Genomic DNA, 72089 nt, shown 5'->3' with positions numbered 1-72089 from the left:
GAGAAAGTCACAGGCTCTCTGGGCTGTGAGGGGCAGGAGGCCACGTGACTAGCAGGCTGGCCAGCGCGGTCCACAGGCGCTTTCTTTCTGAAATCAGAACTACCGGCTGGGCCTTCACTGGCAGCCCAGGCTCCCAGAAGGCCCAGGGCCAAGCGCCTGTTGGTTTTAAGACGAGAACTTTGAACTCTCCATTTCAAAAACTGCATTTCTCCTCCTCGCGGGTAGGAAAAGCATCTGCTGCCGGGCATCTCATTCAAACTCTCCCGACTTCAGACATTTTCCATTTTCGTTTGTAGCATTGAAAACCTCTGGTAATGAGTTCCCTGCCCCCGACAGAAGTCCTGCATCCAATTTGTACCCAGTCTTGGTGAAATGGCTTACAAACCTAAGAGGGAAAAAATCTAAAGGAATGCTCTAGAAAAGGAATGAAGTGCTATCATTGAAATCTTTATTTATGGGAAGAGAAAGAGCTAAAACATTACCTCAGAATGCAAGATTACAACATCAGTGGGATATAAAGTAAATCTGTTCTAGTGGTGAAACATCAGAAACCCATAATCCTTTCTCAAAGCCCTTTTGTTATTTTAATGTCCGACAAATTATGCTTTTTTATTTAAGAAGCAAAACACTTAGATTTGAGAGGCTTCTTTGCTGCAGTAAAAGTAATTTCAGTGGTTAAAAAGTTTTAATTTTCTGTAACCCAGACTTGACTGAGCGAGCCACACAGAGCCACAACTAAGGTGATTTTTAGCTTCAATGGAATAAGAGCTCAGTGAGCACCAAGCTAGGCTTCGAGTTGCTACGGCAACAGTGTGTGTGGGGGGGGGGGAGGGAAGTGCTTCAGTGACACAGGCATTTCAGGTGGCTGACTTGAAGCTTTTGCCTTTCTAGCTTTTTCCTTTTAAGTGAGTCCCCGTGTGGACAAGCAAACTGCGATACTTAGGCTATCTTCCCTGTGTGTCAGTTCTCTGGGGATGCCTGTGACTCATCTTCTAAATGACTTTCTAAAGAATAGTGAGAAATACAAAAATTGTCAAGGAAATGGGTCAAGTGGCAAAGAGCAAAAAACAAACCCACTTGTCTGTAGAAGTCCTTGGTGGGAAGCCCTCATGGGAAGGGGCCCTGAGGAGCCAGGTGGAGCAGGTATGGGCTTGAGCTGGGCTCATCTTGCTCTGCAGAGGTCAAAGTGAAGGGGTGAGGAGGAGTAATGAAAGTGAAAGCATTTACCAAGGCCCTGCCATGTCCAGATACATTCACTGCAACTGGATCTTTCCTGGTAACTCAGAGATTGCAGTCAAGCAGCAGACACTGATGGAACACCTACATCAGAGGGCAGAGCAAACACCCTTCACACATGGAACTTCTGTTCAAGAGAAGAGAGTCAACAAAGTCATAATAGGTCTCCCCATTGGTGCAGAAGTTAAAGTCTCAGTTCAAAATGAGATACCACCTCACCACAGTGAGAATGGCACATCTTAAAACAACAAGCAACAACAAATGTTGGTGAGGATGTGGAGAAAAAGGAACTCTGCACTGCTGGTGGGAATGCAAACTAGTACAACCACTATGGAAAACTGTTTGGAGTTTTCTCAAACTGCTAAAAATGGAGCTTCCATATGACCCAGCAATCCCACTCCTAGGTGTCTACCCAAAAGACACAAAAACACTGATCCAAAGGATAGCTGCACCCCCATGTTTATTGCTGCTTTATTTATAACAGGAAAGACATGGAATCAACCCAAATGCCCAAAAGTAGATGACTGATGAAAAAGATGTGGTACATATACACAATGGAATCTTACTTAGCAATCAAAAAGAAAAGCTCATGTCTTTCGCAGCAACATGGATGGAGCTGGGAGTGATCATGCTTAGTGAAATAAGCCAGAAAGAAAACAAAAAATACCGATGGTTTCACTCATAGCAGGAGCATAAAGGACCGGTGTGGTGGGGGGAGGATAATGAACAACTATATACCAAAGACATTTTACAGGGGTGGAGTGGGGAATGGGATCAAAAATGGGGGGTGGGGGAAGGAAGTACACTGGACTATGGTGATGGCACACAAGTGATTTGGTGATGGGAAGCCCACGGAGATTACAGCTGAGATGGAAAAAAGCACAAAATGATGCAAAAGTAAACTATTACTTAAAATATATATACATTAGAGACAGGGCAGAAGTTACAAACTGTGAAGGTGGTTTGGGAGTGAGTGACACTTGGGAGATGTTGGGTCAGAGGACCCCAAGGACCCTCCCTGATTTTTCGAGTGAGGTGGGTATGAACCCAGCCCTGGGGACGGCTGCGGCCGCATTTCTCACTCTGCCACTTACCCCTGCAGTGGACAACAGGGCCAGATTGACCTCTCTGCACCTCATTTTCTTTCTATGTAAAATGGAAACTGAAGTACACTCAAAATATCTCTGTGCATGTTCCTTGGGAGGAAGCCTGGCTCGGCATAGCCCTAGGAGCAGCCCTGGATTGGACCACAAACCAAGGACTGTTGGCCCCCCCAAACCGTGACCCTGCTCAGTGACCTAGCTGAGCCCCCTGCTAGTGCATACTGTTCTCTACCCCCAAACGCAGAATCTCAGTGTCCTTTCTTCTCTTTTCCTGCTGAAAGTGAGTGAAGTCTGTCATAAATAAAGGGCCGGAGCAGCGAGTCCATCTGGCTCCAGCCTCGATCCACACATAATGGTATAAAAGCGCCCAGGTGTTACTTGTCTGCTCATCGTTTATCCAATAGCCCCCCAGAGTCAGCTGTGAGCCACATGTTAACTCATCTGCGCCAAAGGAAAGAGAGACAAAAAGGATCATAAAGTCAGAGCCACAGGAATGGCTGTGCACACCCCCCCTCACCCCTCCACACCTGTCCCCATGCCCTGAGTCAGATTTCTTTGTGATAAACCCTGGATGGCAATGTGGCATGTCCTGAGACCCCCGACACATGACTAAGGCCCCAGGAGGAAGTCCTGACCTTGCAAGTGCCCCCCGACAGCACCGCAACTGGATCATAACATACAGCTGGTCTACCTGGGCTCACTCACGCTTCTTGAACCACAGGAACAAACAGGTTATTCTTGGGAAGCCCAGCTGTTTTCTTGCAACTGACACAAGTTAACATTTTCTCGGGGTCCAACATACAGGCAGGGTCATTCTGAGCAGGTTGGCTTTTCATTTATAATTTACTGCCCAATACTCTTCAAACAGCGGTGGATGTTTGAAGTGAGTGAGATGCTCCCACCTGCCTTCACTCCCTGGTGGCTGAAAGCAGATAACTGTTAATAGGCTGGCTTGGAAAGTTTATTTAAAGGGAAAAGTTAATTGTATTATTTTCCAGGGAGGGTGAAGATGCCGCAGGAGTATGGTTGTACATAAACTCTCCATCAGAGGCACCCTGAGGATGCTCCTGTGCAGTGATGGGGAGCAGGGAGCCAGCTGTCACTGTCACGATGGGCAGAGGCCACTGTGGAACATGATCTTCCCATCAGAACGGAGCCTCTGCGTCCTGGTGAAATGGCCGCAATCTTGAATTGCTATTCTTAGCACTGTAGCAAACAAGCCGCCCCATCTCCCTTATTCCTCTCCCATCCTTGATATTTCCTTCCCACTCCCACAGAGCAATTGCAAGCCAAGCCACAGTCACAGAATTTAAAAGGACCAAGGAGCAAGATAAACACAGTGCTTATGAGCGTGGCTTCTGTAGCCACACCGCCTGAATTTCAACCTTGGGTTTTCTGCACTCTAAACAAATGACCATGGGCAAACGACTGGCTTTTGGTGCCTCGGCTTCTTCATGTATGAAATGAAGATCTACTTCAGAGGATTGTTGAAATGATTGCGTTAAAATATGTAACGGATTCTCTATACTGGCTATCACGTTGTAAGTACAGAATAAATGGTGGCAACTATTGTTTACTGGGAATATTTCTTCCACTAGGCAAGTATCTGAATGGAATAGCCAGCCCCAGACATGGGCCCCAGTGATCCTTGTCTCCTGACACTCATCGCACATTGAATAGGGTTGATGGTGCCATGACAGTAAGTCCCAGAGGTCATTGCAGCTTCTACCATGAGCTGTCCTGGATCATTTATTTTGGATCATTGCCAAGTGCCATGTTCTAAGGATGCTCAAGTAGCAATGCTAGGGAGACCCATGCAGGGGCGGCCGATACCTTCTGCAACCGTCAGCACTCATCTCCAGCAAGGTGGATAATCACCTTGGGAGTGGGCCCTACAGCCCCAGTCGAGCCTTCAGATGAAAAAGCCCTGGCCAACATCTGGACTGCACCCTCTCAAGAAACCCTGAGCAGAATCTCCTGGCTAAGAGCAACAGTTACACTCATAAATGTGGCAGAGAGGCATGACCAGAATTTGTGAGGGTGACTTTATGAACCAAAAACTCGGCGTTCTGTGTGAGCAGCTGAGGCACCCCACCCCTGCTGGGAACTGTGCTGCAGGAGACAGGAAGAAATTCAGGGAAAATCGTACTTTACTACTTCTGGGTATTCCCAGATACCCACTGTGAACAGACGTTTGGAGGGAAGGCACAGACAGCAGACTTCTCAGCTTATTCTGCCAACTGTGTGTCCTAGTGGGCTTCAACTGAGTGCTGGGGGGGCCAAAATAGAGAGCTGCACTGAGGCCGAAAGGGATCTACTGGGCTGTAGCACAACCCGGGAGAAGGGTGGACGGATGGGAGTTAGCAGTGACATGGTAACAATCACAATCTCCAAAGCAGTCATCAAAGGCTCTGTTGACATGATAGCTGGAAGATGTTGGGACAGCAATTGATTAAAATACAGCTGAAAATGTGGGGGCCACGTGGAGGAGGCACATGAAGAAGGAGGTTCACAGTGGTTTTGTCGCTCCTACCCTGATTTTGGAACACAGCTTCTTCTAAAGCTGGGACCCTGTGCCCCATGATCCTGCTGAAGTCAAGGGGGCGGCATGACAGAAGGTCAGAGCTGACAGTTCAGGGGCCAGACGGTGCTTCCCGCAGGTTGTGTGGGCAGACAGTCTGTTGCAAGTGTTCAATGCTGCTATTGTAGCATGAAACAGCTACAGCCAACATGCGAGTAAATGAGCTTCACTAACCCTTTGTTTACACAAATATCTGACAGCATGAATTTGGTCCTCATGCCACGTTGTCCCTTTTCAGCTGAATCCCACTCCTGTGTAGCCTCTCACTTTACATACATGAGAACTGAGGCCCAGGGGACTCCTTTTCCTTTTCCTCCTGTCCCTGAATCTCGCAAACATCTGTACTATGACACTGGCCTTCTGGCACACATTTCTTTGATGGGATATGGGTATAGTATAAAAATAGATGCGCCAGCTAAGTGTGATGAGTAGCTGGTGTTCTTGCCTCTGTGGTTATACAACACTGCCCAAATCACCCTCGCTTGTTTTGTTTTGAATATATATTCAAGAATTCCTGCAAGATTGAAATGATCCTTGGGGATGAACTTGGAGTCACCCACCTTGCTCAGCCCTGGCATATTTGAAGTTACAGTTAACCCCCCCCCCCCAGTGGCACAGTGGGTTAGGGAGCATCACTGCAAGCTGGCCACAGCCGCTTCAGTGCAAGTTTGATTCCCACTCCAGAAGTGATCCACATGGCGCCACAGACCGCTCCTGTCTCGCCCGCTGCTCCCCTCAGCTGTGTACTTCATCGATCTGCCTGTTCTGCTCCCCACTCTGTCCCTGGTGAATCCTCTCACCCTCCACATCTCTGGCTTGTACCCCAGCTCTGTATGCATAAATAAATAAATCTTTAAAAAAACAGTTACAGTTAAAATGAAGGAATGAGATATAGAAAATGGGAGTCCCTTGGCCAAGTTCACATAGTCTCATTAGCAGCAATGCAAAGTCCAAAGCCAGGTCAAGACTTTGCAACCTCTCAGTGGCTAATGTATGTAACCACTGGTTAAATAGAAAGCTCGCTCAGGGACTGGAGAACAGAAATGCTGGCTAATCCAAAAACAAGTAGCTACCAAAGCCCCTACAGTTGCAAGGCCCTGGGTGAAATATTGCGGGCAGGAATATTGCGCCTTCTTTCCAAGGCGGTCCCCAGGGAGACACACATGCAAATAGCCTAAGCCCATGCTTATCTGTAGCTACTAGCCAGATTCAGGAACAATCTGGTTAAATTGTATTTTCTATTTCTCCCTGGCCTGACTATACTAATTACAGCACATAGACACACACACTCACAGATTGTCATTGAAGCATGTCATGTCTAGTCGAAGATTCTTGACCAGAAGTTCTTAGAAGCACCCTTTGCGAAACACCATGGCTTTCTGGATTGTTCTTAAATTATGCATAGTTTGCATGCATTTTTCTGAAAAGAGCATTCATTGCTTTTTGATCAAGTTGTCAAGGAAATTCATGACTCCCATAGTTGAGCCATAATGAAGTGACTCACAAGCATGTCTCTCGCTGACCTGAGGTGCTGGTGTAAGTGGGTGCTGTTCTTACCATAGTGTGACAGACAACAGTAAAGTACGGAAACCTAGAGAAAGTGGGGGGAGCCTTTTCTCCCCGCTTTCTCTCACCGTGCTTTCTGTTCATCATCTATCATGCTTGCTTATTTTCATCCACTCGTGGGTGTTCACAGAAGGATTTGCAGAATTCTAATCAGCTTCTGTCATCAGAGCCGAACGCCTGCAAAGTGGTGGAGGAATCAGGCCCTGGGAAGCCCGCAGACCGCAGGCACATGCCTGCTCCGTCACCAGGCACGTGTGGGCTGTGACTCCAAGAATCCTCCTGGTCCCCTCCTCCTACGCTTTCAGGCTCTCAGTTTACTTACCTGCAGAGAGGGCAAAAGCACTACTCGCAGGCTCATTGAAAACACCCACTAAGTGCTATATTTAAAGTGTCAAGAAGAGCACACAGTAGGTGCTTACTCAGCCTGGCATGTAGTATGAATGGTGAACCGTTCTTTTCTGTCTCTCCCTTCCTTTTCCTACAGGTAACTCCTAAAATGAACATTTTATAGCACATCGCCAAACAGGTGTTTCATTTTAATTTTTAAGTGCAGGATTGATTAGAACAAAGGTTGCTTCACAGTGGGCCTGTCACACACCTCCTCTCTTCTCCAGTCTTTGTTTTCTGCTGTTGTCTTTCTCTCTTTTTTTTTCTGAAACTATTATTTGTGTGTGTGTGGGGGGGGGGGTTAATGTAACATCTGTTTACAGCACTGTCCATGATTAAGGGGACTAGGTTCACACTTCTTCAGATTTATGTCACACACCACCCCACGAAAGCCCCATAATCCTCCACCACAGTCCAGGCTCCTCGAGTAAGCTCTCTGGCCTTTGGAGAAAGAGCCTGCCAAGTCCTTCCATGTCTCCCCAAGAGCTGAAATCAGATCATCAGTCTCAGTCCATGTGATGACAGTGAGGCTCCCCAAAGCTGGGGAATTTTCTTGAAAGAAAATTCAAGAAATGCAAAGAGCGGCCAGGGAGAACACCAGTGTGCAGCATCTGCCTCAACTACACAGAAATGTTACAAACAAGTGTTTTTTCTAGAGTATCCCAGTCTGTCAGTCAGAAAACCAGGCAACTGCCTCAAACATCAGAGGGTATTCTTGCCTCCTGCAGTCAGAGGTCTAGAAGGGCATTTCTGGGCATCTGCATCGCCTGCTGCCCTCTACACTCCTGCCCACGTGTGGCAAAGTGCCCGTCCTTGTCACGAGGGCGCCCACTCCAAGTGCTTGGGGCCCAGACATCTCGGAAGAGCAGGACCAAGAGCTCAGGACCAGAGACTCCCAACAGGGTGTCTGCTTCCCAACATTTTCTTTTGAACTCTTTCAGAACACACAGCTAAGTTTTAAGAATTTGACAGGACACATTTTTCTAGAGTCTGTGGTTCATGCTTTCTCTGAGTGCTCTATCCATCTTTCTCTTCATCCATGAATTTATAACATTTATTTTTGAGTCACTGCACAGTAAATTGTGGACTTTAGTACACAATAAGTGATCCAGCGTCCTCCTGGGTCTTGTCCTGTTCACTAACCAGAGACGTATCAAAGGCTACCTTGCGGCAAAACATCATTGCTGCATCTTGAGTTAAATTAGGATTATGTAAGAGAAGGCAGTGGACATGGGGAAGGGAGGCAAACAGCGGCCTCTGAGCTTAGGAAATAGTCCTTTTTAGCATTTGGCCTTACTGGCATCTCTATCTCTCTTACCTGAAAATGCAGATGTGAGAAAGTTTGTGACACCTTGTGACTGAGCCCACACCATGGCTTAGCCTCTGGCATGTTGAGTGGCAACCCCTTTAGGGGCACATCTGGATCAAGGAATGCTCCCCGCTTCTTCTGCTACTGGCTGGTGCAATTCTCACTTGCACAGACTCCAAAAGGCAAAGAGCAGGATTCCCCACTCGTGGCTGTTTACGTAGCAAAATTACGCATATCTGACAGTTTCCAAAAACTCAGCCACTCACCATGTGGTCAGAGGGTGGAATAAAACTAGATTTTTTTACTTTCTGAAAATAAACTGTGAAGGGAGAGTATGTCCTAGGGAGAGACTTGGGAAACTGGGGTTCTGTCTCAGCTAACCAGCTCACCAACAGGCAAGGCCTGTCAACTCCCATCTGGGCATTGTTTTCTTTGTTTTGGAAGACAGGCAAGATGAACTAACAAACCACTCTCGTGGGTGGGTGAGCAACTTTATACATCATAGCTTTATACAGCAGATAGTTTCCTGGGTCTTCACAGTTGAACAAAACCCCACAGGCCATTCTATCAGTAACTATGAGCAACACAAGGGAGCAACGAGGTGGGGTAAGACATGGTCACCTCATGGGACAGAGAATCAGAGCACAAGAGTAGAGCTGCATGGGGTCATTTAGCAAAGGCCTTGAAGCTCCGCACGCACAACACCCATGGACGTCCCTAGACCACACACAACTTTATAAATGGCAATTATGGTTATTATCCTGACCCATTCCAAGGTCTCAATTATGTTCAGTTAAATCTGGCTAAAGGAGAAGCATTTGTAACTCATTTTCGAAGTAGTTTTATAAAATGCTGAATATTTTCAGCACTCATTATATTTATGTTGTCTGGATAGCTCATGTTTTACATCATCTCCAAGCCATGAAAGACAAACCCCATTCTATGGAGTAGGGCCCGCACACAGGGAGAAGCTACATGATCGTGCCATTAGAACTCAAAACTCTCGGCTTACCGTAGGGCTCTCCCTTGGTGGACACTGTATGAATTGGGCAGGTGTGTAACGGCCGTCTCCAGTGCTACAATATTATACAAGGTGTTGTCATTACTCCCAAGCCCCCTCGGCTCTCTCTAGTTAGTCATCCCTCCTCCCCACACCTGGCAACCATTGATCTTTAAGAGTCTCCATGGATTTGCCTTTTCCGGAGTGCCATATAGTTGGAATCATAGAATAAGTAGCCTTTCCAGATTGGCTTCTTTCACTGAGTAATAGACATTGAAGATGTGTCTCTCTTCATGGTCACTCACTGGAGCATATGCCAGTGTCTGGGGACATCACAGCCTTTCTGTGGCTCCCGACCCTCACTGTCAGTGTTTCAGATTTCTGGCCTGGAATGCAGGTATGTAAAGATAGCTTTTTGTAGCTTTAACTTGCATTTACCTGATGATAGGATGTGGAGCATGCATATTCTCATATGCTTATTCACAGTTTGATGTTTTTTTGTTGTTGCGGTTTTAAGTCTTTAGCCCATTTTTAATCATGTCATTTGTTTTCCTTTTGAATTTTAGTCCTTTGCATGTGTTTGAATAATAGTCCTTTATCAGATGTGTTTTTGCAAATACATTCCATTCCAGAATGTGGCTTGTCTTCTAAGTCTTTTGATACTGTTTTTCTCGGAAAAGTTTTTAATTTTTAACAAAGGCCAGCTAATCAGTTACTTCTTCCATGAATCAGGCCAGTGTTGCATCTAAAAGGCACCACTATAGCCACAGCCACCTAAGTTTTCTCCTATGTAATCTGCCAAGAGTTTTATATTTTTATATGAATCTTATGTTTGGATCAGTTACCCATTTTCAGCTATTTCTGTGACACATATAAGATCTACATCTGGATTTTCTTTTTCTGGCAGTATTTTTTTTTCTGGCATGTTTCTGTCTGGTTGTTCCATCCCCATTTCTTGAAAAGACTGCTTCTTTTGTCAAAGATCAGCTGGCTGTGTATCTCTTCCTAGGCTCTCTACTCTGTTTCATCGACCTATGGTCCATTCTTTCACCAACACCACACTGCCTGGGTGACGGAAGCTGTCTAGCAAGCTCCGAGGTCAGGACCATCAATTCTCCAATTTTTATGGCTTCTCTATCAGTGTGTTGGCCATTCTTCTGCTTCCCCATGTAGGTCTTAGAAATCAGGGTCTTGGTTTCATACAAGGACTTGTTGGGAGTTACACTGCACCTGGTACACCCTAGCACCCAAGGCCAGCCATGCACAGGGTGAGTAAATAGCTGAGCGTGTTCTCGTTTTGCTGTCTCTACATGCCCAATCCTCGACTTTTCTGATTCCTGCAGTCACTACCTGTTGTGTCCCAAGCCGCAGCCAAGCACAGAGCTTAAGCACACATTGCAGGTAAGCACCTCCATCACCTGCTGCTCTTAAGCTAATCCTCTGAACCAGGGGGTGCTTATTGTGTGGGAATTCAGGGTTATCCTGATGCTTCTGCTGTTGGCTGCCATTACTTGCACCAGGTGGGGTCTCTTTAGTCTTGTAGCTCCTGAACCTATCAGAAGGTGCAGAGGATCTTAAATTCTGTTTGTCTGTGTGACAGCCCATCACCAGATGGCCTACGTCTTCCAGATCACAGCCATCATGGTAATACGCCACCCACTGAGCTCTGGGCAGTGACTTTGCCATTTATCCTCATCATCGGATGATGCCCATGGTCATGATGAAACATCATAGGCGTGGTCTTGGGCAGATTCAGGGCTTCCTCATGTGTAAATTACTGTCCATTTTACAGAGTCATACAATTAAGTGCAACAACACATTGGAATGCTTACCCCAAGTCAGTCACAACCTCAGAATATGGAGACTGTATCTCAGCACCTGAGGGGTGCACTGGCTGTCAGACACTTGTCCTGCCGGGGCCCTGGAGTCACCTTTGCCTGGGGTGTCTGACGAGCCCAGCCTGGCCTGGAGACCCTTCTTGTCAAAGGGTCTTGTCAAAGAACACAGCACACACTTCCAGCCCAGATGAAGTTGGATTTCAAACATTAAGTCACCCTGAAGGAAGAAAAGACAGCTGGGAGGGGCCCCGGGGTAGTGTTTCTTCTACAGTAGAGGAGCAGTATGAGTAGTAGAGATGGCAGTCATAACAATACAGTATGTAGCAGTTATAATAATAATCACTTAATAATAGTTGCCATTTACCATCCATGATACTGTTCCCCACATCAGCCCTGACAAGGTCATTGTCATCACCTCACTTATAAAGACACAGGAAAGTCGCTCAAAGTCATACCACTCCTGACCAGGAGAATGAGGAGTCACATGCCTGTTGAATTTCCTAGGGCTGTGCCCACTGCCATCTCCCTACCTTGGCGTGTGTGGGAGTGAGGGGCTGAGGCCACTCGTGTGCCCCCAGGCGTGTGAGGCTGGCCGGGCACTCACCCCTCTACTCCCCGAGTCCCTCCCAGGCATTGCCAGGGCAGGACAGGCATCTGCTGGAATTTAACAAGATGCGCTGTGTGTCCAGAGCAGACGGGCTGGCAGCTCTTAAATCTTAATTCTATAGCCTCATGCTTGGTACCTCTTCACCCTCTTATGAACGCCACAAATGTAGCTCTCAAACGTGAAGGACAATAGGTTCCCAATGAAGTTTCTTATTTTCTTACAGGTATCTTTCATTATATCCCAAAGGGTGCAATGAATAATGGGCCTCCTGCAGAACTGGTCCGGGACATAGGTCTGTTACCCACCGACAACCATACTTTGCTGAGGGGAACTTGCTTTAGGACAAGATCTAGCTTGCGAGAGGTGACAGCAGAGCTCTGAGATGATTATTCAGCCTGGATCAAGGAACACTCTCTGGCCTCGAGGGCTACAATGTTCGGGGATTATCTTCATGTATCCAGTGTTGTTTTGGCAGGTGGAAACCTGAGGTCAAGGGATGGCGTTTGGGGGAAGAGGTTTCAGTCAACCACCACTATCTTTACATCCGAACCAAAAGTCACCTAACCTTTGAAAAGCTCTAGCTGATTTGGGAACCTCAGAATTCTTATTGTTAGGTCACAGTGGTAATTCTCTGTGGCATTACCTTTCCTGTTTAAAAAAATAAATTAAAACAATCTATGAAGGCAGATAATGTTTAATGGAAAAGGGCAGCGATGGGCTAGTTGTTGCTTAGCAACCACTAGACATTGTTTTGCTGTTTCACTCTTGAGAAGCCAAAATGGCGGCTCTAATCCTTCCACAGCCCCCTGGACAGTGTATGTAGGAGTGACAGCTCCCTCTGGGCCCAAATGATTTTCTTCTTTGTCTTGGACAGCAGATCATTTCTTTTTAGTTTCCAAATGGGAAGAACTCACTGCCTAATGCTTGAATACACTAATGCCTACATGTTCATCTCCTCAGAAAATCTACTGCTGAACTTCTCAGGTACTTCCTTGGAGTTCTCTTAAGTGTTGTCACACATTACCCATCCCCCACCCCCCTTTGAGGTCCCCTGTCAATCAATTAGCAACCCTGGTGAAGTATTTTTTGAGGCCAAGTAAAACATTTGACATGATTTAGTTTCAGCAAGTCTTCTATTGTCTTATCCTCCTTGCTGTTTCCAGAAAGGTCTTGACTGCTCAGTTTCCTAAGGTCAAGGGAATCTTTTTTTTTTTTTTAAAGATTTATTTATTGGCCCTCCCTGGTGGCGCAGCGGGTTAAAGCACTGCACTAAGAAGCTAAAGCCACTTCCGCATGATTTCGATTCCCGCCTGCCCCGGAGGCGACCCCATGGCGTGGCAGACCTCTCCTGACCCGCCCGCTGCTCCCCTCAGCAGTGTACTTCATCGATCTGCCTGTTCTGCTCCCCGCTCTGTCTCTGGTGAATTCTTTCACCCTCCGCATCTCTGGCCTGTACCCCAGTTCTGTACAAATCAATAAATAAATCTTTAAAAAAAATTTATTTATTTGTACATACTGAACTGGGGTACAGGCCAGAGGCTCAGGGCCAGTGAGAGGCTTCACCAGAGACAGAGTGGGGAGCAGAACAGGCAGATCCACAAAGTACACTGTTGAGGGGAGCAGCGGGCGGGTCAGGAGAGGTTTGCCGCGCCATGGGGTCACCTCCAGGGCGGGCGGGAATCGAACTCATGCGGAAGTGGCTTTAGCTTCTCAGTGCTGTGCTTTAGCCCACTGCACCACCAGGGAGGGCCAGGTCAAGGGAATCTTGATTAATTCTTTTAACCAATAGGTTTCCTTACAATAAAGAATGGAAGGAGAGGAGAAAGATGGATGCAGAAAGTAAGTCTAGAATTTTCAGGATTTTAAGCATGAGCATTAAGACTGAATCAACCTCTCCTTACAAATATTTCCATTGGCTTAACTTAAAAATCACAAGCCTATGGCAGGAACCCAAGATACCTGAATTGCTTTAACCCTCTGCTCCCCTACATCACAGGTAGATTAGACGTGACTAGAGGGATGAAGTAGCACTAAGTTCTAATTGTTCAGGCTAACTTGGTGATTTGGGACCAACAGATGGGACGTGATTTCCAGCCATCTTGGCCAGCTGAGTACCCTAGAACAAAAGCATTTAGGCGGGGTCTTGTACAGGAGAGGGGCTAAGGAGGGCCGGGGTGTCTGGAACCATGTCATAAGGCAGACTGTATGCTCATGTGTGTATCCTTTCAGAATGAGGGTCTGTCTGCAGCCTCCAGAAGCTTCAAAACAGCAGAAGAAAGGTGAGGGAGTGAGCTTTGCTAAGAATCTCTTGGTTTCAGTGAAATATGCTAAGGAATCTTTAGAGCAGAAATTTCCAGAGACAATAAGGCTTTATAAATGAATTAGTAGCTAGTTCTAGGTCATTCAGTAAAAAGTTTGTTGATGCTACCATCCATGTACCGGGCACTGAGGAACGTCCCGGGTCACATCATGAAAAACAGAGGCCCATGAATACGTGGCATTGCAGCCCAGGGAACAGGACAGCACTGGCTGGGCACACATTACACACTAGTTTTATGCACATTAATAAACTCTTCACAAACCGCCGTATAAATGTTAAATTGTTATATTAAACCTCAAATTATATATGAACTGAGAGCTTTCTGACTCTAAACCCAGCCCTTTCTCCACCCCACCTAAAGGAGCTTCACTTTGGGAAGTTCTTTAAGCCACATCTAAGCATATACTTAGTTGTGGTTTGGGTGGTTCCCAGGAAAGCAGTTTCTGCCTGGAAGCTAGTATGTTATTGGGGTCTTAACCCCCTAGAGATCCAGGGACAGGAGAGGAAATGGTCTGGTCATCCCCAAGCCCAACACTAATATGGCACTGAGTTAACAGTGATTGAAGCTGGCTACTTGCCACCTCTCGCCTGAACGCGCTCACAGGTTCCCTTAAAGATGGCATCAACGTCACCAGGTAAGCTTTATTAATACCTTTTTAGAAACACGATATTGAAGTCTTAGAGAGCCCAGAGCTTAGATTCAACCCCAAGTTCCACTGTTTGCATGTCATCTTTATGTGGACATTTAACATCCTTGGGTTGCTGGGAAATCCTAGAAGCCCCTCAGTTACATTTCTGTTTCTTCCATAGAACTGGCACATGGTGCAATAACAACAGTGACCCCGACACACAATCACATAAACCCTGGCACAAGTGAAGGGGGCGAGGTTTTGCCCTACGTCACCTCAGCAAGAAGCCTGCACTTGTCTGGAGGGTGCTGCTACCTGTGCTCCCTTGCTGAGGCAGACACAAGGACCACTCACTACTCAAGAGCAGTAGCCACTGTCTCAGCATTTCTGCGCCGACAATACCTGCCCACTGCCCGGTTGACCTGAGGGAGGATCTCTGAGCTTAGGGAACCTCTTGTAATCTCCTGGGACGGCAGTAAGCACGGCCATCTGTACAGCACGGACATTGGCTTTATGTGCTGGATGGTATGCACAGCTGCTTTCTGCGCCCAGGAGAAACCGTCACAGGTCCCAAGCTGTGCATGCAGACACCCTGGCAAAGAGCTGGAACAAAAGGTCACTCAGTGCCTGGCTTGCCAGGCATGCAGGACAAGAGGCCAGCAGCATTCAGTGCCGAGTCGGATCAAGAACCCTCACGGGCCCCAGGGCCTTTACCTGCACAGGCACTGTTAGCTCCCCACTGTCCAGAGGGAGAACCAGAGTCAGCGACAGGTGCAGGGCCTGGAGTCGTGAGCGGAGCTGACTACTTCATTGACTGTGTGGCATCAGCAACTCACCTGCAGGCCGTTCTCTCTCCACAGCGTCTTGCCACAAGCAAGCACAGAGGCCCTCGGACCTGACTGCGCGTCAGAATCCCCGCAGCCTCCAGGTTAGTCTCCCACCTGGTGTGGCCTGTGGCCTGGGGCCTGGGGCCCTGCGTTTCGACCTTTCCCGGGGCGGCTGGCGGGCCTCACGCTGGAGCATGGAGATGTGGCTAGTATAAAAGCTGTCTTCCTCGCTAGAATGGGAGCTTAGGTCTGGACCTTTGATCAACACTGTGTCCTTAGTGCTTATGCTGGTGCCTGGAGCGGGCGAGCCCCAGCACAGTCACTGAAAGAATGAGAAAAGATGGGAGAGGGGGGCCATTTCTTCCTGATTGTTGTCTGCACTCAGGAAACTCAGAGCAGACTTTAGAGCCCTCTTTCTCTCTCCTTGTGCTCAAGCAGGCCCTTTCCACACAGGCTGGCGGTCAAGGGGCCAACACAGACCTGTGCCATCTACAAAGCTCACTGCCATCAGGGCTGTGGAGCCACTTCTGGCAACAAATGGGTTTGTGAAAACAAGGTGTGGAGAAACACCTGCAGCCTTGAAGCAAGCTCTGGGTTTTCTTTCTTTAGCACTGCCAGCAAGAAAGCAGTCCCTTGGAAGATTCCGATTGCACTGACAGAGAGAACGTTTTTTCTCTGAAAATGAAAGTGGTTTGCTGAATAGGGGCAGCCCCTTTGGGGATGTGAGCATTTGTAGGGATGGAATTAGCTTGTCATGTGGTTTGATATGACACGCTGGTCTCCCTGGCTGGTTTTCCCGCCCACTCCGGCTTCCCAAGGCGGAAGTCCTCTACAGCGAGTCTCCATTACCCTTTGAGAGTCACTGGAAGAGAAAGAACACAGGCCTGGCCTGCTTCTAAGCCCAGCCCCCCTGCACTGGACACGTGTCCTCTGTGACACCCAGCATCTCGGGTGCCTCATCTATAAACAAGTATAATGAACTTGGTTTGCACAGGGATGAACCCAAGCACTGTCGAGTGGAGTGAAAACTTAGCTTCTCAAGCTGTTAGACTTTCACATGAGGTAGCAGGGCTGAGGCGTCTCCTTCAGGAGGGGCATATACAAAACTGACCTCTTGGTGTCTTAAAATATAACAATAGTTCTGGCCCTCCCTGCTGGCTCAGCGGGTTGGAGCACAGCTCTGCAAGCTGGCTGCAGCCTCGTCAGCACTAGTTCAATCCCCAGTCCCAGGGCTGACCCACATGGCACAGCAGACCTCTCCTCTCACGCCCACTGCTCCCCTCAGCAGTGTACCTCTGCCTATTCTGCTCCCCACTCTGTCTCTGATGAATCCCCTTACCACCCATGCACCTCTGGCCTGTACCCCAGTGCTGGATGCATGAATAAATAAAACCTTAAAAAGGAAAAACAACAGTTGTATGGCGTATGTTCTCGATCACTCATGAATATTCAATAAGGTCATCAAGAAAGGACAAGGGGTTTAACTGTAAGGACTAGGTTCTATCCATCCATCCATCCATCCATCCTTCCATCCATCCTTCCATCCCTCCCTCCACCCATCCCTCCTTCCACCCCTCCCTCCCTCCATTCATCCTTTTAATCCTTTATCCCACATAAAGTGTTGGCCTGAGACCCTGTGCCAGACTACCTGCACGAGAACCAAGGGAGGGCTTTAAAACAAACTCAGCAAGTCTCGTCAAATCTCCTACCCAAACACCTCCAGTACGCAGCTTTCCTCTCAGGCTCCTGCTAGAACCTAGCTGGCCTCTCTCCACTGCCTTTCCAACCTCTGTTGTTCGCACGTGAACTAGCGCATCCTGCTCCCTAGATCCAGGTGACTGTGCCCTGCTCCCCAGAGGGTGTCACAGAGCTGTGGGCAAGTGGGTTCCCGCCTCCAGCTCCAGCATCCTGTGCTGCCTCCACCCGCCCGAACGCCAGTGCCCCCACGCCAGCTGTGCTGCCCACGTGGCAGGCTGTACCCTCGCCTGCGATGTTCCTGCTTCATGTCGTCTCCGGGGTGAAGTCCCAGTTACCTTCTACACTTACGCTAGACATGGCCCCTGCCACCATGAAGCCTGCACCAACGTGCTGCAGGTGGCAACCACAGTCTCACTTGTGCCTCCCTGACTGAGCAGGTAATTCCACTTCAGCACTGATGAGACACCACGCGGGACCCTTGGGACCTTTACCGAGCACATTACCTGGTAATATGAGTGGCTATTTTGATCAGCTCTGTCAGCACAGCCGAGTGAAAATGCCCACATCACAGCTCAAACAGCAGCCAGTGCTATTCAACATCAAGCCCGAGAGAAGCTCGGTTAGTGCTTCAAGGTCACCTGCGATTGAGGCCCTGTGGCAGACCCGGCTGGCTATTCACTCAAATCCACTTCCTCTTTGTTCTGGGACGCAGACAGTCTACAGGCCCAGTCTCCCCTGCAGCTGGTGTGGGAAGGTCCAAGGTCTAGCCAGGGCAGACTTGGGCAGGGGCAACACACGCCACCTGGAGCCGGATCAGAACTTGCCGCTGTGCTCGCCACACGCGTTTCCCTTCCTGTTCCCGGAGGGTGACGCCAAGGTGACCAGGGCAACGAGGCCCTGTCAGCCTGGATCTCCGAGGGGCTGTGTGGAGCAGACTCCCTTCGAGAGGAGACGCTCCTTTGTTCTCTGAGCAAAAAATAAGATTAGATTTGGGTCATTCCATTGTGGGGGGCACATTTATTGCAGGAATGAACATGGCCCTAACGTGGTGCTGTGACACATTTTAACATAAAGGACACGCTGATCCAGTCTGAGAAAAACTTGAGGCCTAAAATGACCAAACTGCACCAAAGAGCTGTAGTCTCTCTGGAGCCAGCCCTGCCGAGAACCTCACCTCTGGGGTGAGCCCCAGGACTCAGATGGAAGTCAGGGTGTCAGTTCCATTCTCTGTGGGGCAAGCACATGCCAATTAGTCACGAAGCCAGTAACACTGTCCCCAGGTACCCAGCTAGGAAACTGAGTCCAGAAAGAGTGAATACCCAGGTAAGTGAAGCTTGTAAGGCTGGGTTATTTAATTTAGCACATGCAGATTATTTCTTTGTATTTAGCAAAGAAAGTCACTGATTCTCTACTAAACACAAAACATGCCTTATGAGTATTTCCCGTCAGACTGCTTATTCATACTGGCATCTGCCAGAAATTAGCTTAGTCTCTGACATAGTAGGTGTTCGATGTGCCTCAGATATTATATGGGGAGGAATTCAAAGAAATGCAAGGCTTCATTGTTTCACTATTGTGACATTCATAATTACAAATGAAAACACTTTTTACTCGGGGTAGTCATAATTGTACACTATCCATCAAACAATAAAACGTTTATAGCTGAGACACATTCGGCCTGAAGATGAAGTGATATATTAACTTCTTGATCAAATGCCAGCAGTTACAGATGAATATGAAACAGACATCAATAATTACAGCTTGTACTGTAGCTGTGGGTTTCTAAACCTTTAAGTTCAATGAACAAGTAATAACTGGACAGACACACCCTTCCGAAATTAGAGGTGGGAAAAGATTACCTCATTCCAGACCTGTCACACAGCAGGCCCCCGGCAGCAAGTCAGCAAGAGGCCGCCCGTGGGCCTGACGGAGGTGTGGGCTGGGGCTCCTAGAAGAATGCCAGGTAGCAGGCAAATGAGCAGCAGGAGCCTTTCATTCCCTTTTATTTTGGGCTTCTTAAAGAAACCTGGTCTGGATATAAAAGGCATGTGCCTAAATTCAATTTTTGGAAATGCCCTCTCACTTGAGAAGTGCTTTTCCCTACTTGAATCTGAAAAGGACTTATAGTCCTAATAAAAAGAGTGTGATCCCTCAGCCAATTCATTTCACAAGCACATCTACAAACACAGCACATCGCATGGCCTTTAACAGCCGGTCCCCCCAAAAGCCCCAAGTACACCCCAGAGACAAAGATCCCACGTCCGTGTGTCTGGACACTACTCTGACACCACCTCCGGGCTGGAAGAAGCTGGAGCAGAAGAACCCAAATCTCAGGACAACCACATGAGGAGACAGAGGGAGAAGCAGCGCACTTAAACTTCAACACGAGCGCCTGGCTCGGCGCCTCCAGAGACTCGCTGGGGCAGCCTTGATCCGAGTGGGGCACAGACGCCCGCCCCAGAGCACGCAGCACAGACCGCCACACACCGGGCGGCGAGGAGGGGGGAGAAGGGGGCAGCTGGGTGGGCAGAGACGGTGGACGATGCCGTTCTGCTCAATCTGTCAGAATCTCCAACGTACCCCAGTCTCAAAGATGGAAACAGGCAGTCTCAGGAAACCAGAGGCCAAGAAGACGCGCGCAGGGGTAATGGAATGTTTCAGCAGTTCATTGAAATTTTCCTAGCACTGATTCCACTTTCTAGCAGAAGTTTCTCACTCAGGTAAACCTGCAAGGCTTTAGAAAGATGCTGGATTACTTCACAGTAAAAATTAATTCCTTGAACTATGTTGCCCTGGGTTTAGAACGCCAGAGACATATCAATGTACTTTCAGACCCGTTACCACATTAGAGGCACTGATGCCACAAATAACAATCTACATTTGGTTTTGGAAAAAGTCTTCTGTGTACATATTTTGTCCAAATATTGCTATTTGTTATATGGAAGTCAGGGCTAAGACTTTAGTAGAGTGTAAATTTTAAGCCAATGAATAAACAGTTGGCTTGAAAAAATACAAAATTGACATGCAAAGCATTTGTTGCTCTGCCAGACACTAAAAATAAAAGTGACTTCTGCCAACATGGAAAAACTTGAATTGTTTCCGTTGGTTTTGAATTTGACTACTAGGTTTCACCAAGTTAATTTTCCAAAATGGAGTCTGACACGTTTGACATGTCCCCCCACTTTACCATTCTTCAAAAACTGTCTGATTGACATCTTAAATATCAATCTCATATTATATATATATGTAAAATATATACGCAAATGATGTGCATCTTATCATTTATGCAGGGCAACTATATCTAAGAGTTGTATCTTTGCCTAACAAGTTAAAATTTGACCATTTTGGAAATTAATTGTAATGTCTTGAGAATTACACTCAAACTTGTCTTTTCAGAGTAAAAGGGAAGCTAAGCTGTTAACATATTTAAGAGATAACATTTTAGAAACTACGCCATCAGCGAAATCTGTAGATTTTAAATGTGAGTTCTAAGCTGTTCTCCAAGTCCAGGTAACACTGTATTCCTGTCCATGGCTTGCCTCTCCCTCCTTAGCTGTCTCTCAAGTGGGTTTAAAATATGAAGTTGGAGATTTATGATCAGTTGCAGAAACCTGTTTACTGATTTACAGTTCTGGCCGAGGTATTTGACTCTGTCATCAGAACTAATTATAGCAAAGCTGAGATTACATATGCAAACTCTCCTTTTGCTGAAAGAAATAGAATGTTCTGCTGAAAACCTGAAACATCCTGAGGGCTTGTAAGCAAGAAAGCAGCACCCCCAGCCCCCTCTCAGAACCGGGGCTGTGAAGCTCGAGATCAGTCTGCAGCACGCGGTTTGGGCCTGCAGCGCTCACGCAGTAAATCACGGTCACAGGAATGTCGTCCTGACGGCCGCCACGTCCTCACCTCTGTGAGCCGTGCCGGCGCTGACATCACTAAGTGAGGCCGGCCTTCTGCTGGGAGTACACCCACGTGCTGAACCTTCACGACCTGAAGCTATTACTGACCCCAAGGGGAATTTTTGCTGCAACTAGATAAAGCAGCTAAGTGACTCTACTTTTGGAGTCACCTGGACACCCTAAGAATAAGAATAATGCTCCCATTTTATTAAAGATAAACTGTCTCAAGCCAAAGCAAGCTGATAAAATCAGCCCCATATGATCTGCCTGCAGGGCCAGTCTGAGACAGGGGGTCCCAGGCCCCCCACTTCTGCTAGGCCAAATCTCTGGGCTTCTCATACCCAGGCCCGCAAGGCGTGGGGACCTCCCGGGCCCAGGGAGTCCGCTACAACATCTGATTCTGCCACAGCACCTTCCACACACTCCAAATGCTCCCCTCGCACCAGGCCCCTGCGGAGGGCAGGCCCGGGCCAGGCTGGGGAGGTGCCAGCAGCAGGACTTCAGGTCAAAGGCTCCCAAGTTAGACCCTGAAGGAGGCCACACTGGCACGGGTCACTAATACTCTGAGGAAACAGATACAGGAAAGGGAAACTGAGGCAGAGGCCGCAGGACAATGCACTGGGCCCTGTGTGAGGAGCCTCCTCAGAGGAGCCGTGGCCAGTGCTTCAAAGTCTGAACTGGACTGAAAGGAGGCAGGAGTTTCGGTCCAGCTATCAGAAGCCCGGAAGGACACAGCAGAGGTAAGCACACGAGACTGGGTCGGCTCAACGCAGCAGGAATGTAAATCACTGAGCATCGACGGGCACCTGGTCTGAACAGCTTTTTTTATTTTCACTGTACTCACTTCAGGTAAGGCTGCCCCAGCACAAGAGGGAGGCGTGTGGGTACACAGTTCGTCAGGACGTTGCAGGATGAACTCTATCAGCAACTCTATACAACCTCCTAAACCTTTTCTTTATTCTGGTTTCCCTCATGCCCGTGGAAGCAAAAAAAGATTTTGGTTCTCATTAATACCAACTAGTTACTTATCCCAGAACATAGAAACATGTCAAATATGTCACCATACATTAGTAAAATCTTGTTACCACTGAAAGTCTAACAGCAAAATGGTAATAATCATAATAGTAACATAACTAGAACCATGAATCACTTTCTCTGTTCCTGCATTCATATTATCAACCCAGAGAAAGTTTCTCAGATAACCCGGGAAGGGCCGAGGAAGGGTGGTGAACTCGGGACTGTGAGCGGTGCTCCTCTCTGCAGGCAGAAGGGGCCAGGATGCCCCGGGGCTGCTCAGGACCCAGACACGCCGCCAGGGGCACAAGAGCCAGCCTGCGAGCTGGTGAGGAAGACCTCCTCATCAGGACAGGACACCTGCCTCGGAAAAACAGCCCCACGGCACCCCGCCGCCTCCTCTTCCTGCCTTCACGTAAGGAAGAATGCAGGGGAGAACCATGTCATCCGAAGTTTTAAAGCTGCTGTCTGAACTATACCTATTTAATATAATGCAATTATACCATTTTCTCTCCCAAGAGCCACCTCATAATTTAAAGAATGACATGGCTGAGAGAGACTTAGGAAAGCATTTCTAGGCAGAGTTAACTTAATCACCCTCCAAAAAGAAAAAGGAAAAAAAAAATGTGTATATATTTTATTATTGAAATGTTTTCTCTGAAGGTACACAAAAATTAATCAATCGCTTTACTTGGTAACTGCCTCCATTAAAAAAACTAATTGCTATTATAACATTAAGATAATTAAAGCCATTTGTAAAGACGGCATCAACTGAGACTTTCTTGTACTTATAACTAATCCATTATAAACAAACGCCAGTCCTGGCAACGCAACTGCAGAGTGCTGTACACGCGCACAGATACGGCGGCTCAAGGAACCCACCGGCCGTGCTACGCTCTTCGGACGCAGCGTGAGGCTGGCTGTGCTGGGGCCAACATGAAGAAGTAAAATCTTATCTCCTCCCCTGTATGTCTGCTTAGATTTCTCAGATGAGCAACCGGAATGTGCCACTTCATTCCCTTCAATGGGACGGAATCTAGAAGGCACTGAGAAGAGTTGATAACCAGCTCCTCCTTTTATGCTTATTGTTTCCACTTCTAGCAACGTCCTGAGTGTGTTCCGCAGGAGCGGGCCAGCTTTGCAGTGGACAGGGGGGCCGCAGACCCGGCCACGGGCCGCGGACGCCAACGCGGCGGTCACATGTAGCCCATGTTGCTTTTGGTCTCCCATCTCTTCTTTGCTTCAAACCTGAAATGAAGATGCAGAAAAACTCATTCGGGAATAAGAAAAACTCATTCATGAAGGGGCACTTTAATGGTGCCAACACAAAGGAAAATCAACTGAGAACACTTCCACAGACTCCACAGATTACAAAATAAACACCCAACGGGGTGGAGAAGCGCCTCCACACTCCCCTCTGGTAAACACTCAGCAAGGACACAGCGACTGAAGTGACCGAGAGTTATCCCCGGTTCTACCACAAATACCAGCACAGGGTTCTGCAGTTCCTATGAAGCTGGTAGATTACTACTAAAATTCTTCAACAAACTTACCCCCAAGCAAGCTTCTTCTTTTTCCTGGCAACCTGTGAATTTTCTGCGTCCTTTTTGGCTTTTACAAAGTTGTGGCAGGCTACCGCTTTGGCAATTTTTACCCCAAGCTAAGAATTACAAAGGAGAAAAAAAAATGAGAAAGATTCCAGCTAACACAAGAATTACAGCAAAACACATCGAAAGCGTGTGGGTGAGAGGTTACGTCTACACGTCGGAAATTCAGGTCCAGGCGCCCGTGAACCCGAAGGATCCAGCACAGCCACGCGGCCCCTCTCCTCCAGGGCCCCTCACACGTTAGTACCAGTCGGCGCTGGGAACCCACCCCAGACGGCACCCCGCAGGGCCCACAGGGTGACGATGAAGATCTGGAAGCTATTTCGGCATTGCGGCAGGCCAAACAGGAATTTCCTCCTGATAAGGCCGCGCAGGCTGACAGAGACATCAAGTGCCATTGCTCTGGGCTAGAGTCTCAGCAACTCAGCGTGGCCACGCTGGCTATCTCCTGTGATCCAAGTCCTGATTGGCAGTCAGAGATGTGATTAATAAAACATGGGAAGCTAATGACTGCCTCAGAAATGCACTTTGTGTGATGGCAACAGTTTTTAACACTGACTGATGGGAAAGAACACGGTGAACACCGGCACCGGCCCCTGGCCCACTAATATGCACAGGGGATGCACAGCTTCTGTTCATGCTGCCCCTTTCACCTATCCGCCTGGGTCCCCTCAAAATGAAGTCCCTGCACCCCCCCCCCCGGCTGGTCTTTTCTTTTTTTCGTATTTCTATTGTTCTGTATTTCTCCGGCCCTTACTTTAATTTCTATGGCATAACCTAAAATGACCTCCTCTGTTCTACCCAGCTTTCTGGATACAGACCGAGGGCAAGCATGATGAACCCTAGTTTGGGGGCTCCGATGATAAAGGTGCCTGCCTGTCTGGAAGATTCAAAAGTATCCATTAAGAACCCATGTTAAAGAGCAAAGGCCAAAATCTGCGTGCCGTTTCTTTCTTTTCTGTTGCTTACTCAACCTATACTTATTAATGGACAGAGCACCTGCAGAAGATTCTAGAAGGGCCCTGAAAGCCACTCTCAAGCCAACATATCACAGCCCTCGCTGTGGGAGTCTGCATGCTGGCAGAGAGGTGTGGCAGGCTGTTAAACGCACACGTATAAGGAGAGACGCTGGCTTAGGAGCGATGCTTGGCAAGCTTGACATTTCTTTCAGTTTACAGTGCAGAACAGTTTCCTGTAGGGTGAAACAAACAAGTACTAATCAAGCACAGACTGGGGCTAGTAAATGAGAACAGAATCAGATCCGGTTCTTCAGCGCGGGGAAGAACACACAGGACACATGGAAACAAACAGGACCGTCCTCATGTCAAGCCAGGTGCTGACGGGTCAGCGCCACAGAAGAGGAGGCAAGGGGAGGGTGGCAGGTTGTGGCCAGCCCAGAGTCCTTTCCACATGCAAGGCAGGACCAGCAGCTGCTGTCACCACCCCTTCCCTCCAAGCACAGCAGTCACTCAACAAGCAGCTAATTTTCTAATGGGGGCTGGGAGATGGCTGCGAGTTACATTCCACTGCTTTAGTTCTCTGGTTGTCTTTTCCTTTATTGTAGAAAAATTCACCTTAGTCAACTTAAGAAAAGAAAAGAAAAGAAAAGCTGGCAAAGTGTCAAAGCGCTGGCGAGTCCCCTCCGAGGAGCATGCAGCTCTGGGAGGCTATGCGGCCGCCCTCACAGTAGGAATCATCAGCTAGCAGTGGTCGGGCCAGGCCAGCCAGAAATGCAACACCACACACGTCTCCCAGTCACTGGGTTAAGCTTTATTCCTTGTCAAGTCGGCAGGGGATGCAGGACTCCCTCCATCTCAGGGAGCCCCCATCTCCACACCTGACCTACCAGCGCACAGTGACAGAGAAAGTGACCCACGCGGCTTCTGCTCACAGCCCTATGGTCAGGGCTACTGACATGGTTCCACCTAACTGCCAGGCGGCGGGGAAGCTGGGCACTGGCCCACGAGGGGCGGCGAATGCACCTGACAGGTGGCTGTCATAAGACACCACTCGCTGCCTGGGTTCAAGATGGACTGGGGGTCTCTCAATATTCATGAGGGATGATGTCTCTTCCCCACCCCGCCCCCACCTCCAAAATGTACAAAACTTTGTGTTCTTCGGGGTAACTATTCCTAGGTACTACACATGAAATGCAAAGTTGACGTCTCATCTTGCCCAGTGAAAAGTCTCACTCAACTGCTTGATCTTCTATTTTAAATCAGGCCTATACTTCTAAGTAACAAATATGACCTGAGCCTTTTCTGCCATGTACAACTAACTATGTGACAAAATTATTTCCCAAAACTACTGTAAATTAAAATGTAGTTTACGTTTTTGCACTCACTGAGGTCACTTCGTTTAAACAGGCCTCGGCCTGGCTAGACACCCTGAGGGTCAGGCTTCTGCTGTTCCGCACAGGGAGGCCAGCACCACAGCAAAGATGGGGCACGTGCTGCTTAAGACACAGCATAAACCTGCTGAGAATAATTCACAATTCACATACTGACTCACCTGAGTGGGCTCCCTGATTTCGTGGACTACGTACAGCCAACCACTAGGTTAGACTTTCAAAGCGGGAATACTGTCAAAGAAGATCAGTTTATATAAAAGGTTTATTTTACTTGAGCTAGGTTAGGTAGGATGCCCTTCAACTGGTCTGTGTCATTTACAGAAAGCAGTTTCGAACTTGCTATGATGATGAGAGTGCTATCAATTCTGTGTCCTTCACATGCTTAAAATGAATGTTACACTCATTCCTGTTGAGGATTAAAAAAAGAAGAAGAACAGAAATATTTGGAAATATAGAAGGATAATAAGACCTTCTATGGAAGAGACAGTGGGAAGAAACACATTTTCCCAGGCAAGATGACTAGCCCAAGTTCCAGAAGATAAAGGAATATCTTGCTATGTTTCCGTATTACACACAAATAATATTGGCCGATAAGAATCCTCCCATTTGCATCTGTTAAAAGAAAAATGCATCTTCGTGCCAATGTAAACATCACAAAAGCTTGGTCAATGGTTTTTATATTAAAAAACTGCTTTGGGTCATCAGATAACCAAGGCAACACAATGTGGGAAGACATTTTTTAAAATGAATAAAAATATATACAGAATCTTTTTGTATGCGCAGCCAAAGTATCAGCATTTTCCATATAGAACATCCAATATTTTGCTGCATTTTAATTAAGGTGTCTAAACATTATCACAAAGAACTGCAAATTGGTCAGAGCAAGCGGTAAGGAAAATTAAGCTCTAAAGGCTTTTTATCACCATATTTCAGGAACCAAGGGTGTAAAATGTTCTAATTTGGGATATATTAAAAGCCATAAAAGGTCTTTCAAAAAGATTAATGGTACTTTGCTTGGATTTAAGATAAGGGCTTTAGCTGGTTGGGGAAGCAGGGCCCTGGCTGGCCCTTGAGGCATTCATCTTTACAGCCACTTGGAAGATTTGTAAAAGCGCCTGCATAACCTCAAGCAAATGCATGGTGACATTTTTTTAATTCCTTTCAATTTTGCAGGTTTAGCATGTGTAAATCATATTGGGTTGTAAAATAGATATAATGGCACGTCTTGTAACATGAGAGAGATTTTAAAAAGACAACCTTTCAAAATAAAGTGAGTTTTTCTTGCAAAATCTTGCCATTCTAGGGTAAGTTTGCTGATAATCAAGGGAAGCATCTGATCCGAACAGCTTAATCTAACATCACTGTAAACTTCTTATCCAGTTCATAAAATATTTCACTCATCTAGAAATTACTGGCTTGTAACAGATTTATGAAGTTTTCCTCCCTTTTGAACACTTTCAAGGCACTTATTTAAAAATACCAATTATCATACTTTAACTTTTTATGGAATAATAGGTCTATGAAAAATATTTATGCCATTCTCTTTTGTTCTTTAATTAAATGAAAACAGATGTTTTCTGAAGTAAAGCGGAACCATTACTGGAGTACTTAAAGTGTTAAGGTCTTTAATTTTTATATCAGTTTGGTCGACAATTCCTGATTGTCTTTACTCAAGCTCAACATTAATGTCAAGCAAGTTACCTAGGAGACGAAAGAGATCAAAGAGACAAAAACCCCTCCAATGTCTGATTAATCAAGCCTGCAAACAGCTTATTTCTTTTAGCCTGCATGCAAGTATGAAAATGAGATTCTGGGAGCCGAACATTGTGCAGATTTGCTCATTCTTATCAGAACAAAGCCAGCGGCAGCTTATTTCATGGATCATTGGCACTGTCATCAGGGCCGCACAGAGCGGGTGACAGCTCCTCATTTTGAGGCTTGAACAAAATTAGCAAAAAGTCGGCACAAATTAGCCTCTCATCTTTTTGGTAATATGACATTATTCATTTACTTTTTATCCAATTTTTAATTTTTTCCTTGTCAGCTATCCCTTTCTAGTGTCTCCTGCATGGCATCATAAAATGCCTTCTTATAAACAAGCAAAGCAGTAGCGAAAGTTGAAATCACATGCAAGTTCAAAAAGCAACCCCGAAGAAGCACTCCCTGGGCCTGGGGTGCTGTATTTGTTTAACATAACTTCCAAAACTTTGCACTAACACTGCTCAGAACACGACACCACTCAGGGGTTTTATGACTTTGGTCATATTCAATAGAGAATATGACCTGGCTGTTGTCGCGTGCAAACCAACTCCATAACCCGGCGCCCGCCTCAGCTGCGCCTCGATGCGGGCGGGGGCTCCCCGTGCCAGAGCCGCACCTGCAAGGCCAGAGTCTGAGCAGAGCACACGAGCTGTCATCCATTTACTTAAACTCTGCCTTTCAGCGGAGCTGTCCCTCAGAGGAAGAGCCCAGCCACAGTGTCACCTCAGAGAGGGCAGGCGCCGGTCTGCGGCCGCGCGGGCCGAGGGTGAGCATACCTGCACACACACCTGTCATCTACTTTTACACCACAATTTCCTATCAATGGCCACGTGGTTTTCTTTCCAAAACCTAACACGACAAATCTGGTTTTTACATCATAATATACCTAACAGATGATTCACCTTATTATTTATTTTAAAATATCTATTTGATCCATGAGATGTGAGAAGCTACACTTTGATTGATGTGCTCAACATTGAAGTAGTTGACATCACACCTGTTTTAATGATGACTATTAGGGCTTCAAATTTTATGTAGATTGCAATGTTCCAAAGGAGGGAGAAGCGATGTTACACTGCTAAAATTACTCCTGGATACCGACATTTATATTCAAGCGACTTATTCCATTCATAAGGGGGGGAAAAAGCATTAAAAAATTAACCATGAGCTGTTAGATGCTTTACACAGTCCTTATAAGACAGTTTTTTTTAAAGAACTGTAGTACTGTTTTCAGCAATTTCTTTATCTCTGTTCTTCTAAGTAAGAAAGCTTATTAACAAGCTTTGAACTTAAAATCACATTTACAATAATGTGCCATCAACAGTTTTATAAGCTAATTAGAAAAAGATTAATTAATGACTGGCTGCTAATAAAATGGCAATCATGAAGAAAGAAACCAAGGGTGCTAAGCTTCAACTACCACCAATTAAGAGCTAATTACAAACAAATTATATATGTGTTTTGCTGTGGGCTTTAATTTACTAAAATGGTTTTAATTAAAAGAGAAAACATGCTGATTAATTGAACTGCAGAAAAAAAATCTACAGTATAAACTGTGCTTTGTCTGTCTCTTTAATTAGACTTGTAACATCTGAAATCTTTTTGTAGGGTTTGTTAAAAGCACAGATAAGCATAATTAAAAGCGAGCAGAAGGAGCGCCGTTCCAGGTGAGCACCCAGTCACACCCAAAGGTGAAAAGCACCATTCCAGGTGAGCGCCCAGTCACACCCAAAGGTGAAAAGCAAACACCCTCCGCCAGGAGCGTAAGCGAGCCCACCTGAGGTCCCAGAGAAAAGCTCATCGCTCAGTACCATTTTCCTTTTTCTCAGGTTAAGATGCTCCAACATCAAGACTTTACCTACATTATTTATGGGACTGATCATATCTCTAAACCAGAGGCAAAGGAATTCACCTGGGGCCCCCCTGAGCCGAGAGGCACTAACTGTTCACCTGTATGAAATAACTCGGTTACTTCCAAGGACTAAGAGAACAGGCTTCAAAGAATTAAAATAGCCATTTCTAAGCCCCCTGGACTATGGGCAGATTTCGAAATGACACAGAGAAGAACACTTGAATTAAACCCCCCTGAGAAAGGGCCAAAGTCAATGGAAGGAGCCTCCCCAGCTGGCCCCCAGGCGGGCCGCGCAGGTACCGCCTCGGCTCCTTCCCCGGCCCTCAGCGCATGTACCACCCACCAAAACGGCCCTAAAGTTTTCCAGCTGAAAAGAGAAGAAAAAAAAAAGGAAAAGGCAAAAAGCAGAGTGGTGACATTTCAGAGGGACGCGCGGCTGCTTTCCCCAGAGAACTGCGGGCGCCCAAGACTGGCTGCTGCGCGTGTGCTTCACACACAGCCCTGGACCCAGCGCGAAGATAATCTCCTGTCTATAAAAATAAAATACTGCAGTGGAGGTGTTTCATTTTAAATTCTTAATATCTACAAGTCAGTGATATTAATGCATTTTCCTCGCATTGTTGTACCTGTTTGTCCAATCTTCAGTGGCTAGAAATCACAGTCACTAATGGAAAGAAGGAGCCGGCCAGGCTGCCGGCGGTCGCAGGCCCAACGATGTTCATGCAGGCGTGCTGGAATATGCATTCAGTCTCACATCGGAACAACAGTTTTACCTTGGAAACATGGTTGTCAAGACATTTTTACCCAAAGAAAGTATTCATGAACACGGATGAAAATCATTTACCCTCTGGGTTATAAATAAAGGGTTTAGAACCACAGGATTAACTTCGTTGTAACACCTTTCAGTTCAGCTGTGTGTGTGTGTGATGCGTCACCTGTCCTAGAGAGAGCAGAGCTTTGAAAACAGAGCTGATGAGCAGAGCTTTCACCCTCTCCAGTCTGGCAGTGTCTCTAGCTCAAAAATTCAAGCAAATGTCTCAATTTGAGTTCTAGTTATAATAATGCTCCAGGCAGACCGATAGCTGATGTTGTCAAGCTATTATTTAAGGAGGTTTTAAAGGGAGGGGTAACTTAACATCTTATTCCATCAAGACAACAGAACAAGTACAACAATATGAAACTAACAAAACAGAAAGTGTAAACTGTCAGAATCCTCTCAGGGAAAACTACTGTCCACCAATAAGCTGTACTGGAAAAATTCTAATGATAGACCAGGTGCTGAAACATCAGAAACAACTCTGAGGAAGGCCCAGGTGTTAACATGAAATGCAGGAAGCCTCTCCTCAAATGTGTATGTGAACATATATATGTCTCTTTAGTGAAAACGCCTTCAGATTTTCTAGGAAATTGCTCTTAAAAACAGAGTTCATGTTACAGGTCAATAATGTATCCAGTCAGAGAGCACTTAATTCACTTGGCTAGGGAAAAAAAAAACAACTCAACATTTCAAATTTTAATTTTTAAAAAGGTCTTTCCTACAGCTTCATTCAACAGACTATTTATATTGCAACACTATCAACTTTACCTAGGTTTCAGAATCCAAAAGTTAGTCTATTTAATAAATTTGCAACATTAATACTTTTTAATTCACACTGCCCATGTAGTACTTCTTTATTTCTAAAAAGCACTATTAAAATGTGGTGCTTTTTATCACTGATACCTGTGATGGCCAGATTCTAAGTAAACACTATGCTCCACAGCACTGAAGGCCACAGTCACTGCCGTAGGTTTCCCATCACAGTTTCAAGCAGGAGTCTTAAAATCTGAGACATTTTATCATTTCATTACCGTAAATTGAACGTCTGGGAGCTCAGCAAAGATGGTAGTAGATTATCACCAAAATCTCCCAGATGTGCCTATCAATATGTTACAAATTAGAAAACACACTGGCCATTCTTTCCAAGTTACACAAACGGTCATCATGCCAACAGGAGGCACTGGCGTCTTCAAGGAACTAAAAGCTTACCAGTGCTGCCAGAGAGCGTGCTATTTGAGCCACTTACAGAAAGAGTCACCTTGAAGGGCATGAAGCCACACAAAGCTCAAAGAAAATTCGGAAGCAGCCTCTCGTCCCAAACAAATATAAGTGAAGCCAACCTGAGCCATGTGTCCTGTTGAGTGTGGTAGGAGTGACGCCCAAGGAGAAACTTGCTGCTGCACGTCCAGCTGGTGGTATTCCACAGCTGGACGACATGAAGATGCGTGAGAAAAAAAACCCTTTCCAGAACGTGCAACGCAGCCCAAGCACTGTCTAGTCAATTAATCAGGGACTCGGCATTTCATTTTAAAATACACTTTCTAACAATTTCTAGTAAATTGTTATGATCTGAATTGGAGCAAAGATAATGTGTCAGCAAAGACCAGGACCCAGTATGACTTTTTCAAGGAGTAAGAACAATGAACGGAACGTGCTTCCAGGTGAAGTCCACCATAACAGGCCACGAGCAAGCACAGGTGAGTGCGCGCATGTGTGCCGACACAGTCTTTTTAAAAAAACAACTCTTTCCAAATCAGAACAATTTCAACAGTACCACACAACCCACGTGTGTTTGCCCACGTCACCTTTCCTCAGAGCCTGTTAACAACAAAGAAGCACCTAGTCAACAGGCAGGACAGTCCCGAGCGATGGATGCACCCCTGAGCAAAACCAAGGAGGACCACACAACCGAGCACTGAACTATCCCCCCAAAGGAGATGATGCAATCCTGATGTCATGTCAATTTAAGGAATATAATTCTGGAAAAACGACAGCCAGCCTTATTTTGGGACACCCAGTTTTTCTGATGAAGAGCGGCCTGCAAGGCCCACTGTCGGATTTGGTTCCACCCTTGTCTTCATTTTTCTCAGCACGGATGTTACCCTATTGGTTTTATAGGCTTATAAATGTTAAACATCAAAAATTAGTTTCACTTATTGTGGCTGGAAGAGGCTTTAGGAACTCTGGGATCTGTGCCTCTGAGCACAGGCTTTATCAGCAGGCCCCAGTCGCTGCGTCCTGAGAAAGAGAGCGGGGCTGATTAAAGCCCAGCACACCTGACTTCCAAAAGGACCCCTACCAAGCACATATAGATTTAATTCATAAAGGCTTTCTGCCCCAAACTCACAATTACTTACTTCTCAAAATCCCATCTCATATCCACGGTGATGGCACCGAGGGGATAAATATGAAAAATTAAATCTCAAACCAAACTATTTACTCAAGAATTCCACCTTGATTACTATTTTCTTCACAGGCGCCTGATGAACACGGCATCAGTATCTTTCCAATGTCTGCGGCAGAACACACACACACTGCAGATGCTTTTCCCCTTTACAAGGAAACAAAGAGGGCCTGAATCACTATTCTTTTTTTTCTTTTAAATCAAAATTCCCTGACCCTGCACTAAATAAATTTGATTTATATAACTAAAGCAAAGCATTATATTTATGTGGAAATAAGAACACTTGAGAAAATGTTTACTATCCTTTACAATGCTGAAAATATCATGTATTTCTATAGCAATCTCATTTGTCATAAAGTGTGACAGGAAATAACCCTTAAGAAGGAAAATACATAGTCAATCTTAGACAATTCCCATTTCTAAGACCAAGCACAACACCAAGCAGAAACCTCGTATTCTCAAAGGAAATAGTCTGAGGCTGGGCCCTGTGAGTGGCGCTGACAGGGAGCCCCATGGGAGACGGCTGCCAGGCAGGCCAGGTGGGGGTGCAGGAACTGCACGCAGATGAGGCCACGGGTGGCCCTATCGCCTCCCCTTCAGGAAGATTGTATCCACTCAGCATAAGCTGCCTGATTAGTGACATCTAGATGTCAGCGCATCATTTTAAAATACTTAAATTTGAGGAAAACTATATCCAATTCTCAACTGTGCAGGCTTACTTAGAGACATGGTTCAAAAAAAATTCGATAACTGAGTATCTCATTTAAGCCAAATTTTAGAGTTGGTTTGTGAAGTAAAGATGAAAGGTACAATCACATAACTTAAAGATGTAAAGTCACTTGGCAGCTACCATAAAAGCAACGGAGGCTAGCACCTGGAAGCATGGAGCATTTACATAGCCTGAACAGCTCCCAGCTCGCCATGAAACATTTATTAACTACATAACGAAAAAGTAACACTATAGGAGAAAAACCCGGACCTCACCCTAACCAAATAAAGGAACATCACCAATAAATGAGCCCAGCAGGTATCACGTGCCTCAGCAGCCTGCACTGAGGAGAACACAACAGGATCACAGACGTGATGCCAAAGTGAGTAACCTGGATGCAAACAAACTAAAGCCGAGGCATGGCTCTAGCCTGTCGTGACTAGAAAGAGGCACAACAAAATACAAGGAATTAGAACAGGAGAAAGAAAATTTCCTTTACCCTAAAGGAAATTAATGAGACATTTGGCAAATCTAAATAAGGTATATAAATTAGAAAGAATGGTAAAGCAAAGGTTAAGTACTAACATGTCAAGTTTCTGGGTGAAAGGTAAATAGGAAATCTCCACACATTTCCCATGAAAAAGTCTGAAATTATTATTCAAACTAAAAGATTTTCTTTTTTTAAATTCAAATGTGCTCAACTCTTAAAACTTTAGCACTATGAATTCTACCTAAAAGAACACAGAACCTCCAGTAAAGTGTTTCTCAGTGAGTTTCCCTGACCCGTGCCAGGTACTGATGAGCAGAGACCAGAGTACTGGCCATTACTCTTGAGAAGGGTGGACATCTGAGCAAACGCACTGACCTGGGCCCTCTGGCCAGGTCCAGCCACCTTGCTACTTGGGAGACATCACAAAATACACAATTCTTGGGTCTGCCAAAAGGAAGGCCGGCCAAGCAGCAACGTGGGACACTGGTCTGAGGAGCCCTGTGAGAGTGTGGGGAGCAGTGAAGACGGAAGCCCAGAGACTTGGTCTCACACCCCACACTCCGTGGTGTTCACGTGTGTCTATCTTTAGCTTACTAGAGCCATCCAGTCAGCTCGAAGACCAGCCACGTGCTGATGGTACCAGCAACTGCTAGACAGCGAACAATAACCAATACCCGGAACTGTAAAGGGATTCCAAAGAAAGGTGGTCAAACAGCAAGACTAGCCAATTACACCAAGTGCATACAAGTGATCTCCAAATTTGGGGGCGTTCACCCAGATATACCAGAGAATGGTGGGGAAGGACAGGCACGTGGGGTTGAAGGATGGACTGGGTGGCACAGGAAGTCACAGCGGGGACAGCGACAAGTGACTCTAGGGCCAAGTGGACTTTCAGACACTGAAAAATACATGGGCGGCAACACCAGTACTGGCTGTCAGCAGGAGGGTGGAAGATGCTGGCACCCTGCCCTGAATATTCCTGGGCCAGGAAACTGGCACTTAAGTAGCCCACTGGTAATCAAGCATTCCAATTTGTGTCTCATGCCCAGCCCCAGCCTGCCCACATGTATGTCCCCTTCACCATTCTCGACACTTCTTGTCAACTCCCAATCCGCAGGTGATCTGTACTAACATGCCGAGTACTGTGTGCACGTGCAAGCGGCCTGGAGACATACCTGGTACTTCTAGCTGCACTTCTAGAGCCAAATAAGTCCCATGTGTCAAAAATACCTGGAAGAAGACCACTGCTAGCTAACAAACAGCAGGTGCTATGTAGTTAAATAGAAATTTAAAGACAATCTTTAGCACATAGTTGATTCACAGAAATAAGAGCCAAGGTACCAAAAGACGTCAGTAGAATAACCAACCAACACTGACATGCTACTGAGTCTGTAGGATCATTCAGCACACTATCGGCCTCACCATACTAAAATGTAATACCTGTTCCTATTTTAAAACAGAGTAATATGATGCTATTCAATGAAAGTATGACTTACAGTAAAAAACAGAACAATGGGCCCTCCCTGGTGGCGCAGCGGGTTAGAGCACAGCACTGAGAAGCTAAAGCCGCTTCCGCATGAGTTCAATCCCCACCTGCCCCGGAGGAGACCACAGGGCGCGGCAGACCTCTCCTGACCCGCCTGCTGCTCCCCTCAGCAGTGTGCTTCCCCGATCTGCCTGTTCTGCTCCCCGCTCTGTCACTGGTGAAGCCTCTCACCCCCGACACCTGTGGCCTGTACCCCAGTTCTGTGTGCATAAATAAATAAATGTTTTAAAAAAAAACAGAACAAAGTCAGGCTGAAAGCACAAGTGTAAGTAGGAAAGAAAAAATGGGCTCTTCTAAGAAAAAAACTGAAACTTTTTAACTGTCACTTTACTTTCTGAGAGGCCATATGCTGCCATTTAAGCTGATCTTGTCTGTGTACCAACTCTCCAGCCTACAGCTTTAGAATTTCCTTTAGATTAGCCATTAGTAAGTACATATTCACACATTATTCACAGAGGTTTTTAAGATGGCAACTGATTTTAAAAGGCCGAAGAAAAAAGAATTTATAAATCCCTAATTCTTATTTCTGGGCTTGTTTTTCCCTACATAAAAATAAAAACCTCACAAGATACTCATGGCCAACAGCCACCAGGAAACCAAGCAAACCGCACCAGTGGCAGGATTTCTGACATGTGATGATAGGGCAGTGGACAAATATTTTCACAGAGATCTACTAAAATAGTACTTCCATCACTAGTCTCAGTTCAGACAAATGCTCACCCCGTAAGAAAGGGCAGGGCACACGGCCCCAGGCTGCACAGAGAAGCGCACGACGCTCTTGCCACCTGATACCAGGGACGAGTTCAAGTTAACAGGCAAGGTTGGAAGGCGGGGACAGCTAAAGGACAACATTGCGAAGGAGCCTTCTCCACAGAAAGGACAAAAGAGAATTACGGAACTGTGGTAACTGCCAAACACGAGCCCTATTCGTGAGGGTGCCTCGTGAAGCCCAACAGCGGTTCCAGCGGGCGGGATGTCCCCGGGAGGTGCAGCAGGACTTCTTCTGGAAAAAGGGCCTAACTCTATTCGCTGGCATTCTGCCAGCGGCCTTTAACAGACTGGAAAGTCTCGAGGGAAGGTGCAGTAAGAAAGCATTTTGGGGAGCAAGAATAAGGAAACGTTCAGAGATGTAACTTTTGAACACATAACTGCCCGCAGGGAGAGTTAAAGATGCAAATGGAAGAAGGGAGCTAATCACTCCTACAAAAAGCTCTCTGAACTAGCTGAAATACAGGGTAGAATTTCAATTAAGGATTACTTCCAGCACAAGCTTGAGACCAGAGCAATTTGAAAAGATTATGAAGACAGAAATAAAAGGTAGATTAAAAGAGAAGTGGGCAGAAAGGAAAATCTTAGGTCAAACATCTGAATCATGACGCTACTCGTGAGCACGAAATGAACGCGCACTGACTCAGGGAAGCCGGGAGAACGCAAGCCCCTCGGCTGACCCACCTCACCTCACGGGTGGCGAGCTGGTCGCTGAGCTCCTCGGCCTTCTCGATGTCCCACTCACCCACTGCCTGGTCGACACTCTTCTCTAGGCCAGACTGGAAAGAAAAGAAACCTGAATGTTAAAGGCAGGAAAGAAAAGCAACAAACGTTCGCTGTCAGAGACTGGGCCCTGGGACGCACCAAACCCAGACCACGACGGCGACCGCGTGGCGGCAGCGGCCCTGCTGCTGAGGGTGGCGCCGGGATAAGGCTCACCACAGCCATGTCCCTTCCCGACTAAGGAAAAGGAGGTGCAAAGCCGATCTCTAGCTTCCAAGGCTGTTATTTCCCTCAGTAACAGCGACCCAGGCGTAGTACTGTGAGAAAACGCAAGTCAACCTTTGAACAAGTCCACGAAAAGTGCTGCTCTCTGTCTCAGAGGCAACAATCCCAACCACCATTTTCCTCAGCCTCTTCTCTCCATACTGCAGCCTCAGACTTCCTGTGAACAGCCCCACCTTTGACTATGGGTATTCGGTTAAATATTAAACACGACAGGAAAGTTACATAGAAGATTTTTATTCTTCTATGGAAATGTTTTCATTTACTAACTGAAGACACTTCAGGACATTAGAATTCACACTGTCACAGGATTAGCAGACTAGGTAGGGAAAATCGCCTATTTATGGAAAGACGCTTAGATTTAAATAAGTGAGTTTGAGCTTGAGGATGCAGTTATCACAAAAATACAATGTTTCTCATGTACACTTCCTACAAGAAAACTGTATCCTCACAAGGGCCTGCCTCAGTCCCTTGACATCCACACTTTCAGGTGCTTACCAATAAAGGAAGGCTAAGAAGTTTTCTCCCACCAGTGTATCACTGATTATACTGGTCCACCAAGAGAAATTCTGCTCTTATACAGCATTTGTTGAAATGAGGCTTAACATGATTTGCCTAAAACAATTGTGAAGCACCGGAGGGCGTCATGGCGTCTGTAGATTGCTCTTCTCACAACCTCTCCCCCTGCCTGAGTGTCAGAGACAGAAATTCTTCCTCCTACTCCCAACAGTGGTTTGAGACCTTCATTCGAGAAACCCTCACTACGCCTCGAGTTTTCGGTCTTTCCCCATTACGCGATGTCACCATTCCCTTCTCCAGAAACGCCCCTTTCAGGCATGTCTGCAGGACGCCTCCTTGAGGCCCAACGTGCCTCATCGTCATCTAACTCCACCACCTCAGAGGCTGGTGCCCTCCCCAAGGTGGTGGGTGGGCAGTTCTGGTGCGTAAAACAGGACTTCATCAAGAGCGCATCGCGCCACTGGCTAGTGATCTTCATATTTAAAGCCAAGTAAAGTTTTCAAACTTTTCCTCCCCCAAAACAAGCTCACCAGTCTGTGCCTGCTTCTCTTACTTAGCCACCCCACTAGAATCCTCCGTGTCTTCAATGCCTCCCATCCTTTGCTCTTATTTTAACTCTATTTCTGTCGCATCTCCCCTTTCTTCTGTACTTCTCTGGGACACCAGAACCACCTTTAACTGGCCTTCTACTTCCTAAAGCAGACACCATGGTATCAAGCAGCTTAAAGCACTGCCACATCACCCCTGGTGACGTGCACCCAAGTCACTTCACATTCGGGCCCCAAAATGCATCTCAGCCGCACCCGGGCACAGCTCTACTGCCTACTCTTGGGCCACCTTCACCATTTCAATGCTCTCTGAGCCCTGGTGTGTTTCCAGCACAATCTTAGTCATCTTGTAAGCCTCACGTCAAATGTTACTTTCTCTATCAAGCAAGCTCCCTCATCCCTACATACCCACACCTCCCCACCCCCAACACCTAACTGCTCCCCACTGCCGCCACCTCATACCCTCCTTCAGCACATCTGCTTCCTAGTGAGCTGTCTGTGTTGCCCTTCTGGGGTTCTGTGCTCACAAGGAACAGGCAATTGTGTGTCTCCAAGTCTAGCCTGGTCCTTCTCAGGAGGCAGCAGCCACTGTGTGAGGGAGTTAATGTCTGCAGTGCATTAACCCAGGCGGGAACGCATCCCATAGGGAGCACTCAGTGCATGTCCTCTGCTTCGAGAAGATTCCAAGAGAACCCCACAGCAGTAAGTTGGGAGAAATAATATCCCTGTAGTGAGAAAGTCACAATTTCTTGCATGATCTGTATACCAGGCTCTCACATGAACAAGACTACACTCACATGAAGAGATTCTTCTCCATCTCAAGCTTCCAGGGCTGAGAACAGTCCCTGCACCTGAGCTTTTTATGTAGTATTTAATCTGTATAGTAGAAATAGAAGTCTAAAACACAGTGATACTAGATATTTCCCCAAATGCCACTCAGATCGATGAACACTAGCATCAAACTTCAATTTCCCTGCCACAAACCCCAGCAGCCCAGTACCCCCAACCCTCGCCCAGCAGGCAGGTCACTGACGGCGGCCATCCTGAACCTGTCCTGTTTATTCTGCATGCAAGTCTGTTTCTGTCCAGCTCCCTGAGGTCATGCAAGGCCTGTGTGCTGCAGTCCTTTACTCTCGGACAAAAGCCACAGGTCACTGAGTACAGAGGACTCCAACCCACTTTTACCGCCGATCCCAGTCTGCCTGTCATGTCTTTGGGCTGCCTCAACTTGCCAACCTAACTCCCTCTAGCGACCAGAGAGCCGCGGCTTATGAGTTATTATCACAAAGCGGGAAACAGTGATGCCCCCTCTTCTAGAAACTTATACGAACTTGTGTACTTTACCACAAAAACGAATCAGCTAAAACGACAAATCTTCTGCCCCACAGAGCAGCCTCTGAAGGAGCTGACAGAGCCTCCCGGAGCACTGGACAGAAGTCAGGCAGTCCTGGCTCCAGGTAAACTGACCTCCGAAGCCGCCACCTCCTTACAGAGGAGAGGGGTTGGTCTGGTGACCAAAACTCTCTGCTACAAATAAAAGTCTAGGGTTTTACTTAAATGTCCACTTTTTTTTTTTTTTTTAGCTCTCAATCTAAAGGGTTTTTGTTGTTTTAATTCTCAACAGGTACACTATCTTCTGTTTCTTTTTGCCCCCCTTTCAGGGGAAGAGGGCAATTTACTTAAGTGAAATATAACAGTTCTTCTGACTCTGGAAAAATTCTTGCTCCATATGCACATTCAAACTTTCTAGAAGAAGACATATTATTAATAACCCAAACTTCCAAAATGCTCACATTTAGTGAAAAAATAACTGTAGGAAAGCATGATGTTAATATAAGCTGTGATGCGCAGCAAAATAATAATAATAAGAGCAAGAGCTATAGGTAAAGACTTTCCCTCACCTGGGCCCGCACATTAGCAGCAGTGCAGAAAGGGTATGGCCGGAGGCCGGGCCTGGGGTCCAGCCCAGCGCCTCTGCTGACTGGCCAGGCAGCCCCGGGGTTCCTGAACCTCAGAACCTCAGCTCTCACTGCAGAGCGGGCGTAACACCACATGCTGTGCACGGCATGGCGAAGAGCAAAGAAAAGCATGTAAAATAAGTAGATACGTTTTTAGAATGTAACGAACACGTTCAGATCACGCTTTACAAATACCACGACGCCATCACGAAGAGGCTCGCTAGGGCTCAGACCCGAGAAAACAACTTTGCGAACCGAGTCGCGCAAGGTTCAACTCAGACCCCAGAAGCACCTTTTCTGGAAGCACTCAGCGTGTCCTTCAACCACGGAGGTGACAGCGGCAGAGCAAAGGGCACAGCTCAGGGCCACCGTGCGGCTCGGAGGTGCCTTCGGTAGGAATCACAATGGAAACAGGTTTCAGATTTAGCCCAACACAAACTTAGCGGTGGCAATCAGCCACAGGGGAAAAATCATCTAAGGCCAGTACTTATTAACAGGCTCTGGGGCAGTAAGTAACCTCCAGCTGCAGATGGCAAGAAAGCAGTTCCACAAATACCTAAGAAGTGTAGGGGTCCGAGGTGGGGCCCAGCCAGCTGCCCGTGCACTTACAGGGCATCTTCAATACAGGCGAAGGCCTTGCAAGTTAGCCCGCGCCACAATGTAGGTCTGCAGAAATTCTGCTACTAAATATTTACTGAGGTAAGATGCTCGATGCTTGAGGTTTAATACAGAACAATGACCCACTAAAGCTTGATGTACAACTATGATTAGACCTAATATCCAAGAAAATAATCTCTCCATGAGATAAAGGGGGGCTAAGATTAGTGTGGGTTTTTTGCAAAAAAAAAAAAAAAAAACTGTATCTACTTAAATTATTTAAGGCAAGTAAGTAAAAGCAAAGTTGAGCTGTTACTTCAGAAAAACCTAGATCCAAATGACTTGTGTTAAAGTCTCACTGTACTTCTCACCTGTCCTGTTTGTTTCCTTAAACAAACGATACCGAGTTTCGGTTTCTCCACCTAGATCAGGAGGATAAGGCTGGCCCTACCTCCCACCCCACAGGGACCCCCTCGGGGTCAGGACAGAGAGCTCGGTAACTGACACTGGGGCCTTCAGGCCCACTCCACCCCCACGCCGCACAGCCTCCACACCTTCCCCTCCTGCCACTCAAGGTGGCAGCGCTTGATCTGGTCCATATGTTGGCATCCATCAAGATTCTGGTTGGAAAAAACATTCTGCTTAAAAAAAAAAAAAAAAGTTTGAAAAAAGCTACACTATGGGCCCTCCCTGGTGGCGCAGCGGGTTAAAGCGCAGCACTAAGAAGCTAAAGCCACTTCAGCATGAGTTCGATCCCAGCCCTGGAGGTGACCCACAGGGCGCGGCAGACCTCTCCTGACCTGCCCGCTGCTCCCCTCAGCAGTGTCTGTCGACTGCCTGTTCTGTTCCCCGCTCTGTCTCTGATGAGTCCTCTCACCACCCCTGCATCTCTGGCCTGTACCCCAGTTCTGTATGCATAAATAAATAAATCTTTAAAAAAAAAAAAAAGCTACACTATACAACAGCAGTTTACTCTCACAAGCAACTACAAAAATGACCAAAACCATTGTGCATTAATCTAAAAATTGTGAAAAGGACCTCTGGTTTTCATGCTAACAATTAAGTATAAATAAAACTGGCCATTGACAACTAATCAAACTGATTCAACTGAAGAATAAATACTTCAGACATTTATGATATTAAGGAATGAAATTTATTCTTTAAAAATTCCCAAAAAGATTTCAAATAATTTATGTTATGATTACAGAATTATTATTAAGCCCCAGAGCGGCTGCCAGAAACACAATTATAGCTGTGTATAATACAAGGAACACTTAAAAACAGCTTTTGGATATTAGGAAGATTACCTTTGAAAGAGCTAAGCCTCCTGCCTGCCGGGAAGCAGGTGACGGCAGGCTGTAAATACACATGCGTGGTTGACAAGTTCTAGCTTGGCGGCGTTCCAAGGGGCAAAGACAAAAAGACTGGACGACAACGCAAACTGGGAGGCCGGTTGTTTCACTGTTTTTGAGGGTTCAGTGAACGAGTGCAGAGTAAGAAGGCGCGGAGGTGGGGTGAAGGAGCAGCCTCTGCTCCAGAAAATGAAGAAACGGACTAGACACCCACGCCAGCTTTGTCCAAACTGCCAGCGCACATCTCCTCGATCCTCTATGACTTCTTGAGCAGCAGCTATTGTCTGCTGGACTTAAAGTTTATTCTTAGCTTTTATCTTGGTGCCTCCCATGTGGACATTCTTTAATGTCTATTTACTCTGTTGGAGTCACAGAGGAGACATTAGCAGGAGAGCGGAAGGGGAGCGTGTAAAACATCAACCCCAAACCAAAGAATGAGTATAAGCCTGCTGGCATGCAATTATGAACCACTAAGAGAAAATGAAATAATATGGCATTACTAAAGCCTTCCTTCCTTTTATGCTTACAATTAATATGAAGTGCTAGCAAAATCCTGGGCAGACCCAAGCCTGGCCAGCATCAGTTTCTCTGCTTGGAAGATTGCTATGACTTCAGCCAGTTATCAGTCACAGAGTAAAGCAGCTGCATTTAAGAAAATCCAAACATAAAATAGATCAGGGGTGATGACAAAAACCTTTACAGTGGTCTTCCCTTAAACAGAAATCTCATCCTAAATGATTTATCATTTTTCTAGAATGTTCAATATTCAATTGAAACAAAGAGCGGTCCCTAAACACCGAGTTGTTCAAAGGCTGCACAAGGAATACTAGCCTTCTTTCTTAAAGCCACTCCACACAAGTGCCAGACTACAACTCAACAGCTATATCCTGCCAGAATCAAGACAGTACAATGCCACAGAAGTAGGTAATACTAAAATTCGAATATAAACATACTGCAAGAAAAACTCAAAATTTCCACTTTTGAGAATGGTTAAAAAGTCAATCTCATGGCTAAGAGGCCACCTAGACATTCCGAAGTCAACACAGTTAAGAAGCACAACAAATACTATAAATAATTGAAGATCTAAGACCACATAACTCACAAGAAAACGTAAAGATGCTTTTTTCAGGCCACCGCCAAAACTGTACACAACTGTTTCACTGGACTGATTTATTCTCAGGGCTGAAAGACCAGTTCTGCAAATAATTGATGAACCAACTTCTTGAAAAGTTTCAAAGACAGGACTACAGGGAACCAAAACTCTGCCACCCCCAGTATGTCCTTTTGGCGAGAGGCTTATTTCATGGGAGGGGTTCTGAGGGCTGCTAGGAAGAGGTGGCCTTGATGCTGACCTGTAAGCTCTCGGTCAGAGCCTCCCCCTTACTGCCTTTCACTGGAGGAGACTGAACTAAATCTGCACGCCTCTTGTTTTCTCTACCTCTCCCGGTAAACACAGTGACAGATTTCCTCAGGTATGCTGGGTCTCTCCCAGGTACACAGGCGGCACGTATACTGCTATTACTGTTAATGTCAAATTCCCTCCTGTGGGAGAACTAGCAGCCATTCATTACCCCTAAGAGCAACCTCGGTGGCAGCAGCCGGAGTGCTAACACAGCCATCAGCCCAGACCGCCTTGGCCCGCCGCTGTCAGCACAAGCCCCCTCCCCGCTGCTCCTCTGCACATTTGCCCTAGTCTACAGCACCCCCTCCCAAGCCCCCAAGAAGCGGGAGGGTCAAGAGTACAGCAGTGACAGCACCTTTGGCAGTGAAGCGAGAGCTGAGAAAGGCGTGCCAACGCTTGGACTGTAGTTTCAACTCCAGCAGTGATCCTTTCTTCAGAAATTTAGTGTTTCTGCCCTGCTTGAACTTGTATAGAAGGAAGACCCTCATGAGCAGTAATCAGGTGTGACAGAAAGTTCAATTCCCAGTGTTCAAGGACAAGGCCAGAGCATAGGCACAAGAATAAAATATAATCTAAGACCAATGACCTCTGTCCTGTGCCCCTCACGAATGAGAACAAAACAGGAGGGGTTTGGGAACTGTGAGGTAGAGCTGCACCAGGCTGCACCTCTTCTCAGGAACGGGAGACAGCTCAGCAGCCCCAGAACTGGAACCGACTGAGCGTCATGTGGGGTGAGGGGGGCGAAAGGGGGAGAAGGCAGGAGTGCTGGGTGCGTAGGGAGACTGGGAACTATGGACACTTCCCCACTTCCTGACACGCCTGTCCCCCAAATAAAAGGGATGTGCTCCCTAGAGAAAAAGATGGCTAGAGGAAAGGTGTTCTTTCTTTCTTTCTTAAAACAAGTTAGCCCTTCTCCATTGCTCATCACGCAACAGTCTGTTAAACCAAACCTGGTTTCTGAATGTCTGGCTTTTGGCCATCAAGTGAAAGGTCCCTCACTGCAAGGGGTTTCAGTCACAGATGACAAGATCTTCTAGCGAAGTTGGAATTAACAAGTTCACATCTGTTGTGCCAGTTCCTTTATGCTGTGCCCTTGATTACATAGTACCACCCAGGGGCGCTTGCAAATCAGAAGTTTTCACAAGAAATACTGGTCAGTCAGAAAATGGTAATGGCCCCTCGGTATAGCGCGAGCTCACAGCGGCCAAGTACCACATGCCTGGCCCCGGGCTTCTGGCCTAGCGCCCAGCACTCAGTTTTCATGCACTCGGAGTCGGGCTACCCTGCCCGCGTTTCCAGGTGTCAGTCATGCGCCCAGTCTTCACTAAGGGTCACCTCGGGGACGGGGCTCTCAAGCCCGGGCTCTTCCTGTGTCACCCCCCAGGCTCTTCTGATCCCACCTGCCAGCACAGCTCAGCCCACTATAAATCCTTTCCCTCCAAGTTTCTCTTCTTCCTAAGGAGCATCGTTACTGGCACCACTGCTGAAGGCAAAGGCCTTCAATTTCTCTCTCCCCCTCCTCGTGCCCCCTCCCCCAAGCCATCCAAGGCCACACCATCCACGATCTACTGCAAATCCACCCATCTTCCCTATCTCCGGCTGCACCATCCTGGTCAAGCCACCATTATCTCTGCCCAAAGAGTCTCTTCACTGCTCTCAGCTCATCTACCTGTGTCAGCCCCAGTCATACTCCACAGAACGCCAACATTTAACATTCATTTTTAAACACACATTAGAGCATGGCTCTCCCTTGACGTTAAGCCCCTAACGGACACTAAGTGCGCTATGACTGAGCCCTACTGCCGCCTGCCTTCCCCTCTCACCCGGGGCACTCGCCTCGCGCCGCCAGGCTGAGCTACTTGCAGTCAACACACATGCCTGCGCGACTCTCTCCCCAGGGCCTCCCCATGCTGAGGCCACTGCACTGGCATTCTGTGCAGGCAGAGGGTTCCTCCCCGCCATCAGTTCTCCGTGACATGGCCTCTTCCAGGGAAGGCCGCCCCAATCCGTAGAGCCTCCATTTTAATTTCTACACAACATGCTGTTCATTTGCTAAACAATTTCATAACGATTTCCACCTACACATGTATCTGTTTAGCTGGCATACTGCCTGGCATACAGCAGGCATTTTAACTTTTCAGAGAATGGATGAGGAAGGGGAAACACCGAGGTGAGGCTAGTCACAGTCACTACTGGCTACTGTAAGACGCAACGAGAAAGTACCTTACCTTCTCAACTTTTTTCTTTTTAACTGGTGGATCAAACCTATCATTAATTCCAAAATACTGAGTAAGCTCCTTCCACTGGGTTTCACTTGAGGTCTGTGCACTGTGGAAAGACAGGCAATAACTTAGGTTTGACACAAAAAACGCTCATTTTTATGTTTTTACTATTTTTACTTGTATTATTACAATTATTTTACAAGAAAAGTTCTTACGTTTGAATTTTGTCAGTTCTTTTTACAAGTTCTATAATATCTCCAGGATAGGAAAATTTTAAATCCCACCTACCTATGAGATTCTTCTTCATCCTTCAAGTTACCTGAAAAGAATTCAATGTCAATAACTAAATACTCTGCTGTTATTTCAAAACTATGTTCACTAAAAACTGTGGACTCAGTCAACATTTAACATTCAGCACTACTAAAGATCTGAATGAGAACAAAATACCTTTTTTTGAACGTTTTCTTTTTTTCCCTTTGAATCTTGAAACTGAGGTTTTCTGTTCAGAATGTCTTTTATGCAACTCTTGAAATTTCTAAGTAAAAGTAAAAAAGAGGGAGAGAGAGAAGCAAATATATTTTGAAGCAAAAAAAACCCTGATAAGTAGTAATTCTTAGACATGCAAAAATATCAACTTAGTAAAAGTAGTTGCATTCTTGGGATACCCTATTTTCCAAGACATTTTCACAACCAATTTTTTATCTGCATTTATTTCTAAATAAGTTAGCTGGTAATCTGGAAATAAAATTCATATAGACAACAAAGAGATAAAATTAACATAGGAAATATAGGCCCAGGCATCAAGTTAGTTTTATGAAAATCTAATCAGAACAAAAATGAAGGCAGGTGTCTAAGTAGCCAGTGGGCTGAGGACAGCCCCAGAGAGCAATGACAGCTTCGTGAGTCACCTCTGCCCAGGCCACACATTCTGGGCACAGACTTCAATAATTGGAACACATCAGAAAACCTACATTCCACATATTTAAGGGAATTCCAGAAGGACATTCTTCATAAGCATTTACTCTTGCTTCTGCTTCAGGTTCCGGTCCATTGCTAGGGAACGCTGTGGGGCCTGCTTTGGGTACGGGCCCATCTTCTTTATCTCCCTGCAGGGTAAGTCCAGAGTTCTCTAGCGTGGCCTCATCTTCAGAATTCAACTCAGCATCATGTTCACTCAGGCCAGGAGGCAGCAGCCCGCTCCACATGTTTTCTTCTACAGGGGAAAAGGTGAATTCAGACACAGAAAGTCACCATGGAGTAATATCAGGAGCACTGAAAGACATCCGGGATGTTGGCAGTCGTGCCAGTGGGCTTGGGACCACGGGGTCCAGCTATAAACCTAAAATGGGGTGCACCTCTGTGTTAACCACTAAAATCTTTCCTTGTGTAAGAAAAGACAATTACAGAACTTAAACGAGTTTTTTCAGTCTCCAGATGAGTGACTTATGTGGACCTTGATTTTCAATATACAGATAATTTACTTTTAAAAATATAAATCTGGCGAAAGAATTCATTGCTCAAAACTGTTAAGAAGCTAACTAACAATATACATGGCAGACAATTTAAGGATTGTGATACTGCATTTCAAGTTATAACACTTAGAGAAAAAAATAAAGTCAGATGTTTCACCTATAGTTGAATGTGTCAAATAAAAGAGCAGGAAAAAATTATTCAAGGGAAAATTTTTAAACTGTGTGAGTTCAAGTGGTAGTAAAAAAAGAATAATCTAGTTTTAAATTTTATACTGCTTGCTCAAATAATGCTACATGGAGTATAAGCCTAACAATTTAACAAAAAATGTATAGCTTATTTGAAGAACAACACTGTATGTGAGAAAGTAATGTTCAAGTCTGGGATAACACTAACATTAGCTGTAAGTTAACTATTGTCAATTTTAATAAAAATGATTTTTAAAAACTGGCATTGTAGCTGTTTGCTAAAATTACTCAATTCAGTACTGATTGCATGGCACAGTCTATCAGCAAATAAGCCAAACTCAGTCTGTGCAAAAGATGTGTAAAATAGAGATGTTTGCTATACTGCTCTTTGGTTACTGCCCATCTGAGGCAAAAGGGAGGGATTCTTTTTCACTGATCTTTCTGCCCCATGACAAAACTGGTAAGAGAACCACCACCATTCTCTGAGCAAAGGCATCAGAGGATTTTGACCTACTCAAAAGAAGAGATTCCTGAGAACTCCTCCCAGGTCGGGGCACACTTTCTGCTGTCAGCTAGGCGGCTGCCAGGTTAGGACGCGCTGAACATGCTCACCACAATATCCCCTGGCTTGTAAGAGGAAGAGCGCTGGCGTGTGACTGACATCCGAAACCTGGAATCCTGCCTTTTCACAGGAAAATCACTGGGAACATCGCTGACCCTCAATTTTTGCATCTGGGATGCGGGGATAATCATGACACCTGCAGGGTTACTTGCAAGAGTGGATAAGCCAAGAAAATACTGCTGAATTCTTTCTCTGCTATTGTTTCTGTAGCCACGTACTGCATCTTCATAATTTGATCACTGGCAGCAATGGATTTGACTCTCCATGTCAGAGGTGCATTCACTTAGCAACTGATGCAAATCCTTTATGTCCTATTTCCCCAAGTTGACACTGACTAACTATAAAATAGTTTTGGTGCCCAGTTTTCTGAGCGGAGTAATAAAATCAGAACCAAATTACCAGGAAGAAGATGGAGCTTAAGCTTCACTTTCCCAGGTCCTTCCAAAGCATTGCACCTAATTTTCTATCTGCAATTTATATTCTATTGTTTAAAGAGGAGACCCCAAATTATAGGAGATCCAGATCCCATAAAGCCTAGAAATCGGGCCTGAGGATTTTAAAAGTTGGCGTGGAAGTATCTCGTAATACTTTGGTAAGGTAGAGGACAGCTTATAAATATGCCAATACTGACAAATAGAGTCTACACTATTACAAAATTTGATCTACTTTTCAGAGGAGCCGGGAAAGGAGTGATAGTTAGGTTCAACAATTTTCGGGGGGCAAGGGGGTGTATGTGCATTTAGGCTCATTATCCATTTCATGACCTAAGGGTAGTCATAAATCTCAGAATTAGTCTTCTTAGCAAAATTTAGGCTCCACGTTTGAAACCTCTGCTTCTCTCCCCTGCCAAGACATCTTTTACATGCCCGCTGTATGCCAGGCTCTCCTCAAGAGATGGAAACAGCACTGTGCAAAACAGGCAAAAATGCCTAACCTCGTGGAGCCAACCTTCTGCACAGGTGGCCAGCTCTGTCCACCAGCCACCCAGTATCCCTCAGCCCAGACTTCAGCTGTGGCTGCTCATGACAAGTACATGCTTCCAAGAGGGGCCCTGATCTTCTGGAGCTACACCCACATTGAATGGCCTTTCAGATTTTCTCAAAGTCATAAATTTCTAGCTTTTGCTGACAGAGCATTAAGAATTATCTTTAGTGAGGAATTGGCTGGTATGATCAATTTTTGTGTGTACCCACAGAAAAAAAGGAAAAACAACACATTAAAAAGGTAGTCTCTACCCCTAAATCCATGGCATGGGGCAAACTCAGAGGCTGAGCAAAATTCTTGAGCCTCTCTAAAGTGCGGGGGCATCTCCTGAGCTTCTCAGTAAAGCGCAGGGCAGCTGAGGGGCAGTGCAACCAGCACTCTCTGGGAGCCTGCAGAGTGGAGCTGCCCATGAGCGGGCAACATGGAGTGGCTGCTTCGAGGCTGCCTTGGGGTCCTGTTCAGACGTTGCCCTGCTATTCAGAGCGTGCGCCTGCGCTCACGCAGCTCCAGCTCTGGGGGATGACGCCCATTTCCCTGAAGTGTCTCTCACCCCTGCTTCTGAGTGTCTTCCTTTTTATATAGCTCATTCCAAATTACCCTTTAAATGTGAAGCCAACTCAGTCAGTCTGAAGAGATACATATGTATTACACAATTAGAAACTTGGTTTTTAATGTAGATGATAGTGAGCTGTAGTACATGTGCAAATTCACAAGCTTTCATTGTTTAGCCTGTAACTCAAAATTTTAATCACTTTAACTCCATGCAACTGATTGAGATTCAGATCCCTTTTTTCTCTCTGACTTATACCTTCATTCTATGCACCTTCTACCTCTGGAACTTACAATTATTCCTTTCCCAATTATTCTACAAAAAAATTCTGTGTATACTCCACAGAATGCATCTTTAGTCTCTGGCCAGCGCAATTTATTATAAACTGAAAATATGTATCTATCATCCTAATCTGAAAGGCTGAGTTTTCTCCTGCCCTTGAAAACCAACCAGTAACAATCTAGCACACTGGGGCAGATGGCAGCACATCAGAAAGTGACACAGTTCAGCGATTCTTAATCTGAGGTTTCACAGTTTCATGAAGCTAGTGCTGCAGCTAAGTTAATTTCAATATTCAAAATGGGTAACTTATTTTATTTTTCCTCAAACAACATCAGCCACCTTTTAGGTGAGGATACAATTCAATGAAGCATTATTCTTCACCACATACTGGTTTACCTCAGGCTCTGAACAGTACTTTTATGTACATTTAAAAAAAAAAAAAACTGGTAACTTAGTGGACATAGACTTTCAGAATATAGCATCCTTGAAAATATCAAACTGTAATAAAAGGCATTCTAAGTTGTGAAAGGAAACAGATCCCCTGGAGTAGTAGGAAAAACAGGTTTTCAAAGTCAAAGCTGAGTTTCTAATCCTGAGCCCTGTCATTGTGGGTAAGTCCCTGTACCTATCTGGTCTCTACTCTTCAGCTATCAGATGACCTCTGAGATGTCTTGCGTGTCTAAAATGTTTCCTGATGAGTCACAGTATTACATGTGCGCACACACCCAGAGTCACCTTCTTCTTTGCTGTATGTAACACCCCATTTTCTCCCAGACACAAAGTTGGTTAAACCCCAATACTTCAGTAGCATATCTAGTGGAGATAAGGGTTCTCTCAACCTAGCCACAGCAAACAGTACTACTGATTTTCAGTGAGACTCTGCATTTCAGATAAGACACCCAAGGGAAACTCTGAGGAAAGGGCAGGGAACCTCAGCTATAACAGAAGAAACAGAACCAGTAAAGGAAAACAAAACAGGTCATCGCTATATACAACATACAAACAAAGTGACAGGCACTTACTTCCTGTTAATCCTCAAGTCAGCCCCTCTGCAAGTAATCACTATCTAAACTCCTTGTACACATGAGTTAACTCACTTCACTCATGCATTTGTGATCTGCTGATTTTACAAAAATAAAACCCCATGTCTTCAAATTATAAATTCTTAGAGCGCAGAGTTGTAAGTGGTAACACATATTTTTAGAGACAAAGATTTGAGAGTGGGTCTGAAGAATGACTCCAGTCTGCATTCTAGACTCATTCAAAATTGATTAAGGATTTTTTTTTCTCCCTTTTTTAAATGCAGGAAGCCATGTCATATGTTATAATAAATTGTATTCATCAAAGGTCTGGGTAATTATGTCACATTTTCTGGAAGGTTAGGCCAGTGCTTATAACCAAAACCCAAAAGATATAATCTACACAGTATAATGGGTAAAGGTCTTCAGTTCCTAATATTCCAGAGTTTCAATTCCCTTTTCACCAAATGAAGCTGTCTTACTTTCCATATTTTGAATTCAATTAGAAATTACAGAAATCTGAGCCTTGTCTGATTTGGAATTAATCTTACTTACTTGCATAATTATCAACTACCACTAGGTCATTTGAAGATCGCGTTCAATAATTTACCCAGTTTCTATAACTTGTAATTAGTTACCCAATTAAAAATACTTTTCAGTATGTATCAACATTCATGTAAATGTCCTATTTATTTTTAGGGAATAAATGTGTTCCCATTTCTCATAAAGATACACAAAGTACAAATAAATCACAAGTCTGGTTTCAGATTTAAGTTACCAATCCCATCACCCAGATAATTTAGCAGGGTTTTGTGTATGCCTATGTTCTAATTAAAGGCTGCTTGTTTGATCAAGGTCTGGAAAGCACCCCCGGACCCAGGGTGGAGAGATTTACAATGAACCAATAACATTTCGAGGCTCATTTTAAGTCAGACGCCGCGGTGAGACTTACCAGGTTCAAGACAGCCAGAGGCCAGCTCTAGAAAAGTAGCCCTCTCCCTGCTGGGCGGCGCGACCTGGGCGTCGGCAGGGTCTCGAGCGGCAGAGCCACACTCGGGGGGCCAGCCCGGAAGGACCCCGTCCTGGGCAGAGCCGCGCGCCGCAGATCGCCGGGTCCTCTGTCCAGCCTGCGGCCACTCGCCCTAAACTGCAGCTCGTCCCCAAAACACAACGACTGTAAACAGGAGCCTGCTTCCCGGGCCAAAGCCTCCACGCTCCCGCTCGCTCGGGTCGGAGTGGTACGCGCAGAACCCCTCTCGCACCAACAGGCTGCGGAAGGCGCAGCGACGCCCCTTCGGAGTGAAGCGGAGGCCAGTCCCGCAGACGCTCCGGTGGGCCCGAGCCGGGGCCTCTGCTGACCCACCCGTGTCGCTGTGAGGCTGCCCACGCCAACTCCCTAGCTCTCCGCACCCGACCCCGGAGACCCGTCACGCCCGAGCCGGGCCGACGCGAAGGAAGCCCGACTAGCAGCTATACTCACCGGTCTGGAGCCGACCGCCCGGCGGCCATCTTAAGACCCAGCAACATCGCGACTTCTCATTGGCTCGGGAAGTTTAGCCAATGGGCTACGGCCGTTCTGGCCTCCGGGTCGCCGTGGCAACCAGCCGCGCCGCTCAGCTCGGTTACACCCGAGGTACACAAGGGCTGGTCCTTGTCTTTCTATAACCCCGCCCCTTTCTCTCACCGTTTTCCCTTTTCTTCGGGATGATTTAAAATGCTTTGTTCTTTCTCCATCCCCTCTGTAGGCCAGTGCTCCCGAGTAAAGACGGCGCTGCTTGGACCTTGAACTGAGTTCATCCCACAAGTAGTGAGAAGCTCTACTGAAGCTCTCTAGGTCCTTCCGGGAATGTTTCCCATGAATTGATCCTTTGCAACCTCCCTCCCTTCTCTCCAGCCTCTTGTTCTTCCTTATGCACAAGTCTGCTTTGTTTGTGGTTTTCTGTCTGCACAGATTTATTGAGCAGGCTTCTGTTTAGCAGGGAACGGTCCAGACTCCTGCTCTCACGGAGCTCACCAACCTGGTGATATTCCGGCCACGCAGCTTCGCTGGCCAGCGGGTGACCTTGGCCAAAACTTATGTTGACTTCTTTTCCTATTTTAGAGTATAAAAAACAAGCAAGCAAGAAACAAACAAAAAAGCACTCCCTCAAAGAAGATAAAATAGAATGTTTCCATGATAGCAGTGCAGCTATTTGAAAATATTTTCATGTTAATAAGAAATAAGATTAAGGATATTTTTCAGCAAACTCCAAGCCAGTGGCTGGTGCTCAAAGCCAACTCTATGGTAGATGGTGGAACTTTCTCTATGGTAGATGGTGGAACTCTACCCCTGATGTTCTTGGTAGTAAGGAGAGCTGATAGGATATAGGAACAGAGCTGGAGTTCACAGCTCAGCTCTGGGGCTCAGCATTAAAACCACTGGTGCCTAGACAGTTAAACCCACTGTTGATGCTGTAGAGAAGCTTCCTTCATACCTCATTTGGCCATGTGGACTCTGGGCTTTGTTTAGTGGACAGTACCTGGGCTGAGACAGATGGCATCTGGCCACATGCCAGGCGATAAGTTCTGGCCCCTCTACCTTTTCTCACTTCCTGTGTGAATAAATCTAGTATTGTTGTTTATCATCATATGTCTGTTTTCAGTTGTGTCCTGCATTCTTAAATGCATGGGTGAGGCCCCACCAGCTGGGTCACCTCCCTTCCATTGAGATCCTACTGTTTTACTTCTGATAGTTATATAAGAAAAATTACATAAAACCCAGATACACACACACCAGACATATGTACATACGTATAATTTACATACCACATAGGTCATATACGTAAGCTGACCCACAGTAATTTTAAATCTTAGCTATTTGTTGTTAATGTTATTAATAACGCCTGCCTTTGAGGCATTCTAAAAATGTGTAAAATTTTTCATCACACTCAAACTTTCATTGCAATCATGATTTAGAGCAAACAAATGTTTAAATTTATTAACTATCTGTTACCTCACCCCCCAATGTTCCTGAAGTCGTTTTCTATATAACCCCAGAGTCATAGTAAAATCTGACTTGACAATGTTAGGCCCCTAAGGTCCTGATTCATGCCATATTCTCTGAATCTGGAAAGAGTGAGTGATTGAAGGGTCTCTGTGAAACTGCTAGCTAAATGTGTCCAGCTTCCCAATGGTGAGTTCCTGAATCCAAATCTTTGAAAAGTTAAAAAATAGATATTGCATTGGACGTCTTAACTGCTACAGTATTCTGCTCCTATCTTAACAAAATACATAGATTGGGTAGCTTAAACAACAGAAATTGATTTCTGAGGGTTGTAAGTCTAAAATCAAGATGCACGCAAATCTGGTTCAGTTCTAAGGTCTTCTCTTGGTTTGCAGGTAGCAGCCAACTTGTGCATGTTTGAGGTGGAAGGGGTAGAGAACTGAGGAGGAAATTGGTTAACTGTCTCTGTCTCTTCTTATGAAGACACTGTCCCTGTTGGATCAGATCCCAGCCCATATCACCTCACTTATTTCCCTAGACTCCCCACATCCAAACAGTCACACTGCGAGGTAGGGATTCAGCATAGGAAACTGAGAGGTACAGAAGCATTCAGTCCAGCAAACACCAAAAGTAGAAGTATGATCAGGATAGGAAAAGTGAACACAGAGGGCCAGAACCAAAACAGGAGATAGGAAGACAGTTTTGTCAAGCCATTGAAGAACTGCCTGGATTGTTTCTATGTATAGTCTATCAAAGATACTCATCATTTAGTGCAAAAAATGAAAGCAGGACTAAAATTACAAGTACATGGAAGATTAAGAAACATCAGATTCCACAGATGTCTTTGGAAAATCTTACTCTAGAAATAGGCGGTTTAAAAACCAAGTTTTCGAATATTAATTTGAGCACTCTCAAATACCTGATTGTTCGTGATATTATTAGATTCCTGTAGTAAACATAAGTAGCTCAGACTTTTCTCCTGGTTCTGACTCTAAGATTTTACATAAGAGTATTTTTGTTTCACCAGTTTTCTGGAGAAAATGTCAGTTATTTGATTTATTTTAATCAATAAATTTACTCTCCCTCCAGCAAATTCCCACTCTGGACACCTGCCAAGCCGTGCATTTTGTGAATGAAATACTTGTATTTTTGAGATTTCTATAAAACATAGAATTATTGAATACCTTTCACTAAATCATGGTGAAATAATTGATGCAGCTAGTGAATTGTGCTTGAATTGTGTTTGCATCTGGCACTAATTTCAAACATGTAAGTTTTGTGTAAATTCTCAAATATATCTTAAAAAACATAGAACAATTTTTCTTTGCCAAGAAGAATTATAGCTTATGAATAGTTTTCCCTTCTATTTAGTTTTTTCTTATTATAGAGATAACATGTCACACTCATGTTTTAAAATTTTAATTGGGGAGTTCTTTTTTAGTGGCTACTAAATCTGATGGATGGAAACTTCCAAAAATATAATGAAATCCCTTAAATAGCTCTCAGCTGGAAAAAAGTGAATATGACTTTGTGGAACATATAATAAATGTGCTTCTTGCTGAAACTAAAAAAGACAATAGCTAGTTTCTGTCTGTACAAAATATTTCATTTTCTGCATTGAAGAAAAAGTGACCCAGTGACTTAAGCAGAGAATAGAAACAAGGAGATTTAAATTTTAGAAATTGTGTTGACATCCTTCATGATGAAGGTGTGATTATTTCTTTATCTGGACATACCTATAACAATATTAGCCTTCAAGGAATATGCAGAACTAACACTGCGTCATTGCCAAGAGTTAACATTTGATGTCGCCAGAGAAAAGCACTTTTTTTTTAATTGCTCAGGCTCTTCTGCTTCAAGAAGTTGTACAGAAGAAAGGGGTGAGGGGCAGGAAAATGAGCCCTACTGGGCATTTCTGGATTTTTCATTTAATTTGATATGGTCCTAGAAGTTGTTATTGTATCCATTTTACAGATAAGAAAGTGAGAGTTTCAAGAGTTCAAAAAAGTTGCCTAACATCACACAGGTGGTAACAAGCAGAGCCAGGCAGGGGTGTTTAACTGCTCATGTTCTTTGCCCTGTCACGCTGCCCCTTAGATGGGGAAGCCCTGACACCTCCCAGTGCAGGGCAGTCAGTAAAGGGTAAACATTACTTCAACCCAGTGGGAGGTGCTCCTGGTGGGGCTCCTGTCAAGAGAGGCTTTGGGAGCAAAATGTCTCCCCTCTCTGCATTCCACCCCCTACCTGTGAATCATGGAATCGCATGGGAGGCCTCCTCTAGATTCTTCCCAGTTTGCTACCTTGAAATCTTAACACGCCGCCTTCCAGAACAGTGTACTGCCCTTCTCAGTGAAGGACAACATTTACAGAGGACCTCTCTGGTGGTATAGGGGTTAACAGCTCAGCACTATAAAGCTATCAGCAGCCACTGCAGCATGAGTTCTATCCCTGGCCGGGGAGCTGACCCACAGAGCATAGTAGAATTCTCCTGTCTCCCCACTGCTCCCTTCACCAGTGGATTTCAGTGAATCTGCCTGTTCTGCTCCCCACTGTGTCTCTGGTGAATCCTGTCACCCATACCTCTGCCCTGCACCCCAGCTCTTATATGTATAATTAATAAATCTTTAAAAAAAAAACCACACACACCCAACTTTTACCACAGAGACTGGCATGTTATCAGCAGTCAGCAACTATTCATTTCCTTACTTTATACATTAAAACTAAGGGGGTGTTTGTGGTCTCTGTGTGTGTGTGGTGTGGGTCTGTGTGTGTGTGTGTGTGTGTGTGTGTGTGTGTGTGGTGTATATGGTGTGGTGTGTGTGTGGGGGGGGGGGGTTTCCAAACACATGATATGTATAATAACAAGAGTGAAACCATCATATAAACTTTGGATTTTGGATGCTCATGGTGTATCCATGGAGGGCTCTCATTTGTAACAAAATTACCACCCCTGGGTGCTGTGGATAATAGGCTAGGCCTGTGTAGGGACAGTGACTATGTGGGAATTACCTGTACTTTGTTCTCCACTGTGCTATGTACTAAAAGGGCTCTAAAAATGTCATCTTTAAAAACATTAAAAGAAGAGCCATTGTTCCGTACATGTATATATTATATGAGACTCAATTTTTAATGTCCATAAATAACGTTCTATTGGGACACACACAGAGACACGAAACTAAAATAACTGTTAACAGATTATCAGATTAATTCATCAGCATCCTCACGGTCCTTCCTGATGTCCAATGCCTAGCACCTGGCTAAAATTTAAAGAAAATACAAATGAGGTATATGAATTGGCTGTCAAAAAGCTTGTGGTCTACAACATGCAATGTGCTTATATTTTATACTGTAAGTATAATAATTTAATGGTTCATGATGTAATTACAAACTATGAAAGTCAAGGAATCGGAAAATAAATTGGATGAAATTGAGCATGCACCATTTCCTTGGTTTCTCTTTTAAACTTGCCAAACTTCTTTTCACCCTTCAAAATCTTTCCTAACTCACATGGTGCATGCCTGTCTCCTCAATGCCTTCATAATTGTTGAAACATAGCACAGGAGAGTTTTAGCACATTGAGGTGCGATGAGGTGTCTTAGGTTGGTGACTGATCAAGGGGGATCACAAGCCTCTCACACAAACAGTGTGTCCTATATGGGGTAATGAAGAGGCATGGGGAGGTGGTTTAAGAGCATCGTGTGAATATACCCAGGTGGGCAGGAAATGCTGTGGCTTAGGGACGACATAAAAAACCCAAGTGGGTCAGATTGAGCCTTCCCTAAGTCAAACAGATGAGTTCTGCCTTGATCCAGAAGAGGTAATTAAAAGATTCTGATGAAGGGTGCAATCAGTGCTTTGGGGAGAGTAAAGTTACTCTCTGGTAAATACAAGTTGGAACTGGAAGTAGCTGAGCCAAGAGGAAAGACACCCAGGCACAGCGCCACTGCCCGCAGGGACCAGCATCTGGACAGGGCATTGGGGACAAGCTAAGGGGAACTTGTGAGCTCTGTTCTCCTCTCTCCACCGCTCCCTTCTGGCTTTCACGCCTTTGCTCTTAGCACTGCTCCCCATTTCCTTCCCATTCATATTCGGTATTCGGTTTCATGAACTCAGCCTTTACTGAACCGCTGAACATCTCGAATTAAATTTACTTTCAAATTCCCCTGTTGTAAGTCACCTCTCATCTCATCTCCCCCTCCAGCACGTCCTACATTTATCCTACATAATAACACAGCTCCTCCAGCTGTGTGGCGCTGGTGTAGGTGATGTTCTGATGGCCCTCTTGGAAGCCACCTACACATTTTGTTCTTGGTGCAGAGATCATGTGAAGTGTTCTTTTCTTCCCTGGCTCCCATAGTTCAGAGTATGACATTCACATCAGCTAAGTTTTTCCTCACATATACAGGGACAGTCTCTGGATAATTCTACCGATTTTAGTCTAGTAACTCTAGTGTCTTGTTCTTCATCTCCCTTTTTTTGATGTCCGTGCCCCTCCCCCCCACACACACACCAAAACCACTACCCCCCACCATAGACCTGGCTGCCAAGGACGAAGAGATGATGTGTTTGCAAAGAAAAAGAATGCTGGGAGTTGAAGTGTAGCGCTGGTTAAAAAGCTAGAATTTCATCTTGATTTTTTGGTCTCTTTTTATTTCAGATATTTTTCTAGTTTTGGGTTTGTGATCTATTTTGAGTCAACTATATATATAGTACAAAGTAAGTAGAGATTTATGTTCTGGCAGTTAGGTGTCCACTTGCTTCAGCACAATTCAGTGAAACCCTCAACTTTTGAGTTGTCTTTGGCCCTTTATTGAAAATCAAATTGACCATATGTATAGTACTACTTATAATAAAACATAAAAATCACAAAGTAGCAAGGCAAAACTTTAAAAACTATATACATATATATACACATACATATATATACACATACATATATATGTATATATGTATACATATATACGTATATATGTGTATGTGTATATATGTGTGTACATATATAGGTACATTTACATATCTGTAGATCTATGTATGTTCTAGACCCTTAACTTTGTCCCATTGGCCTCTGTGTATATTCTGCCCCTTCCCCACCCCCAAAACTAATGTCTGCATTACAGTTACTTTAAGGTGAATTTTGAGATCAGGTAGTGATTTATAGAGCATGTGCTTCCAGCTATATTCTTCTTCCCCCAAAACCATCTTAACTGTTCTAGTTTGCTTGATTTTCACACAAATTTTAGAATTAGTTTGCCAATTTCTACCAAAAATAATACTGCTGAGATTTTGATTGGAAATGCATTGAATTTGGAGGAATTAATTTGGAGGAAAATGACAGCTTAACATTATGTTTTCTAACCCACAAACAGTTTATCTCCCAATTTACTTATGTTTTCTTTAATTCCACACATGAATGTTTGTAGTTTCAGTATATAAGTCACTATTTCTAAAGTTTTGCCTAGTTTGTGATTTTTATGTTTTATTATAAGTAGTACTGTATTTAATTTGTTTTCCAACTGTCTGTTACTATGAAATACAAAAACAATTGTTTAAATTTTGATCTCACACTTAGAAAATAAAGGATTTTGCCATTGTTGTGTTTATTGCTCTATAAATGTCAATTAGATCAAGTTGATCTATGATGTTCAGATTTTTTTCTTACTGACTTTTTGTCCATTTGTTCAGTTGATTACTGAGAAGGGAGCATTTTATGTGTCTACTATTTTGTATGTGTCTACATCATTTCATTTATATAGGTTCACTTCTGGCATTCTGAAGGTATTCTGAGGTTAGATAGGAACACATATATTTACAGATCTCGTGGCTTAATTATGAATTGAACTCTGTCATTATGCAACAGCCATCTTGATCTTTGGTGGTATTTCTTCTTCTGAAAACTGTTTCACTTGGTAAGTTTCTTTTTTTTTAGTATTTCAAGGCATCCTTTTCCACTATTAGACATTAAAATCTTAAAATAGTTTTTCATTTACATTTAAAGTTTGTTCCTTAGAGACAACACATACTTGAGCCTTGCTTTTTATTAATCCTGTCAATCTCTTTTAATTATTATATCAGGAGTATTTGTATTTAATGTAATTATTCACATGGACAGATTTAAATCTACTATCTTTCTAGGTTATTTTCTATTCACTCTATGACTTGTTTGTTCCTTAGTCCTGTGCTTCTCATGGAACCAATGGTCCCATTTCATCTCTCCCTGATTAAATCTGTCATTCCTTGGATGACCTATAAACTTAGTATTCTTTACTCTATAAACTTAGTATTCTGAAGGGCACAAGGGTAGTTATAAGCTTGTCATTTTTACAGTGATTTCAAGTGTTTTGAGTATAAAAGATGCTCTTTCCAGCCTTTTACATCTTAGGTGTAAGTGAAAGTCACTAAAGAATAATTTTGTTAAATATAGAATTCTTGATTGATGGGCTTTTTTCTTTTATTATTTTAAAATCGTTGTTCTCTTGTCTTTCAGCTTCCACTGTCTCTATTCTTTTTCTCTTGTCTTTATCACTGGTCATTCAGCAGTTTGACTATAATGTTTCTATTCATGCAGTTAATATTTTGTATGCTTTGTTAGGGGCTCCCTGCAATTCTTGAACTGGAAAATTTATGTTTTTAAGCAAATTTGGGGGATTGTCAGTCATTATCTCTTCAGATAATTTATCTAGTTCATTTTCTCACTCCTTTCTTCTAACATTAGACACCTCAATATTGGTCTACACTACCCTGAAGTTCTGATAACTTATCATGATTTATTAAAATGCATCTTCAAGTCCTTTGATTCTTTCATTGGCATATCCAAATGGTTATTAAGCCTGCAGTATTCTTTTTTATTTTGATGTATTTTATTTTTCAGCTTTATAATTTACATTAATTTTTTAGTTTGTATCTCTTGACCAAGGTTTCCTATATTTCCATTCATTGTAACACATTTTCCTTTCAGTCCTCAAGCACTATTTAACAATTCTTATTTTTTAATTTCAACTTTGAGGTCACTTAGGATTGACCATAACTGATTTTTCTTTTCTATTAATAATAGTTCTTGTCTTCCTCTTTCTTCATATAACAAGAAAAATTAAACTTTATCCTTCACAGAGCCCTAGGAAGGAAAAGGATGGATGAGGCATGGAATACTTACTTCACCTACTGCACCTTTTGTGGGGTTTGGTCTTGCTAGAACCAACCATATGCTCATTTGTGATTCAGAAGTGGAAATGAGACCATTAGGTGAATCTACCATGTTCCCAAGAAAGTGCTGAGCTAAAGTACATTTGGCTTTTATTCTCTAAAGAACACATTGCACTTTGAGAGATTAGATGTCAAGAACTGCCAAACCTTAACTCAGGTTAATTAGAGACTGCTCAATCTATCATCCACATGTTGGTTTCAAATCTTAAAATGATGTATTAAATTGTTCCTCAAGGTTACTATTCCTCCCATACTGTGTTACTGCAATATGCCAACTCAGCCACATGAGTAAGTCATGTTGTGAGTGACCCTGAGGCAAAGAGAGAAGAGCAAACAGCGGGGGAGGGGAACTCAGGTTGGGTCCCAACCATACTACATCCAGGTGTGATGCTGAATCAAGTCAGTCTGCACATATTTTCTTAACTGTGGGCTGCAAAGTCTCCTTCCCAAGTAGCTGCTATGCCTTTTCAGCAGGGGTACCATAAAAGGTAGACTATTATAAACTCTCCTAAGCAAAATATTTGCTTCATATAAACAGCCTTCACAAGGTAATAAATAATTGAGAAACCTCAAAATAAAATAATGTATGAAGCTCTGAATTTCTAATCAAAAAGGTTTCCAACAATTTAACTTTGGAAATGATATGACTTGAAGAAGAAATACAAAAAAAAAAAAAAAACAAAAACCCAAAACTCCAAGAACCCAAAGTTCTAAAGACAGAAGGGACAATTAATGGCAAGAATTAAAACAGAAAATGCTTCATTCTAGAAAGTCACAAAGACCTGAATGCTAATTCTTTTCTCCTGGGCAGGTGGCGTAACCTCCTGAACCTTAGATGCTCTCATCTGTGAGACAGGAATAACAGCACCAGCTCTACGTAGGGTCACTGCTGCTGCAGAGGTCAAGGGCAGAAGCAGCAGTCATACGTACAAGACACCCAATCAGAGCGTGGATGACGTCTAGCACAAGGGCCCAGATTCCCAATCGGCGACACCCTTTTGTCTCGCTGTGCTATTTGTAGGAGGGTCTGCTGAAAGGTGGTAACTGTGGGAGTACTTGGAGCTGAAGGGGAAGCAAGACAGGTACTTGCCTTAAAGTTCAGTTGAGGAAATAGGGGTAGAAGGACTGGAACTCTTGCTGCCACCCAGCTCAGAGGGAGACAGCATGTAGCATTCTCAAAACAGGTGAAGTCAGAGACTTAGAAGCAAAAAGAGCAGGCTCCTGTTCTGGAACTTCTAATTGGAACGGCTCGAGAGGGCCATGGTCAGGTGATATAGAAGTAGAAAATGAGTCTATGAAACGAGTAGAGGTGGCCCTCCCTGGCGGCGCAGAGAGTTAGGACACAGCACTGCAAGCTGGCCACAGCCACTTCAGTGCAAGTTCTATCCCTGCCCGGGGGGGTGACCCACATGGCGCGGCAGACCTCTCCTGTCTCACCCGCTGCTCCCCTCAGCAGTGTACTTCATCAGTCCGCCTGTTCTGCTCCCCACTCTGTCTCTGGTGAATCCTCTCACCGACCCCACACCTCTGGCCTGTACTCCAGCTCTTTATGCATAAAAAAAAAAAAACTAGTGGTGGCACTCACTGGGTAATGCAACATCTGGTGAGAATATGAGTGATCTTTATGGTTGTTCTTTATCTCTGTTTTCTAATTCTTTTGCAATGAGAATATATTCTTACTGCAATAAAATGTTATTTCTATAAAAAGCAAATACAGATTTTGAATAAAGAAAAAAAGATCTAGATTTTTTTCAGTTATTGGGTATATTATTGTAGCGATAACTTCTTTTGAAACAGAAAATATACTTCTTGGTCATCAGCAGTTGCTGAAGTAACCATCCTGTCTTTCACATGGCAGAGACACTGTCCTACACTTCAGATGGGAACTGTTCTGCTCCTAAGGGATTGGTTGTGGAGAGGGGTGTGGCACAAATATCCTCAGGAATTCAGTCCCCTGAGCTAATGAAGTACCCCAAGGAAGGAAGTCATACCTCTCAGCTGTGAATTCTCCCCCCCACCCATGTCAGCGACCTGAGGGCATGTGACCTAGGTGTGTGCATCCCAAGATAATACCACCTTCAGAGAACTCTACTTACAGGTAAGTAACTCTCCTTTATAGGAGGTATCTTTGTGTGGCAGACTGTTTATGGGAGCAATTTGAATTGAACTTTAAATGAAAAAGGCATATCTCTGTAAGTGGTAATAATTTTAGTCATCTCGCTGTGGCTAGGGGTTGTGGAATTCATTAGCACAGATTAACATATAAAGTGGGTGAGATATCTAATAGCAAACGGAGAGGTTTAGGGGCCTTAATTCATCACTGAATGAACAGCGTGTACAGTATTAGGGACTATGAAATTTTTAATTTACACAAAGTGTCCAAGAATATAGGGAATAAATTTAAACCCAAAACAGATAATGGAGCTATGCCCTGCCTGGCTGGCAAGTTGAATTGTTTTTACACTGAGTGAAGAAAGCTAATTATCCCAAGCACAAGGAGACTGCTAAAAATAATAAGATTATAAGGAATAATTTGCTGATATAATTACAACAAAATTGGGTACACACAATCGTCAGATACATGTATTGCTTGACCTGGGTGAGAAAGTGAAATAAATCCTTCTTCTATAGCCTTCGTAAATTTGTTTTTATCATCTCCAAGTGGTGTTTGCACAGGCAGCACAATTTGCATGTGTAATGTGGCTGTACAAATTGACAACAAGTAAATTATTCAAGGAAATAGGCTGGTCTCGGGTCTGAACTATCTCGCAAAGCCTATTCATTTTGAAGAATCACTGAAACGTGAAGCTCATACATCAACCGTTTTCTGACAATCCTCAGACTTATTGTCTCCTAAAATGTCATTATGGCTATTATTTATGAAGCTAATTCATTTATTAATATATATTTAACTCTGACTTGTCATGCACCTTAGCAGACATTCTGTGCACTGCATATTTTTGAATAGATGAAAGACTTTTGCATGCTTTAATGATTACTGTAAGCCACTATAGATTTATAGAATGCAGCTTTATTATCTACTTGCATTAATACCTTTTATAACTTTTTTTGCTTAAGGCCATCAAATATAAATGGCAAATGACATATTCCAAAGGTGGCATGGAAGAATATTTACAAGAGTTTGTTGAGTTTTAGAATAAAATGGGCTCTCTGTCAGGTTAGGCCTAATTCACCTAAAAAAAGATGGGTCTATCCCAATTATGTTGAATTTCCTGCAAAATATAGGCTGCAATTTTTCAAGAAACAGGAAAAGACGATGTATGATTCATGGAGCTCTTCCCTTGTGAGAAGACAGCCCATCCTTTCATGAGCCAATTTTGGGCACCACTTTCCATGAAAGCAGAATTTTAGCTTCATTATTACTTATACTGTGCCCTTTATAGTGTCTTTGAGCAATAAAACACTGGTAACATGAATGAGTGAATGGATGAATGACCTTCAGGTCTTTCAATAATGCCATGAATACGATCAGGAGAAAACAAACAGTGACCTAGAATACTATTTTAGACATTTCTGCTTTCTATTTAGCACTTCCAACATCTAGAGAATGACACCCATTATGATTTAGAAATAAACCATATGTATATGTGATCCAAAGATACGTTTTTCTAGTGTGCCTGAGAATATATCAATACTGGACTTGTGTTGCTGTTCTGGTAATCACTGCCTGAAGTCTGCTCTCCAGCATCTCCCACAGCGAGTGACATGATGTGTGTGTGTGTGTGTGTGCGTGTATGTGCTGGTGAGGTAGATGGGATTGGAGAATGAAAAGGAAGAACAATACAGTTGCTTGAGATATCCTGCTTAGACTGTGCTTCATGCTAACCAGTTAATTACTCACCACTTTCCTGACTTACATTTCTGCATTGGTGCAGACACAGCTGTAGACTCTGACAGCGCCTGCAGAGAGAAGGGCGGCACAGGAGACGGTGATGTCTCTGCAATTCACCAATGGAGTTAAAGTATTGCAAAACAGATGCTTCGTTTGTAAGGTAACAATCGTAGGGAGATGAAAGAAAAGGCTTTTTACCTGAGTGTTGTGTTAAATGTATTAGTTAAATGTATTAGTGATATAAAATCACCCAAATTTGTAGACAATTAAAATTTGCTACTTAATCTATGGAGACAGAAAGTAGGTTACTGGTTGCCAAGGTCTGGTGAGGTGGAGAGAAAAGGAGTGGGGTTTGGGGTTTCTTTGGGGGTGCTAAAATGTCTTTAAATTGTGGTGATAGCTGCCTAATAATGTGAAGAAACCAAAAACTACTGAGTTGTGAATTGAAATCAATGAACTGTGTGGTGTGTGAATTATATCTCAATAAAAATTTTAAAGGATTGTTTGATCAATATCAAAATTAAGTATTTTATTATACGTAACTGACATCACGTGCTATGAATACTAGCATAAGAAAATAATACTTAAGTAACTAGTTTACGTATACAACGACATTGAAATATGAAATAACAAATCTATATCTACAAAAATGGGAAGGAGTCTGCCTTTCAAAAATTCAGCTTTCCACAGGACCAGCATTCATACAAGATTCATACAAGATCAAACAAAAGGGGGAAAATCCTTGCAGCCCAAACCCCAATCTAAGCCACCACATATAGTCAAGAAAACTCTTCAGTAAATGTGTAAGATACAATTTTTCATTTAGAATATTGTATAAGACCAACAAGGCATCAAGAATCTGTTTTTATAAGTCGTTTTCTTATATTAAGTGTTCTCCCAAAGTGTTCTATTAGGTAGGGAGGCAAACCACACACATGCATACAAAATGTCTTTCTAACTGCATAACCCTGGCAGGGAAGGCTGATGACATTTTTATTAGTAATATTAATCACATGCTTAAAGGGAAAAATGTCTCACTTTTCCAGGAACCATAATATTTACCTATTTACACCTTTTAAAATTTCAATAACTCCAACTTAGAACCCTTAACCTCCATAACCTTCAAAAAACAAGTAAAACGAAAATTAATAAATGTTCCCTAGTGTGCTATGAACCATTAATTGTACAGACTGCAAAGCTTCAGCCTAATAAGAAACATGCCTTCAGCAGAAATGTGAAAGTCATCTATGATGGTCATGATTTAATGATAAAAATGTGCAGTCAATTTTCAATGAAGTTAAGACCTATAACCCAGGAATATTTTAACTCACAAATTCTTGCAGATACCCAAGGAACTTTGAAAGGTGAACAACCTGAAGTACTGAAATGTTCTCAGCAGGAATTAAATAATTCACCTCTACAGTCGCCTGAAGATAGAGGCAATAGAGGCTCCAGCTAGCAGGAATGGATTTGGACCACGCTCCAAGAAAGCACAGGCATTGCATTAATCTAGCATTGAAATAATGTTATCAGAAATCTTTTAGAATATTATAATATTAGGAGTAAAGACATGGTAATAACACCACTGACCAAAACTCTCACATATGTGGGCCCTACCTGGTGGCACAGTGGGTTGAAGCACAGCACTTCATCCACCTGCTCCCCACTCTGTCTCTGGTGAATCCTCTCACCGCCCTGCACCTCTGGCCTGTACCCCAGGTCTGTATGCATAAATGCATACATTAAAAAATCTCACATATGTGTTAACAATGAGCTCTGAGTTTAGCTCTATGAATCTTAAGCATAATTCATCCACTCAAATAAATCCTTCTCTCACTATGAGCAAAGCCTTTAGGTAGACATTCTGAACAAAGATGAACAGATTCTGGGAAGATGACATAAAAGACAAATAAAACACAGTCCTTTCCCCCAGGAATTTGAAATCGTGCAGGGTATATAAGGTGTTTGCCAAAATGTTGCCACTGTTGTTCTGTTATTTACAATAAGCAGATTTTACTTTTGTTATCAGAAGTGAGAATGAAGATGGGTTTCCCCCAAAGGCACTGAAGTGCTCCTGAGTGAGGCGCAGAGTTTTACAAATCTTCGGAAGCGAACTCCCCACAAAGGATTATTTTGGCAAGGCTGGGTTAGCCTGTGGCTGGGCCCGGAAGGATGGCCAGCATTGTGGTAGAATGAGTAGGAGCGGGAGGGTGATCCAGGTGGGTGATGTGAGTGAGCTCGAGTTGGAGGTAAAAATGATGTAAAGTGATGCGATATGGGTGCAGATTAGGATGCGTGTAGAGCGGGGAGAACCTACACCCTAGGTTGGTGCTCAACCACATGAGGCCTATACTGCCACGCAGGGAATTCGGAGTCACTCTGCAAGGGTCTGTGTGTGGTGCACTCAGCACACAGTGCCAGGCACAATGAAAGTGCTCGGCAACTATGAGCCTTTACTGCACTGTCTAAGATTGCAGAAGACAGAGAAGAGCAGGTGCTGATGATCCTCTGGGTTGCCAGTGTCCGTCCTGCCTTTCCACAGGTATGCTCTAGAGGTGTGCTCCCTAGTAAGGAGGCCTGTACAGGGATGCAGCTCATTTGCAGGTGGCCCCTGACCCATCCGCCAGGCCCTCCTCATCACCCCCGGGACATGCAGTCACACAAAGGCCACATCCTCTTCCCTATCTTTGTTCCAAAAGTCTAAGCACTTGTTGGGAGTTCAAGAACTATTTGTTGAGAGCCTCCCTGGTGGCACAATGGGTTAAAGCACAGCACTGAGAAGCTAGTTCGATCCCCTGCCCCAGAGGTGACCCACACGGCTCAGTAGACCTCTTCTGCAGATGTGGGCAGCTGCCACAGAGACCACATGGGCCCATAAAGCCTAAAATATTGGCCTTTGTAGAAAAGAAAAGGTTTGTGCACCTTGCTTAAAAATAATAGCTCTGGGCCTTCCCTGGTGGTGCAGTGAGTTAAAGCGCAGCACTGCAAGATACCTGTGGCTGCTGCGGTGTGAGTTTGATCCCCCCTGAGGTGACCCACACAGTGTAGTAGACCTCTCTTGACCTGCCTGTTGCTCCCCTCATCTATTTGTTCTGCTCCCACTCTGTCTCTGGTGAATCCTCTCACTGCCCCTGCACCTCTGGCCTGTACCCCAGTACTATATGCATAAATAAATCTTTTTAAAAAATAATGTTTCTGTTAGTCAGTCAAAACTACATCAAACTCCTAGTTCCAACTTGGGTGAGTTAAGTTTCTTACACTCATTTTTTCCACCTACAAAACAGAGGTCATAATAGTACCTACTTGTGGACTAAGTTCATCCAATCCCTTTAAGGAACCAGCACAGAGCAATGACAAATTAATTGAACATGAGCAATGAGCGTGTGACATATAAGTGAAGTGATCACAAGGGGAACATCAGGCCTCAAAAGGTTTTAAAAGTGGCTGTTTAAAAGATATACATAGGTAGATTGATATAAATAGAATATTAGCATATACACATTTATTAAATATATATGAAAAATTTTTCAACAGATATTAAGGCAAGTGGAATATACATGCAGGAGAAGACACACAGACACACACACACAGACACACACACACAGACAACCCTGTGCCGAGTTTTAAAAATGCCTTCTCTGTTTCAGAGCACAAAACCAACTGTGATGAAATCGCTCTTCCTGATTGTGTGATCTTTGCACTAAAGGTAGAAGAGAGGTCACATGGAGAGTTGAGAATAGGTTGAATTTAGCAATAATTGAACAAGAGTTTTTCCTTAGCCATCTATCCCTTTGCAATTACTCTTCAGCTCATTCCATTTTCTTCCCACCCAGTGGTGAAATTGAGTCACTACAGCAGCTGAAGCCAAGTAGTTTTCCTTCAGGGCTCACAGCAGGTTTCTTAGTTCTGGAAAACAACTCAAACAAGTAAGTTAAGAGAAATGAGAATACTGGAATCAATGCACGTCCAAAGAGCCAAGACTGCTTTGGAAATGAAAACAAAAGTGGCTGATATACCACGTCCTGGCAGTACAATGCTGATTTCCTGTGTCTATTGTTTATTATCTATTCTCTCTCCTCACAGTATTACTTCTCCAAGGGCATATTTGACTGTATTGCTTATCCTTGTATTCAAAATAACTAAATAACTGAGCCAGCCTCAGACCTTGTAGACACTCAGCAAAATTCTTCTGGGTCAAATCAATGTCTATAGGTCACTGTTTTCAAAGAAAATGCTAAATTGTAGTCTAAGACAAGGTCGTCAGTAGCATATCCTCACTTCTCATAGCCCCTTTGATTGGACTTGAATCCCTGTGATTAGAAAAATGAGGATGATTGAAATTGTTTTTTAAGGAGAGGCTGTGAGGCTCTGGACACCAGAAGAACAGGCCTGGGACCCAGGGAGGGGGAAAATGATAAATAATAAAAAGGAAGAGAAAGCATAACAAACTCTAAAAAGAAATGGCATGGATTCTGGCTTCAGATAACTGCACATAGCAAGTATACATTCTGGACAAAATATAAAAAGTAGGGTATACCCAAGGGTACTAGAGAATAACCAAGCAGCAAATACAGAAGTAGAGTCTGCATTTGGCAGACAAGAATGGCAATGAGCAATATTGCAAAACAGGAGTGACTAAAACTGGGAAAGACAGCCTATAGTCTTATCAGCATACAAAACCAGGAGATGAAAGTTTGAGATCATTACAATAACTGAAAAGTGAAGGAGAGTGTCAGAAAAAGAAAGTCAAAGAGGGATCCAGTGCATTCTGGGTATCAGCTCTACACAGGCGATTGACTGATCCTCCAACTATGTGTAAATTGGACAGAGATTTCTACTACTACTCACTGCAGAGGAAACAGTTTAGTGTTTGAGGTCAATTAAGTCACTGGGGACAATAAGTTATGTTTTAATAAGCTCTCCAGGAGAGTCTGATACAGCTTAATTTGAGAGCCACATACAGAGAATAACAGAGAAGACAGACACATGCACTATGAGTATATAACATCCAATAGCTAAATGAAGCAAGGCCATTGATCAGCACTCCATCCATCATTATGCAAGTGTCTACTGTCTCAGATCCTTCCTGTTGTCAAACTTTTCACTTGGTTGCCAATCCAGTTGGTTCAAAGTGTGTCTACAGGGATGTCAATGTTCCTTGATTCTAATGAGGTTTACTAATTCATACTCATTAGTAGGCATTCATATTTTCTTTCTATGAAATGTCTGTATCTGTCTTACCCAGTCTTTCTATTGGATGGTTGTATACTCAGCCTTGTCAACTAGATGTTTTGCAAATGCTTCTCCCAGTCTGTGGTTTTTCTGTTCACTTTTCAATGGTCTTTTTTTTTGATGAGCCTAAGTCTTGAGTTTTCATGTAGCTAAACTGTTCATTTTTTCCTTGTGGTTTGTTTTTTATAGGTTATTTCAAAATACTTCCTTGCCATGACACTATAATTATATCCTTTCCTATTTTCTTCTAAAAATTTTAATATTTTTCTTTCACACTTAGACCAAGAATCCATCGTGACATTATTTTGTGTGGTGTGAGACAGAAATCCAAGTGGTAACCAACTCTCCCAGTTACATTGATCGTATAGAATTAGAGGAGTACTGATATATTTACAACACACAGTCTTCCTATTAATGAACATACTAAATCTATCCATTTGTTCGAATGAACATACTAAATCTATCCATTTATTCGAGACTTCTTTGTGTATTTCCATGAGGTTTCATTGAATTCATTAAATTGATTATTTAAACCATCTTATACATTTATTCCTAGATATCTTATACTTTTTTTTAAGATTTATTTATTTATACATACAGAACTGGGGTACAGACCAGAGGTGCAGGGGTAGTGAGAGGATTCACCAGAGACAGATTGGGGAGCAGAACAGGCAGATCGACCAAGTATACTGCTGAGGGGAGCAGCGGGTGGGTCAGGAGAGGTCTGCTGCGCCATGTGGTCACCTCCAGGGCAGGTGGGTATCGGATTCATGTGGAAGTGGCTTTAGCTTCTCAGTGCTGCGCTTTAACCTGCTGTGCCACCAGGGAAGGCCTAGATATCTTATACTTTTAATTGCCTTGTGAAGACTATAATTCTAAAATAAATTTTTTCCCAAATGATTTATGTATGATGGTCCTCTTACTAGAAAAGTTGCCTAATTTCAAAGTGGAAGAAACCAGATTATCTGCATATTTCTTTATTATCACAGTTTTTGCAAGATGCTGAAGTAACATCTATAGAACCCTTAGGAGAAATCTCTAAGAACTTAGAACACTCCACTTAACTTGTGACTCATATATCAAAAAAAAAAAAGAAAGGATACTCTTAGAGCTACAAAGATTCAGATTCTCTTTTCTTGTAGTTTGCACAATGTCATGCTCTAGAATATTCTGAAATGAATTAGAATATTAAAGTGATGAACGGAGATGCTGCTATTAAGATGCATCTGAGGCAAGCCTTTGTCAATACAGAAATAAGTAAATAAAAGTTCTAACTAGAAGGCTGCTATCTAGTTTATGTGATTAAAAAAGCAGGAGTACACAAAATAGATCAATGTTCTGGCATAATTGTGTGAATGGAAGTAGCCTTAGAACCTTAGATTAAAGGGTGAGGTGAAATCCAATGTGCAAAATCTCATTTTTCTTGCAAAAAAGTAACAAGTCTATTGTTTTTATCAGATACATTTAAAACTCTAGAAACTGTGAAATACCACTATATTTGACTAGTTCGGTAAAAAAAAAAAATAGGTGTTTACCTCGCATTTGTTTTAAACCATCAAAGGTGGCAATACTGTATATGATAAAAAGAGCTAGAAAAGGAATGATGAAGTGTCAGAAAAAGGGGAAACTAACTTTATGCAATGATTATGATCACATACTTACATAAAATCTCCATAGGTTCACTAACTCTACATGAACTTCAGTAATATCTTACTTTTCCAGCCAAACATTTTAAATATGATTAAAAAGAGAATGATGGTTATTTCACTTACATTTAGTCCACCA

The 72089-nt window shown here is 44.2% G+C and overlaps 1 protein-coding gene across 2 annotated transcripts; it reads right to left on the bottom strand.

Annotated features, from left to right (window-relative positions):
* Positions 1–21812: 21812 nt before the first annotated feature.
* Positions 21813–52552, bottom strand: FAM204A (family with sequence similarity 204, member A). 2 transcript variants are annotated; one of them, XM_004680402.2, is made up of 8 exons: positions 52517–52552; positions 46893–47134; positions 46369–46456; positions 46210–46240; positions 45928–46027; positions 37008–37097; positions 23568–23674; positions 21813–23262 (listed from the first exon to the last, which is right to left on the bottom strand). In XM_004680402.2, the coding sequence occupies exons 2-8, from the start codon at positions 47124–47126 to the stop codon at positions 23211–23213; spliced, it is 702 nt and encodes a 233-aa protein (XP_004680459.1). In that variant the 5' UTR covers positions 47127–47134; positions 52517–52552; the 3' UTR covers positions 21813–23210. The 2 variants fall into 2 exon arrangements, with proteins under 2 accessions (XP_004680459.1, XP_012579416.1); XM_012723962.1 differs by lacking the exon at positions 52517–52552 and adding an exon at positions 51989–52319.
* Between the last annotated feature and the right edge of the window lie 19537 nt (positions 52553–72089).

Source organism: Condylura cristata, unplaced genomic scaffold (assembly GCF_000260355.1).
Source record: "Condylura cristata isolate star-nosed mole 26May11 unplaced genomic scaffold, ConCri1.0 scaffold00011, whole genome shotgun sequence".
Classification (NCBI taxonomy): domain Eukaryota; kingdom Metazoa; phylum Chordata; class Mammalia; order Eulipotyphla; family Talpidae; genus Condylura; species Condylura cristata.
The sequence above is the reverse complement of the archived record's forward strand: the minus strand, read 5'-3'. Positions and strand labels throughout refer to the sequence as shown.

Bases quoted from the DNA above. Each gene is read 5' to 3' on its own strand.
- FAM204A (XM_004680402.2), bottom strand. From the start codon at position 47,126: ATGTGGAGCGGGCTGCTGCCTCCTGGCCTGAGTGAACATGATGCTGAG. The intron at 46,457-46,892 runs GTAGGTTTTCTG...ACTTTTACTTAG, and splicing joins TTCCCTTAAATATGTGGAAT to AAATTTCAAGAGTTGCATAA. The intron at 46,028-46,209 runs GTAGGTGGGATT...GTCTTTCCACAG, and splicing joins GATGAAGAAGAATCTCATAG to TGCACAGACCTCAAGTGAAA.